General features: G+C 39.6%; 5 protein-coding genes across 5 annotated transcripts; 3 read left to right on the forward strand and 2 right to left on the reverse strand.

The window, feature by feature from the left end:
- Nucleotides 1-1,461: 1,461 nt before the first annotated feature.
- Nucleotides 1,462-22,412, reverse strand: Ptx1 (pituitary homeobox homolog Ptx1). Its single transcript, XM_020955581.2, has 5 exons — nt 21,372-22,412; nt 17,449-18,278; nt 8,933-9,073; nt 7,868-8,121; nt 1,462-2,571 (listed from the first exon to the last, which is right to left on the reverse strand). Exons 2-5 carry the CDS (start codon nt 18,002-18,004, stop codon nt 1,966-1,968), a joined length of 1,557 nt encoding a protein of 518 aa, XP_020811240.2. The 5' UTR covers nt 18,005-18,278; nt 21,372-22,412; the 3' UTR covers nt 1,462-1,965.
- A 13,650-nt stretch (nt 22,413-36,062) lies between these two features.
- LOC147642576 (uncharacterized) lies at nt 36,063-36,628 on the forward strand. The gene is made up of 3 exons (XM_086839902.1): nt 36,063-36,083; nt 36,242-36,412; nt 36,473-36,628. The coding sequence occupies exons 1-3, from the start codon at nt 36,063-36,065 to the stop codon at nt 36,626-36,628; spliced, it is 348 nt and encodes a 115-aa protein (XP_086696028.1).
- A 1,295-nt stretch (nt 36,629-37,923) lies between these two features.
- On the forward strand, nt 37,924-38,511 carry LOC110186290 (uncharacterized). The gene is made up of 3 exons (XM_020955404.2): nt 37,924-38,067; nt 38,129-38,296; nt 38,356-38,511. The coding sequence occupies exons 1-3, from the start codon at nt 37,924-37,926 to the stop codon at nt 38,509-38,511; spliced, it is 468 nt and encodes a 155-aa protein (XP_020811063.2).
- Nucleotides 38,512-40,448: 1,937 nt separating this feature from the next.
- LOC110186288 (uncharacterized) lies at nt 40,449-41,553 on the forward strand. Its single transcript, XM_020955402.2, has 4 exons — nt 40,449-40,508; nt 40,568-40,723; nt 40,785-40,952; nt 41,008-41,553. Exons 1-4 carry the CDS (start codon nt 40,449-40,451, stop codon nt 41,161-41,163), a joined length of 540 nt encoding a protein of 179 aa, XP_020811061.2. The 3' UTR covers nt 41,164-41,553.
- On the reverse strand, nt 41,143-49,846 carry Cyp4c3 (Cytochrome P450 4c3). Its single transcript, XM_020955767.2, has 8 exons — nt 49,192-49,846; nt 45,251-45,366; nt 45,069-45,185; nt 44,117-44,276; nt 43,968-44,037; nt 42,131-42,422; nt 41,790-42,069; nt 41,143-41,727 (listed from the first exon to the last, which is right to left on the reverse strand). Exons 1-8 carry the CDS (start codon nt 49,424-49,426, stop codon nt 41,387-41,389), a joined length of 1,611 nt encoding a protein of 536 aa, XP_020811426.2. The 5' UTR covers nt 49,427-49,846; the 3' UTR covers nt 41,143-41,386.
- Between the last annotated feature and the right edge of the window lie 1,375 nt (nt 49,847-51,221).

Consider the following 51,221-nt stretch of genomic DNA (forward strand, 5'->3'; position numbering starts at 1 on the left):
TCCCCAGCTGGGCCAAATCCACCCACACCCAGCAACCTGATAGAGGACAGAGCCAACGGAGGCCGGAATAAAATCAATCTTATTAAAACATTAACAGCGGGCAGAGGGGAATAAAATAAATCAAATGGTCGCCGGGTCGCAATTTCACCCCCACCACCATCCCCCTAATGGATGCTTAACGCAGCGGGAAATCTTATTTCCCCCCCAGTTTCCTCGCTTTTCCCCGGCACTTTATTAGCTGGCTTCAATCAAGGCGGGCAGCATATGAAATTCAAATTTGATGCCCAAACGGAAAGCAACCCCCTCGAGGGCTGGGACGGGATGTCCTTTTATTATTATTTTTATTGTGCGGTGATTTTCCGGGGGGTTGTCACTCGGCGGTCGGCGGGGTGCATATAAATGCGACATAATTTCGCTGTAATGAATAAATTGATGGATGGATCTTTTTGCACCAGGTTCACCTTGGAATTAAACACTTGCTTGTCAGAGGATGAGGAGAAGGAAAACCCGGAAAGCTGCTTTAAATTAAGTTTCCCGTCCCAGCCCAAAGAACCCGCACAGCCCCCTGTGGCCAGTAAATTACAATTTGATTTTTTAATTTTTCCATTTCCCTCACCGCTTTTCCGGCGCGACGGGAGGAAAAAAAGCCATTCGTTATCCCAGCGGTTGACCGCAATTTGCCCATCATAATTCATTCATCGATATGTTCACAATATTTTTTTTCCATACTTTTTATTGTTCTTTTGATTCAATTTCTATAACTAGTAATATTAAGTGTACAATTATTAAATAGTTTATATTTATACGGGGGCTCTTTAGTGGGGATATACACGTACATATACAGACAGACAAGTATATGCCAAATGCCATATCCGGCGGATTTCTATACGACTAGACAACTCCTTAAAAACTGCTACGGCTTTGATATAGTTTTAGTTTCCTCTTTAGTGGTAGCTTTAGCTTTAGTTTTACAATCTTGATACGTTTCTGGTTTTATATTCATACGATATACGATGGGGAACTGAAGTTTGGAACTAGGACTGACAGTTGATTATATGTTCTTTGGGACTGGCTATTATCCTGCCTGGTTTTCGCTTTCCCATTTCAATCAAATGTCTTGGAGTTGGAATTTATAAAATGAACTAATTAATTTTAATCTGAAAATGTTGAACTTTAACCCCCTTCCACTCCATTTGATTGAAATCGATCAGGGAAGTGGGATTTTTTGTTTATTTTTGGCTTGATTAGTTAAGGGGGTTCCGCTTCATTTAATTTATTTTCTCTATAACTAGATATTTGCTTTTATGTACAAAAACACTTAATGTCTGACTTGGGGGCTGCGAACGTAATTAGCTTTTAATCTCAACACAAATAAAATAGAAGTTCCAATTAGCGGTGGTTACTTCTGCGCTTGATAAATTTAATTATTGTTCTTCAAAAAATGTTCACTTTGGAAAGGGATTTCTTGTTATTTAATTTATCGTCTTATTTTAAGCCAGAGCAGCTCACACAGTGTTCTATGGCATATCGCCCCCTCAGGCCTTCAGACGAGCCTCTCGATCACTGCGTGGTCATCCCTGACTTTTGCAAACATCTAAATTAATTTATTACTTAGGGCTAGGTGTTGCCTTTCATTTAGTGTTTAGTTTGATTTAAGTAGTGCTTTCAATCGATGACGTCCTCGTCGTCATTGTCGTTGTTGTTGTTATTATTATTGTTGGCTCCCCCATTGGCCTCCATCGGGGACTTGTTGCCGTCCTCCAGGTGACCGTCATCCGGCGGCGGAACCAATCCCGTCCCAGTCCCCAGTCCGAGGTCGGAGTGATCCAGCATGCCGGAGTGCTGGAGCTGACCCATGTTGCCACCACCACCGCCATGCTGCTGCTGGTGATGCGACACCGATCCGCCCGAGAAGTGCTGCAAGTGGTGCTGGTGCTGGTTGAGCAGCGCACCCAGGGCGTTGTCTCAGACCACGTCCGCCACGCCCACGCCCGTGTACTGGCAGGCGGAGAGGCCGGCGGAGTTGGATCTGGACACGGGCGATGGTGCGGAGTAGGGGCTGCCGAAGCCGGCGGAGGCATGCTGCTTGGCCTTCAGCCGCAGCGTGGCAATGCTCGAGGACATGCTGGAGGACATGCACGGCTCGGCGGCGGCACGATACATGTACGGATTGGCGGGGCTCGTGTACGGACAGGGGGCACCCACTGCTCCCACATTGGAGCCATTGCCCAGCGAGGAGCCCATCGAGCCCGGTAGCATCGATGCGGCGTTATTCATGCTCACCGCCACCCCGCTGGCACCCGTATTGAAGCAATTCACCGAGTTCTGGTGATGATTGCTGGCCACCATCGATCCCAAAGGATTCACTGGCCACGGGAAGGGTTTGGTGCCCAGCGGCGATGGCACCTTGGTCCAGTTGTTGTACGGATACGAGCTGTACAGCGAATCATCGGCGAAGGGCTGCATGAATTGCGTCCCAAATCCTGACTTGAAGTCCGCCGCTGCCACAGCCGCATTCATCGCATTGCGTTCCCTCTTGCGCCACTTGGCACGTCGATTCTTAAACCATACCTGGAATTAAATGGAAAAGGATCCTTTGATTAGTTTAAGGTAACTGAAACTATACTTAAATATAATCACTGAGAAAAATAAATTAAATTGCTCTAAATGTGAATGTAAAGTTCTGTCATTGTTTGTTTATCATTTGAACAATTAAAACTATATTATACTCAGTTCAAATTGCCCACAAAACAAACTAAGTTCTATTTAGTTACTGAACATATAAATATTTTTCAAATTATATGTTTTTTATATGCCCAAAATTTCAAGTTAATTTGTCTACCATTTCGCTCACTAATATTCTTTAATCCAAAAGTCAACTTCTTATTTAAGAACCCCGCAGGTTTTTAAGCTCCGCAGGCAGCCATTTTCTTGTATAATTTATAACTTGAAAATTTATGTATCTGCTTGGGGCGAAAACGGGGAAAACTTCCCCCAAAAAAGGCTCCCCGCAATACGCATGTGCAGTAATTATAAATATACAAATATATACATAAATACTCCCAGTCTGGGGGAAGGCCGCTCTTGGTGCCTTTTTTAATGGAGAGCTTTATATAAATAAACTCGGCTTGCCACCCCAAAAAAAGTCGGTTGGTGGCAAGAGAGACAGAGAGTGATGGAGGGGAAGGGGGAAAAAGTTGCGATGGCGCAAAAATAAATCAAAATTATTTCGCACAAAAAAAGAGGAGATAAAAACAAAATGGCAACTTTGTAATTTATGGCTGAAGTTTGCTCAGATATACTGATGACGCTGGCCATGGGAGTGAGAAGATGAGAGGCGGGCGCAGACAAAAGATACTCGTGCCGAGATAAAGATACAAATGACAAAGAGCTGCGCAGATGAGTTTCTTGCTCTCCGAGATGCCAGCTTTAAGGCCATCTTGAGATACATTCGCGCAGCGCGTTCCCACATTCGGATACAGATACCATTCGGTTGGGGCAATTAAAGCTGCGAATTGGAATTTCACGGCTTGTAGCCGCATTGCCACATTGTCCCTAAATCAACGTGTCCGGGGTTGCAGATTTATGGCCTATGCAGGCCTGCACCCCTTGCCAGGACACGAGTATCTGTACAATCCTGCATCCTGTGAGCTCCCCAACCCCTAGCATAGCCGTGACTAAAGTCAGACACGCGCTGATCTATGCAAAAACTGTTTGTTTTTCCCTGGGAAAATTCGGATTGAGACATTTCGGGCAACGCTAACTGCTAACAAGTGAAAAGTGGAAAACTATGGCCGCGTGCCAGAGAACACACATTTCAACGGCAATTGCTTTAATCTAATTAGTTGCGGCAGTTAATTGAAATCGCATGAGCCAGAACCAGTAGCGGAAAAAGCGGCAGTTTTCCCAGGATAAGGGAAAGTCTACAATGGATTCATTTACAAGTTTTACAATTTCTCAGAACTAATTTAGGATACTCCAACTTCTTACAATATTCTCATGGTACTTCCTTGAGTTCTAGATATTCAATTTATCTATAAATTTTTAAAGCTAATCAACTGATTTATTACATTATTTTTAGATATATAAAATATATTTAAATATTTCGTATACCAATCCTATTTATTTTCAGTGCCCGTTTAAATCAAAGCATAAATCGTTTTCCCCTACCCAAAGGCAATGTGTCAATTTGTCAAGGTACATCGCTCAGCCCCATCAGCATCATCATCACCATCATCATCTGGAGAAGCATCCGGCTCAAGGATCTCCTGCATCATCCTGGATGCAAAACTAACGTCATCGATCTCGTCAGCTGTCATTTTCACGTATCATTTAGCAAGTTGCCAAAGTTGCAAAAAACGAGGCAAAAGAATGGGAGAGGAAAAAATTGGAAAATGCTGATGGCAAATTGATGTGCCTGCAAAAAAAAATAAAAAAGACAAAAAAGGGAAAGCGGGGAAGCTGCGCAAAAGTGAAAAAGTGAAATATGAGAGAGTGGAAAGAACAGCGCAATTTTCCACTCAACGGCACGAGGGTCCTGCAGGAAATCCTAATTGGTTTTGATGAAAGCATCAATGACACTCGACAGCTCCTGCAACGCTTCATCAGGTAAATTGTGGACTTGGGCAAAAAAGAAAGGAGAACGGAAAGTATGAGTGGCCAAAAAGTGGCCATGTGGCAAAAGTTAGGGCCTCACTTTCCCACTTTTCTACTTTTTTTTTCTATTCCTACCAGCTCTCATGATTGATGGCGCAAATTGCAGCTAAATACGTTTTTTATTTGCTGTGTGAAATGGGCCGGGACTTCGTTTCCGGGGTTCTTCTTTCTCTTTCTCTCTCTCTCTCTCTCTCTCTCTCTCTCTCTCTCTCTCTCTCTCTCTCTCTCTCTCTCTCTCTCTTTGCCCGGCTGATAGTGAAAATAGCCGAAGTGAAAATCGGTTTCCTAGGGCGATAGATAACATCGATACGTGGACTACTCCACGCAGAGCTGTCTCTTTGTGTGCTCAACTGTCTGTATACTCCAGTATTAATTGGTGGTCTGATTCCGGCCCACAGCTGCGAATACAGATATAGATTGGGCCACATATGCGAGCAAAAAGTGGCCCAATCATGGCCTAAACAGAAATAAAGAGCAAGTTAAAGGGTTGAGTGAAGTTAAAACACTACAAAATCATGGCTAACAGCACTCGGTTGGATTTTATAATGATACAAACGTTTATAAATATAAATAAAGTTAAAGATTTTACTGAAAATATCCTAGGTATTAAAAACACAACAAACACATTCATTCAGCTACAAATATACCATTCTATTTTTTATTTCCTTTTATCCATTTGTTGTTTTGTTAACTTAAGGCCTTAAGGCCTCTGTCCATATTATCCACCACATTGAACCACCAATTCAAACTGCAATCATGTCAGCATATTGTGGCTCCTTTGTGGCCACTCTCAATGGCTTTTTTATACACTTTCGGCGATTGGCAAATGGTGTTCCCATTTCCGGGCCATTGGCAACACCTGACCATAAAAGGGAACTCGCAAAAAACACTCCATTCAGACACCACTTCCCTACCATTCAGTTCTATTTCCGATTGAGGACAGTGCACAAATGTTTTTATGGGCCTTGTTGCTGCCAGTCCTTCTCAACTGGTAATTGAATTAAAAAGTGAGTTCTATTTGACACATTTAAAGAACAAAACAACAAAATAACAAAAAGAGAAAGGAGACAAAGTCGAGCGAACATATTGCCATAATTGCCGGCGCATGTAAATCCCCGGATTAGTAGCTATCAGGCGGAGAAGAAACAACTCTCCCCTGAGTTCCACAGTTCCTCAGACGGGCTGCTCTTTTTTGACAGTTTAAAGCCCGGCCAGATTTATGCCATTACTACCCGGGAGCTGACTGGCTGGCTGGCTGGCTGGGCTGCACTGCCCTGTAATCCTTTTGTATATTTGATAAATTTTATTGCCTCCGCTATTACAATGGGCATCCGGAGTCAAAGTCAAATGTTAGGAGCCACCCCTGAGGCAGATCCAAAGGCATGATCACGATCATCATTAATTCCTGTGCGGTTTTCTAATTCATTAAACAACCCTCGCGACGCGATGACAAATTGTTCTTGCATTGTTTTGCATTTTCAAAGGGATGGAAACCCCCGGCAGGGTCCAAGAAAGCTGGCTAAAGCGTTTTGTCATCATCACATAATGGACCATAAAACAAACTGTATCAATATTTTATGCGTTTAGCCTGGCTGCTTTATGCGAGGAACACATGTTTAGATTGACATCGTTTCCATCCATAGTTGGTTGGTTCTCTCCCTTTCAGTTCGGGCAGCAGCTAATTTCTTTATAAATGCTGTCAAGTGCAGAGCTCAGAGCTCGAGGTAGGCCAGGATTTCTTGGCATATGCGAGAGTTGTTTGAGGAGGAAATTTGCATAGGAAAACCATGAAGCATTTATGGTCGGCGCTACCCCTTCGCAGATGTTCATCGCACGGCTAATTGCATTTCGATGATAGCTTCAGGCCACTTCTAGCTGTACAATTAATGCCACGCCGATGTCGCCATACGTCCAATGACAATGATCACAGAACTCGATCACGATCACGATCCCCATCAGCGATCGGCGATCATCGATCATGTGTCTATCATATCTTTACCGGCTGTCTGGCGATTGTCTTTGTGTCCGTCTCTCTGACCGACTGTCACTGCGATGTGGAATGGGAGTGGAAATAAAACTGGAAATAGATATACAGATAGATATATATCGCAGATATCGATGGGCTTCTGGTATTTGCCGCTTGGCGCCACAACTCCAATTGTTTACCGAACTAACTATCGTGTTTACAAACAATTACAACTGTTGTGCGGCAAAGATATCTTGTTTGTTGTCTTTTCTTTTATTAGTTTTTCTTACGCATTACGCGTAGACAATCCATATAGGATGGGTATAGTAGTTTCTTGTAGATTTCATGAGGCTTGTGATCAAGAGTATACTCTTCTTCTGAGTCAATCTAATCATAGCTATGAGTAAGTTTTAGACTAAGTAAAATGTAAGTTGAAATTTAGACTGACTATAAGATGACCTGCAATATTACACCGATTGATAGTGTATAGCCTTTATGTATAACCACTGTGCAATATCATTGCGTCTCGGACATGGACAAATGCCCAAGCCCGTGTCAATAGAACGGATATTGAGCAAACACTCGTCGTTCAATTCAGTTCAGTTGAGGTCGGGCCTTCGATAAGCCCGCGGTTTACAAACAGCAAATGCTGCAAACGCCGCCAACTGCAGTTTTAGCCGCGGCAATTTATGGCAACAGACCCCCAACACCCATTACTCCCTCTGTGTAACCCCCATGTATATAACCCTCCATAAATCCCGGATGGTGCAGGGAAATTGGTTCTTCTTTTTTGGGGCTGGGTATTGGCCGCATTGGTCGTATTGGCCGCATTGGGGTTTAAGCCATCGGCAAACCAGGCGACATATTTACGAGTCTGTGCGGCTGCATTGCGGTCGCGACTCCTGCGGTCGGTAATATAATTGGAACAGGACTATAATGGCCGCATAATGTGGCAGGACCTCTCCGACGGCATTTGTTTGCCGTTTGCGGCTTGGCTGGCAATTAATTCCAGCATCAGTCTGCCAGTTAATTATGGTGTCCAGCCGGTAACGAATTAAAAGGCACAACTCTTGGATAATTCAAATTATTTCAAAATGGGAAAACATTTCAAGCTTCTGATGATAGTCATTAAGAGTTTAAATATTGTTCTAAGATTTTGTAATTCTATCATACAATATCAGGAATAAATTGATGTTGTTTTTTTAAACATAATAATAATAATAGTAATATTATTTCTTTACTCACCCTGACTCGAGCCTCTGTGAGGTTTGTCCACATGGCGATCTCCTCGCGGGTGGACATATCCGGATATCTGTTCCGGCTGAAGGTGTGCTCCAGCTCCTGGAGCTGCTGCGAGGTGAAGTGCGTCCTCTGGCGCCTCTGCCTTTTGTTCTTCTTGTCGTTCTTGGGCTCCTCGCCGCTGGTGGTCATCGGTTCGTCATGTCCCGAACTTGATATGTTCTCTGTCTTGATCGTGGTCTCATTCACACTGCGATTGCCTGTTCATAGAAATGAATATTTGTAATTTAATTTAAAAATTTTATTATTCTTCAAAATTAGATACAGAAAATATTAACGAACTAGCAAAGTTATATTCCCTGTCGCTAAGCTCTTTTATGCCGCCTGTCTGGGTTTGCCCGGGTTAAACTGTTGATAAGCAGGAGTCTCCCGAGCGGCTTCTGTTTTCGGTCTCCGATTTCTGGCACCGTCACTAATTGCCATGCAACCTTCAGGCGTCGCCAGCAAACATTCAACACCCAATATCGAACACCCATCACCCACAACCGCCGTGGAAGTTCAAAGGCACACCGCCGGCCAACAGATTTACAACCAGTTAATGTATGTTCCCCGGTGTCATCGATCATGCGGCGTGCTTTCTGTGTTGAAACCCCAACCGAAAGCGAAACCAAAACCGAACCAGAAACTGCCGAAAAACTTAATCAAATAAACTAAATTACTGCCCCCGTGGAAAATATCATTCTCGCCTTTCGTCGCCGTCGTCGTGATGTGGTCGCAAATCAAAGGCAGTCTAATCGAAAACTAAACGGACCCCGGCGAGTAAATTTCGCCGACAAAGGTGAAATCGTTGGCCACGCTTTCCGAAATTATTATAAATTATGTTTCTTATCGATCGGGGGGTTCGTAGGGAGATAACCGATTCGTTGCTGGGAATACGAATTTTGTACCAAAATTAAAGCCAATGGGTTAAAACAGGGTACAGATTTAAGCAAAAATAATGCGAGCTATAGATGCCTAACTTTATCTGATCTGAGAATATCTTTAATATTATAAATAAGTTTATTAACTCACCATCTTTGCGATCTCGACTCCTGTTCGACAGTGTGGATGTCGATGACGTCTGAAAGTTGTTCAAGTGGGTGCTGTCCAAACTATTTGCTACGGCGGTCATGGAGCTATGACTATCACGGAAATCGCCAGTTTCGGCCCAAACTGAAAAGAACAAGCCAGCGCAGGGCAAGAGAAAATTACACAAAAATTTATGTTTCAACCAAAGTATTTAGTAGATTTACAAAATAATAATAATTGTAAAAATGAAACAAAAAATAAGCCTATTCTTACTACAAATCAAACCTTCAAATAGTCATAACTAAGCCAAAAAAGCATTAATTTCAAATCGGAAATCATTCGTATGTTAGTTTTTATTAGGCTAATAAATCTACATACTTAATTTAAGACATAAAAATATTCAATTTTTTTCAATTTTTTTAGAATTTTAATGATGTAACCCCTTATAAAATTTTCAATTTTTAATAAAAACTAAAAAATTTATTTTTTAACCGAAGATGTCTTAATCGACTCGGCTGATCAAGAACATATATGATTTAAAGGGTCGGAAATGATTCCTTCACTGCGTTTCAATCTTCTGACTGAAGTTATAATACCCCAAATTTAAGTTTTTTTTTAAATTCTTTAAAAAATATAAATTTGTTCCTCAAACATATGTTTCTTAATCCTGATATATATGGTCTTATTATTTTTTATTTTTTCCAGCAACTTTTCCATGTTTTAAAGATATATCTTTCCTGAGAAATGGCCTGTGGGAAAAGCTGTGAAAACTTCTTCCATCCCTCACTCTCAGTTTTCCTAGGCGAGAAAAAAAGAGGAGCCCGTAAAAGAGCTCATAAAAGGATTTATGGCACTGCAGCCTGCAGGATGGGCTCTTGGTTAGCTCGATTAAAAAGCGGATTGCGCCTGGAGGAGGCCAACTTAATGGCTTCCAAGGGGAAGATTATAAAACTTTAGTTAGCGTTTGCAGCAAAGGGCTGCCATGGGGTCCAAGTATGTCGGGGAAATTACCCTGGAGTTGGCCCCCATAAATCTACCGGCGCTAAATGAGTCAAGTAATTTGCTGGTCGCCACTTAATAATTGCCGTTGTTAGTCACGCCTATTTTGATATTAATTAGTCAGCCATTGACACGATTCCCCCCGGAGTCGATTTCGTCACAGATTTATGGCCATGGAAATTGATTTCTGTTTCGGTTGCCAAGTGGCCTTCCTGCGAAGAAGGTGTGCACCCATATGGTCATGGGTCCCGTCTTCCTACTAAATCTTCCCGGTCGCTTCCTTTGCATACTTTTCGTAATTTATGACCTTCTCACATGCTGTCATTTTAATGTGGTTTCTAAAGTGCCAGTTCCGAAAAAACACCCGTGGCGACATTTGAAACAATTAGTATGCTCCTGCTCCTGTACTCCTTGCTGTAAATATTCCAAAGGGAATCGTTTCCGTTGGGGCTAGGAGTCACAAATGTCATCCCCTCGGAAGTGGCCCCTAGCTCACTCAGTTTATGGCCGGTTGCATAATTTATGCCGACGACAACACCCTCACATGCCGTTGGAAATTTAAATGTTCCCCGTGAAAAGTATTTTTATGGCCCATAATTAGTGCGTTCGGGTGTAATTAAAATTTCATTGCTATATTATGAGCGTGTTGGCTGTTGAGCGTAAATTTTCCAAACAAACAGTGTAGCGGTCTTAAACTATAATTTCCACTAAGATTGTTTTGTCAAGATTGATTAAATCGGGTTTTATTGAGATACAAAATTATTATTTGCAATCAAAGACAAATAAAGGGGCTATAAAGAATATAAAAATGTATAACAAATGTATCTGAAGAACTATTTAGGTAATATTTTAAAGAACTAACATCCAATGCATTGTGTACAATACTGATTTATGGTACAAACATTATAAGAATATCTCTTACTCCCATTCGAATTATTTTTTAAGCGTTACATTTAATTATAGTAACAGAAGACTAGTTCTAATCTAGAGTAATACATAAATAAGTGCTCTAAATATCTCATCCCCTCCACAAATTGTCATGTGAGACATCACTTCCCGCATCAGCATCCGCAGCATCCTCATTTTCCACTTTCATTTTTTAGTAAACGCCTCATTGCAACCTTTGAATCTGAGGCACAGCTGAATGAATCCTAATAGATACATAGCTCTGCCCCATGCCCACTCCAAATCCTATTCAGATTCCCGACCTGAGCTAAATGGGTCGTCATCGTCCATTCTTCGTATCGTAAAAATATTTTCCTAACGACACGCTCTAAAAACACACACGCCATGAAAGACTAAAAAAAAAAGAAAACATGGGAATTTGAAAAAACGCAGCAAAAATCACGTAGCACGGCGATTTTTATTTGTTTAAATACTTCGCAGCAAAGTGGTCTATTTTGCCTGTGGCCAGCGACTAATTTGAGTTTGATTTTCCTGCATTGAGATGTTGTTTTCTTTTGGGTCCGTGGAATGACAGGTTGGGAAAAATTGTCGTCGTCTGTCAGCTGGCGGTGACATTTGTCGACCAGTTGTCGCCAGAGTTTTACAATGTTTTCAAGGTTTTCGAGTGGGTATCGGGGAATCGGAATATCCGAATATGTGAAAATGTGAGTGGCAAGTGTCAATGGCTGTGGGCGTTGCTTGTACGCCGCGTTGCGTTTTGCACATGTCAAGCGTTTTGAGTGTTTTGTGACAACAAGTGTCTCTGTCTCTAGTCCGAGAATATATTTTGTCAGCAGCCATTTTGCAGTGGCATCGCAGATATTCAACGATTTTCTTCTATTTGATTTTACCTACATTCAATTTTCCGCCGCTAAGCAAACAGCAAATGAGCAATGGGATATTTATTTGACTTGGCGACTATTGTGATTGCCCAAACAAGAGTCAAAGGCAAACACTCCCCTTTGGGCGTTCACAATTAATCAATCGGAGGGTTGCCTCCCTAAAACTCGCATGAAACTGCACAAAATACGAAATACGAAATGATTCTGATATTTTCAGAATCCTGCACACATACGATATACGTGAAGAGGAGATTCATTCATAGACAGATTTCCACATAAAAACTTTTGACACACGACACGGCAGCCGGAGCAATAAATTATCCGGATCCGGCTCCGGAGACGCAGTCGCAAAACGCAGACGGAGACGGAGGCTGTCGACTGTCAGAGAAAAACCTCACCGGCCAGGAAAACCTAGCCAGAACCAAAACAAACAAATAACAAATAAAATAAAGGACGAACAAAGGATGGTCCTCCCGAAAAAAAAAAAAAATACACACAGAGGGAGGGAAATGGGAAAGGCAGAGGAAAATGTCAAGCAGCAGCCGCGTTTAGTTGGTGACCAAAAACAAACGATTAATGTGACAGTTGAATGGGGATTGGGATTGGGTTTGGGTTTGGGTTTGGAATTGAGATTGGAATTGGAAATGGGACTAGGATTCCCTGGATCCGGAGCAGGACTTGCTTTTGCTGTAAACCACTCGCCGAGCCACCAAAGGGTTAAACACTTGCGGTTTCCCCCTCCTGTGCCGCAGATAGTAGTAATATTTTTCCAATTTCATGCCACATTTGCTGGCTTTCTGCCCGGCCAAAAGGTGTTGATGTCCGTGGAAATTGCCGGCCATATGCCGCAAAAACGGAAAGAGCTCTCGGGAGCAAGAGCAACCCTCGCACAAATTAGCCTAATTCGGGGTCATGAAAATTAGGCAATGGCCGGAGAGTTAATTTTTATGTCTCGCAAGACTAATCCTTTGGCCGAGACAATGGCCGGCCATGTGTTATGGCCCTGTAATGAGCTCCCGGCACTTGACCAGCCAACCGGAGGAGTCGCATAAAAATCTCGGAAATCACATTGACATGTCCCAAGGAATGGTGCACAGAGTGGAGTCCTGCAGCCAAAAACCCGAACTCATTAGTTTTCTGGGCTGCAGATAAGACAAAGGGACCCGAAAGGACACAGCCCACCCATCAGACAAGCTTCTGTTTTTGTGTGGCTCCCAGTGTCCAGTGTCCAGACTAGATTTCCCCCTTGTAGTTTTCCACTGCAATGACTTTGCCAGTAATTTGCCCGACTGTCAGCTCGAATTCCTTTCTTTGCCTTTGCTTTCCTTGCCTGCCATTGGGTCAGCCCACAAAAACCGGCCAAAGGAGAGCCCTGCTCCTGCTCCGGCAGGACCTGCGAGTCCTTGTCCGCCGGACAAGTTTGTTTCCTCAGATAATCTCTAATGCGACATTTTTACGAAATTGCACGATGCCCGGATAATGAGAAAAGAGCCGGAAAAGAGGAAAAGCGCACAGAGTGAGAGAGAGAGAGAGAGTGTGTGTGTAAGAGAGAAATGCCATGAAGTTTTCCCGACGAACTTCTGCAACGAGGTAATTGCTTTCGTCCCAGGGAAAATGGGGATTGGGGATGGGAGGAAGGGCAATGGGAATGTGAATGTGTCGGTGATTGAGGGTTGTGGTTGTGGCTGGTTGCCATAATGACATTATAATTTATATAAACGAAATCAGTGCCAGCTAGCCGGAAAGACCGGAGATAGAGCTGAGCAGATGGATTGATAAATGGCAACTTTAACGCCAGTTACAGTGTTTCAATATCAAAGATATATTTGTAGTAGGTTCTATAAATACTAAAAGGAATTTGTATAATATTGGGGAAAAGATTTTACTTGGTAATTTATAAGTTTTTAAATGTCCTATAATACTGACTCTTAGGGTTATAATTTAGCCAAATAGATATTGAATAAACACTAAATATAAATGCATAAAGAATTGATTTTACTCCTGTCAAATTACATTATTTTATTTCATAAAATTTCCAATTAACTTCAAATAACCCACAGAAACATACTTGTATTGCATTTCTCTCACTACTCCAGAACCACTGTGCACTTCCTGATTATCCTGACCGGTCAGCAAGTGCAATTTATGTGACATTCCCGGGTCCTGGCAGTGCCAATTCGACTGCGATCTTTTTGTTTTTCCCTAGACCCGATGACATATGTGAGCAATTTCGCAGAGATTTGCGGACAATGCACTGCCAAACATCCCGCAGGATGTGGAAGCCTTTAAGGCTTTAAGAGAGCATAGCATGAAGCGTGGAAAAAAATCGATAAAAGGTATTTATATTCATAAAGACCCGGCCTGACAAATGCGGGCATTGGTGTGGAATTTAAAGTAGCCCAAAGGACTCCTCCCCCAGCTTTATATTTTCGTGTGTATCTCCCGACTGGGGATGGGACACCTTGTCTGGGGCCCTTGCTCTGTTTATGTTATTCTGGTGTGTGTTTTCTTAGAGCCCGGCTAGCTGCACGTGCCATTAACACTTAGGGAGGAAAGATGGGAGTATTTTAGCTCCGTGTAGACACAACAGATAACAGGCGATTTCACCAGAACACCAAACGCCGAAACTGAAGCACTCTAGTAATTTCATAATTTTATCAACGGCATCAGCCACAAACTTTGTCATGGGCAAATAGTTCTCAATCTCGTATCTGTGGCAACAACTTGGCAAACAATCCGGAGACTAGCTGGCAATAAAAAACAAAAAAAGGAAAAATAGGCAGAGACAAAAAAGAGAAATAGAAACAACATCTATTATTTGCCGAGCAACCAAAAACCTAAATGTAAACTGCTCTGATTTGGTTTCCATTCCCATTTGGCTTCGTTTTCGGTTTCAGTTTCATTTTCATTTTCGGGTTCTGTTTGGCTTTGGCAAATAGATGCCAGTGGATATGTGGATATGGTCACTGATATACCGAGATAATTCCCTAATTGCCGCGACGCGTCGGTGGTGAAATATGAAAAACGAGATATTGGGGAAAAACAAGGCGCAAGGTCGGTTTTCCAGCTGCTGACAACATAATTTAGAAGACAATCCGGAGCCATTAAAGAGTTGAATAGCCGAAACTAATAAAAAATCTCTGCCGTCGGTCTAAATTAGTGTAAAGCGTGAACTTGAAATCCTTTGAGCACCGTCAGTGAAATAAAAACACGCACCGAAGCCATAAAATGATCTCTCCACCGAAAATAAAACGAAAGAGTCCAAAACTAAAAGGCGACCATAAAAAAGTGCAATCGTAAAAAATTATCACCTCCACATCGCACACATAGTATAAAATATAAACGTAAATAAATATCCACAATGGAACGATGGCGTGGGTGTTGACCATTAAATTGGCCAATAATTGAAAATCCAATTGCAGCCGGACTGCAATCGCCGAGTCTGCCGGTGTCCTGATGGAAATCATGGAATCACGTTGCGTAGCCATTATTTAAACAAGAGCGTAAACAATAACGACAACAGCTGAACATGAGGGAAAATCGGTTAAAACAGGAGTGGAAATTTGTGGCCAAAATGCTCTGGCTCCTGCTCCTGCACCTGCACCTGCGAGTGTGTGGGTTTGTGTCAAAGGATAACTGCACTCGTGCATATTTTAAATGCGCACCGTTTTCGTGCTAAATTGTTTTGGCACGCAAATAAACGGCAGGACATCTGTGGCCAGGAGTTCACCGCAGTTTAGTTCACCTGCAGACAGGTGCTCACACACACACAGACACACACACTCAGCTTCAGTTGCAGAGGCTGTTAACCCCCGGGGGCAGGGTCACCGGGGTTGACAGGGCGACAGCTAACAAATCTCTAGGCGAGGGCAGACAAATCTGTTATGCAAATGGAAACTTTTGGAGCCAGAAGAGAACCTCTGCTGAGCAACTTAAACTTTTTGGAGTCGACACGAAGAAAAAAAATATTAAAAAAAATGTTCATCATACATTTTTTGGAAAGTTTTTTTTAATTTAATTTAATACCCCTATACTTTAAGTCAAAGGCTTGAAAAATAGTGAAGGATTCATTTCATTTCAATATGGCAAAAATTGGAATTTTTTAAATTTAAAATTGGGTATGCAGATTTATTACCCTAATAAAAACTTACATCGGAAAGATTTCCGAATTGAAATTAAATTATTTTTGGCTTATTTAAATTTTATTTTGTCGGGAAAATTGTCATATAAAAATATTTATAAATATTTTTTCAGGGAGTTCAATTATGTTAAATTTAGTTAAGATCGATTTCCGTTTCGATCATTCCTTTATAAAGTCCAATGGAATTTGTATAGGTTGTAGGATTTTTTTAAAGACAATTTTCCATAATCTTTTCTTGTATAAAGTTATTAAAATTTCTGTGCAATAGCAATATAATTTTTTATAATTTCCCCTATCGTTAAATTGATTTAAATCATTAAGCTAATCTTTTTATAAAAATGGATCTAAAAGTATACATTTTCTATCTTTGAACCATTACCTTTAACCAACAGGTTCCCTGACCATCTGGATAGACCTCACAAGTACCCAAAATCTCTCCCAGAACCAATTGGTATGTCACATCGCCACTTGAATCTGCGGAATTGCCTCACAATTCGAGATCATCCAACATCCTCTAAAGCATCGCCCTGCGTCCAAACTCCCATAACAATTAGAGCAATCGGAACACAACAAACACTTGACTCCAGAGCACATATCAAATATCCAGCATCGCAGAGGGATACACTCTCTATATGGTATTATAATACTTGTAAGGGGAAGTGGCAGATCCGGGGGTAGAGTGTTGCTTTCGGCACTACGCCAGAAGGGTGCTCAATTAGCCGTGACATGCGCACAAAATTGAAATTTGTTTAGTTGTATCTCCAATCCGCTTTTCCACCCAACTCCTCCTTTCTTTTTTTTTGTAACGCTTTTGTGGAGATTATACGCTAATGATTGCACAATGATTATGAATATGCATGAGGGGGAATCCGGAGTAGGCAATTCGGGGTAAAGGAACACGGAATACTGAATCCGGTACCCAGAGCGACAAGTGTTCGGGGGACTTTTGGCACGAAGCGTGAATGATGGCCAAAACGAATCGCATATTGAAATGACAACAGCTGCCACTGACAGAGGCAAAAAAAAAGAAACAAAAAAGACAAACCCACAAAAGAGCCATGAATAGCAATGAGAATGTGGACACTTGTTGATGGCTCGGATCCGGATCGGAATAGGAATTGGAATAGGAATGGATCCCTCGGAATCGGCCCTCTTCCCGCCTGAGTTATGAGCCCACTAATTAGCTGTCAATGTGCGAGATGCTTCACACAAATTCGACTACAAATTGCCCACGAAATTGTGCCCCATTATTGGACACGAAAATGCCGCTTCTGAATTCGAGAGATAAGTTTTCAAAAGAGATCGGAACAAATGGGGAATCTTGCCTTAAAAAACGTCTTCATTATTATTTTAAGAATTAGAACATTATAATAGTGTTCCTGACTTCATGTTCATTTAAGCAAAAAAATCTAGCTTTTGGTAATATAAAGATATGTCTAATAATTATGCTCTTCAAAATATGGAGATACAAGTTTCATATATTTATTTTGAGTCTTTTAAGGAGTTCCCCATCAAATATAAAAAATAAATCAAATAAAATGGAATATGATTTTAAAAATTGGACTGTAACACCTCCATTATTCGATACTTACTTCTGAGTTTCTCGAGCGGCTCGTGCTTGGGCGTGTGTGGCGGCACCACAGCGTGGTGCGGATGCTGCGAGTAGCCTCCGACACCCACACCCACCAGGTCCTGCCCGGCGGCGGCCGAGTGATGCAGGTGGCTCAGGCTGCTGATGGGCATCAGGCTGGATATGGCGGGTGAGATGCTGACCGAGGAGCTGGAATCGTGCAGGCTGTGATGGCTATGCAGATGCTCCGTGCCGGAGGTGCTGCTTCCTCCTCCGTTGACCGTGGAACTGCCAGTGCTGCCGCTGCTCAGAGCCGTGCTTGTGGTGGTGGCACTTTCCGCGGATCCAGCGGAGCCGGCTCCATTGGCCGTTCCGGCACTGACCAAATCCTGCAGACAGAGGCCCGTGGACTCCGCCGACATGGCCTCCAGGCCATTGAGGGCTCCTCCACTGACCACGCCACCGCCCCCATTGGCTATACCGCCGGGACCGAGGGCAGTGGCAGAGCTGGTGACCACACCAACGCCTAGACCGCCGCCCCCCGCCGCTCCGCAACCGCCGGCGGCGGTGCGGTCCATGCCTAGATACGTGGGAAAAATGGTGGAGAAGCTCTGGGCGACAGCCTGGTGAGGCTGATGGCCGTGACTATGGTTATGACTGTGGCTGTACTGCTGGTGCGCCGGATGCGCCGGATGGGCGGGATGCAGCGGCGGCAGATGGTGGTCCCTCCCCGTGAACTTCGTCGTGACGACGTCCTTGAAGTGCTGCAGGAAGGTCGTCGTCTTGAGGCCGGTATCTTCCAACTGCGGTGAGAGCAAATCCAAGATGCAGCCGTTGCCAGAGCTCGGAAAGCTAAAAAAGTGAAATGGAAAAGTTTAATAACAGGGAAAATATTTGGATAAAATAATAATGAAAAGGTATGATATGTAAAATAAATAATTAATTGCTATAGATTGCTGATTATACTAAGCTTGGTAAAGAAATCTAAAAAAGTATGCTAATTTTCTATATGAAATATAAGTATCCTTTTCAAAATATTTACCACGAAACAAAAACAATGAATAAATACTTATTTTTTACTATTAAGTATTTACTAACTTAATATATGTAAATATAAATATATAAATATATACAACTTGTGTATAAAATATTTATGGTACCAATATATAATTGTGGTAGACTTTTAATGAGTTCCTAAACTACCCAAGAAGCTTTAACCACTAAAGTGAATGAATTAAATAATCCATTTAGGTAGACTGTATAAATAATTCCTCTAGGCTCTATTGTTTGCTAGTTTTCAGATGTTGTCTAGTACTGAAAATTACTCATAACGAGTTCATTCCTACCTGGCACTACCTTCTCCGCCCGTTAGTTAATTATAATTATCATTCGGCTACTTGGCGAGGCGAAGGCAAATCAACTTGTGGAGGCTTTTTATCGCCTCAACGGCAAAGGCAAACAGTGAGCTTAACCCAAACACCAGCCGAATGGCAAGTTAACACCAAACACGTCAAGGGGTTAAGACCATGCCTCGGATGCTGGTAACTGGAGTAACTCTGGTGGGGAAGGGAGTAGCAGGGAGAGTGGTGAACTGGTCGTCGTAAATTCTGGCGGGGAATCGGATGGGGTGTACGAGTTGACAGCGCTATCAGCAGACCGAGGGGAGAACGGTGATAACGGCCTTATCGATGTAAAATATTTACATTTCTGCGAGCATTTCTCTTTGCTATTATTGCCATTATTATTGCGCTGAGGCTACACTGAGAGATTTTGGCAATACCAAACGCAGAGCCCAATGGAATAATAGAGGTAATAGCAAGAGAGAGTTGACTTGCACCCAATTAAGGCGATAAACTGTGTCAGGGCGTCCAATAAATTTGTTAAAAATAAAAAACAGCCCACTGACAGTAGCACGAAAATAGCCATAAACGATCGTAAATCAATTAGCCAAAAGGGAGGGAACACCTCGCCATATTCCAGCGCCCCTCGCCCGATATCGGGGAGACTCTCCAGCTATATGTTATGTGTATATATTCACCTCTCTATATACTATATAGCCTGCTATCGCATCCAGGCAAGCGAGGCAAACGAAACGTAATGAAACGAAGCGAAAGGTTGCAATAAATGGTTATCTAATCTCAATCACAACAAACTAAAGGCATTCAAAGGCGAAATGAGAACGAATTTCATAAATCTAGCGGCAGCATAAATTCGCAGTTGAAGTGAATTTAATTAAATTTAATTGGAATGCTTTGGCTTGCCGTGTCACTTTCGATTTCGTTGATAATACCGCTTGATCTCCACTTGATCCCCAGTGGATTAGTGCGGCTGTAATATTAAATCCATTTGCGGTTGTTCAACAACAATATGATAAACATAATTTCACTTGAAGCGAATATTTATGGGGCGATGGCGGGTGCCGAGGCGGTGTGATGAGATTGGGGGTCAGATGGCCGTTGAAATGAAAAGTTTCTGCATTTATTGCTCCGAGTATTTATAACACTGTTATTGCCTCGGTTATTTTGCTATTTGTTCTTGTTGCCGCAGTTGTCTTCATTTCTGGCTAAATTATCTGCCGCAGTGTCTAATAAATAATTTGGTTCCCAGTTCAAAGTGCCAGCCGTCATTGCCATTGTCCCCACAAAAGATATTCTCCCAAATGTTGTCGTCGTCGTCGTTGTCGTATTCGTCTCTGGCCGTCTATTTTCTGCCTCGTCATTTTATTTCAAAAGTGAGAATTTATTTACATAATGATTCCCTAAGACAAAGAATGCCAGAATTATTTTATGCCACTTTATGGCCGCGCAGATCTCGCAGGCTTATACATACTTCTTCATCGCAGAGCAGAGCAGAGCAGCGAAGGTGGCAAGATTCCGATGTTGTGCCAAGGCTTTCCACATGTTTTCATTCCCATTTGATTTTATTATTTTTATTATTTTATACAAATTCGAGTTTGCAGCTCTGTGTACTTAGGTTTTTTCCATGCCTTGTTTGCCCCACCGGCCAGATCTAATTGTTTAGGTGACGTCAATGGGTCGGCGCCACTTCCCCCCGATTTTTGGCAAAAGCACTGACACTACTGGTACTGGGCCAAAAGCCCAGAGGCCCCCTTACGAGATGGGGCTCGGGCTTTACTCTACGGGTTTTATGGTCGCAATTCCCGGGTCTCACTTCGCCGTGATTTATGCGAGGCGTGAGAGCGCTCCGTAAACTTAATTCGTTGTCCAACAATCGGTTTATTGGCGGGCTATGGAGATGGGAACCTTTTGCTGATCTCTCCTGATCTTCCCCAGAAACCTAGGATGTTTCCCCGGCATCTGGGCAATTATGAAATTGACATTGTCATTATGAAGCGATTAAGTTCCCAGGAAGTTGTTTACCAAGAAAGTTCTGTTTGCAATGACCTAACACTTCCTAATGCCAGAAATCTGGCGCCGTTTCACTTTCAGTTTTCTGACAATGAATCAATTAGAATGCTAGCACTATCAAAAGAATTTTTCGAATTCAAAACTCTTGTCATATCCTAATCCTTTTTCTTTCATCAACTAATTTATTTCCTAAACCATCTACTGTGTCCAATAAGATCAAAAACTAAATTCTCTGAATACCTTGAGACTTTCAATGATATTTAAAACAAAAAGTTGACAAGCGTGTGTCGGAATATATTTATGATGAATGGTTAATAATGGTGATAGTAAAGAGAAAATGGATGTTCCTAATTCATAATAATGTATATTATATTTATTTTCCCTCTTTTAAAACCATAAACATTTATGATAAATAAATGTTTGAAATTTTTTTTAACCCTTTCCATTTGTAATGTAGAGCTGTATAGTTTGTATATTATTTAAGACAAGGCTAGCTTTTTTAAGGAATACATATATCCATAACCTGATCTCTGATATAATGTGTTGAATATAAACAAAAGTAGTTAAACATTCTTACCTCTGAATGATGGGAAAGTAATTCAATTAATCCACTTAGGTGGTGGCCGTTCGATCGGCGCTGGAACGTTGTTCCGTCGGCTCCTTCGATTCGTGATATATGATCAAAATATCGGACCTGGGGTGAACTTTGCTATATGTAGCTTTTCTGCAGGAGCAAATGTCGTGGGCAAAAGGCAATAAATCAGATTGCCAGCATTTCAATCGCACGGAAATCTTCGAAAATCTTCGAAAGCCCGGGGAAAATCTTCTGGAGAAGTCGCGTGGGCAGCAAGACTATAAATCTCGGAAATCGGAATGGATCAGATCCGTCCGTCACTAGGTGTTTAGGTTTTTATGGGTTGGATATGTTTTTATTTGTGTTTATGCCGTTGTCATTGCAACAGTTTGCTAATCAAAAGGAGAAGTGGCATTTAATAGAGCCGTTTATAGTTTTCGCACTCGCGGCTCACAGCGGCGGCATTCGGTGGCAGATCAAATAATAAAAATCACAGTGATTATGTTAGTGATTAATTTTAAGTAACTCGGGGATATGTTTTTAATTCTCGACGCTCGCTGGCTGCCACATACACACTCTCTCACACACACGCTGGACACTGGCACACAAAATCACCACACATAATCGCGCACTTGCACTGGCTGTAATTTGATTGGCTTTGATTTGAATCGACTTCGATTTGATTTGTTTTGAACTGTTGATTCAGTTGATTCAGTGTTTTAATAATTTAATCCGCCGCGTAATTAGGCTAAGTAGTCAAGTCAAATGTATCTATATATCTCTGGTCTTTCTGTATCAAATCTGGGAATCTAAACGGAAGCGACGCGTCTGCACCCGTAACAGGACGTGGCTGGATTGAAAGCGAATGCGAGGGCGCTCGTTAAAGTATCTTTTGGATGCGAGCAGCGAGTGAACGAGAAGGGGCGGCTAACGGGAATCCGGGCGGTATGGTCTGAGCCTTTCGGTTCGGTTTCCACGAGCGGAAGCGGGGTTGGTTAACGGTGAACAACTAACTCAGTGCGTGGTGCTGGCGACGAGAACTCGCGGCTACTAAAATCAGAATGCAGAACGTGCTACGTTCAGAGCTATCTTATCTCTCTTTTCACGAGGGTGTCTGTGTGTGCGGGTGTGAGTGAGATAATGGCTGGGCGAGTAGCGAGTAACATGGCCAGCAGCAGGGTGTGTGAGTGAGAGCCCAGATGTGGGAATGTAGCAGCAAATGAGGACACACCCCCAAAGGTGCTCTCTCTCACTCACACTCTGTGTGTGTTTGCAGTGCGCCATTGCTGCGCATTTCTCTCGCACTCTGTCTCACTGTCTCTCTTTCGCTTTCTCCCTCTCTCTCGCACTCTTTAGCCCTGGCTCTTTCTTTCCCCCATTCCGGTCCCCCCCATCAGTCACTGTTTATTATTTGGCTGCTCTCGAGGGTTTGATTTGTACTTTGCGGGTCCTTTGTGTGTGCCTCCCTGCGAGCCAACCCAACCCCCCTCGAAGGATGTATTCCCCTTCTTCTGACAACCAACCCCCCTTGCCTCTGTACAATTGCTACGTGCTGTGTTCATAATAATAAGGCTACTTCTTCTTTGCGCCCACTTTTTGAGGGCTGGCTGAATGCTGCCCTCCGCCTGCCGACTGTCTTTTTACTGGGTGTCAAGGGCGTTTTGTTATCCCATTATTCTGCGTTAGCCCGCCATTGTTGTGCGCCCCTCGCTGCCCGCTCTGCAAATAAATAAATAACTGCTCCTTTTGACGTATTCCCGTATTCGTCGGCCCTTTGTATCCGTATCTTTGTATCTTTGTATCTCGCAGTGCGTTCGCATCTCCTGCCCGTGACTTCCCCCTTTTTGATTTGTTCGCTCTGCCACACAGTTACAACTACAGCCACAGAGATATATAGAAACAGAAACAGATACTTTTGCCGGAGCCAGAATTTATTAAAATTCACAACAGCTTTTGTGCAGTTCATAATTTTCGTTTTTATTTCGCATTTGCCTGCCTCCCTTCCCTCCCAGGATATTTTATCCTGTGACTCTGGCTGCGTGACTCGAGTGAAGGAGCTGGGAAAGGGGTGAGTTGGGGATGTAAATGGCGGTAGCTTTATATCCCTTTTATATCACAATTGATATACCAGGCAACTAATCAGAGGTAATTTCCGAGCCATAACTCATAGTCCTAAAGATGGAGACTTGATTTTATTGTATTGCAAGAAAATATAACAAAATACAGAGATCTCCAAGGATTGGATTTATGGGAATCATATTGGGGTAGGCATAGTGATTTCTTCTATAAGCATTATTTAATATATATAAATATAGTATAGTTATTTAGGTTAAGTAATCCCTTACAACATGACATTATTATTTTTCAAATGCTCTCAAGTTAAAAGCTAAACACTTAAAAATTGCATTGTTCTGTAATTACTGTCAGATAAGACTCAGGATACGAACCCTTCTGGCACAAGTAGCTTATGATTACTTGTATCTCTTATCTAAAGAATGTATATTGTAAAATCTAGGTATGTTTTTAAGGTGAACGAATTTAAAATATGTAACATTTTGACTCACGAATTCTCTACTTCATAAGACCTATGATGAATGAAGAAATCCTTTCTCTGTACCACATTATTATAACAAATTTATTGAATTTACGACAACTGATTTATTTTAAGCAGTTGTTATTTTTTTTAGGTAAGCAAGCACAAAGCACTGTAATTTCATTGAGAAGTCACTGGTTTAAGGTGTTCCTGGTTGCCGCGTGGCCAGATAAAAGCCAGATTGCATCCAGACTTACTCCGATAATCGCCTTGAGCGGAGGCCCTCGAAATACTTCAAATACTAGGACCACTCGAGATTCGAACCTCAGACCTTCTCAAGTTCCTACGGCGGCAAAAGCGCTTTGAACTCTTACGATTGCGTAAATGATACAAATGATACGATACGATCCACCCACTCAAAGTCACCCACCTGAGTTCGCAACGAAAAAGGGTTGTCCACCTGTGGGGCAAGGTCCAATTTTGCAACTTTCACTGGACAAAGGGCTTGTCCCTTGTTAGCCCACGGGGAATTCCGGGTTTATGATTATGAGACTTCTGTTCTGCAATTACACGATTTTGTGTCCTTTGTCCCCGGGAAAATCCCTTACTTTGCCAGCTTTTCCATTGATGACATGGCGGTTATTTTTGGCGCACAGCTCTGGGAATTGGCCAGGCCGTTTTTCAATTATAAGGGCAACCGAAATTAGACTTTCGACTTGCCGATATCGATATAGAGGAGGGTGGGGCAATGAGTACATTGGCAGTATCTACTGTTATCTAAAAGAAAATGGCGTTCTTTTCCCCATTCGAATGGAGAGTACGTGCCGGGGAGTGGGTCTGCCAATGGGGATCTCTTAAGTGTCGGATTGCGGGATCCCCGCGGGGGAAAACTCATCATCCTTTGATGCTGGCAACAGGAAAACTTAATGCCGAACATTCGAGCAGTCGCACGCACCTCAAGAAATTGAAATGCCAAGGCGCGCGAAAGTGTCAGATCCCCGGGTAAAATGTGTAGTAGTCCCCTTTCACATTTACATCCACACACATTCGCGTCGTCACATTTTCCTCTTCCCCCCCTTTGAACCCGATTTTCCCCTGGATTTCCCCATCTGTGAGACCCGTTTCTGTTCTTCTTTTTTTTAAGCAACTACCGAAAAGTTCACAGGCAGCGGCGGCAGTTGAAAAGTTCAGCGCATTCGGAGCCATTGCTCAGTCGCCAAACTAATCCGCCTAATCCCGAAACATGACGAAATGAAATACGATGGTGCGTAGGGAGGAGTGCTGCCAGTTTCCACGACCATTTCCACTCCCATTTCCACTCGCATCTCCTTTCTTTCCCCGCCTCAGCTCGCACAATCCCCAGCCGACTGAACTAATTTTGTATGCCTTATGATGATGGTGGAAAACCACGCGGGCGGCAACCGGATTCTGGCAACTCTTTCGCAGAGTTCGCAAAATGGCGGCATTGATTTCCCCTCGCTGTCCCGTCAACATCCGTTTCCCCTCGCCATCTTCCGCACCCCCACCAGCGTCGACCCCCTCGCTGTCCTTGAGGACGAAGTCAATTTTCAGGATTTGCGGCCAGTCTTACATTCCTTAGCGAAAAATCTCTCCGTTTCTCTATGGAAAGCACTTCCCTTCAAGCAGTCAATAAACTATACAAACACACGCACACTGAGAGAATTTATGGGGAAAAATAAAGGTTTAAAGTAAATTTATTTTAATTATAAACTTAATTTTAATCAGAAGCTTGAAATTAAGTGAAGGAGTCATTTGCAACCCTATAAACTATATATATTCTTGATCAGCATCAAGAGCATCATCCATCTTAGGAAAAAAAATAAATTTTCTAAATTTATTCAAAAACTTTCAAAAATTGATAAAAATTTAAAATTTTTTAAAGTCTATTTTAAGCATGAAGACTTATTAATCTAATAAGAAGAACAATGGAAAAGTTTTTCGAATTAAAAGTAAGCTTTTTAGCCAAGTTATGAGATTTTTAAGCAATGAAATGTCGAAAAAATGATCATATAACAATATCTACATTCCAATAATTCGATTTTACTGTTTCTTAATTTATTATATTATACCTCAACCTTATTTTATTCCCATATTTTATCATATAGTTTGTTAATATGGCGCTGTTTCTGAGGAGTTCTTAAGATATATATGATTTTTAATATAGAACTCCTTATTAAAATTGAATTTTTTCGATGTGCACGTATGGTAGGGTTTTCCCCTAGCTCCACCAAAAAGTGTGTGTGTGGCGTATTAGTTTGCGTGGCATGTCCTTGTTGACATTGCCATTGGCAATGTCAGAGATACGCAGGATATTCGCATTCGCGGAGAAGTTGCAGCCTACAGCCGCAGAAAACTACTGATCAATCAAACCGCCAAAATAAATTACGCTGCTAATTAATAAAGGGCAGAGCACGGAGTCAGGACACCATACCCATTCCTTTCAGATCCTGCCGCCCCCAACCATAGCACACCCATGGCCACGTAGCCAGCGCCACTCTGGTCGCATATCGATTTAAATTAATTTCTGTTAGAGGATGCTCAAGCGAAAATCCTCCATTACCGTAAAGTACTTATAACCAAGTCGCAGACACACGGCAGAAAAAAGAACCAGGGAAAAGGGAAATGGGAAATGGGAGCTGGAGGGAAAATCAGGAAGAGGGAAAATGAGCAGGGGACGGAAGGAAACAAATTAAGCGACACACATCGACGCACCGAAGGAGCAGCATAATTTCGGGACCTGCGGAAATATGATGACATCTGTGCCGAGTCCTGGGCACAAGTTACATCGATTGCTGGCCAATTTATGCACGGCACGTGGAAAAAGGAGCGGAAAAGCGAAGGGAGTGGAAAACTCACGCACTCCGCTCTGCGAATTTCCCTGCCCCCCGCTCTTATCTCCAGCCACTGAACGCTGCAGCTGGGAAACTCGCCGATTACTCGCTCCCATTTCATTGGTTTATTTTACTCAGTACTCGTTGCTTGCCGGCCACGCCCTCCGTTGGTGTCTTATGGCTTCGAGGGGTGTGTCCTCATGGTTACATGCGCACAGGTCGTATACGCATTTCCCCAGGACGAGAGGCGAGAGCGATGAAAGAAAAAGAGAGCGCAAGGACTACTACCCCTGTGGACTGTTGCACTTCCGCGATTTTGGGACTATTTTTGGGACTTTCTTTCACTTTGGGAAAAACAGCTGTTTGGTTTGGTAATTACCTCTCAGGCCTGCAGATGCTCAAGGGGTCGAAGTCTGAGACCAAGGAGATGGAAATTGGACACCCGAGATAAGAAGCTAGACATAATCAATTAAGGGTGCAGATATCCCCAATTGGACAGACATCAATCGGATGATGTTAGAAATATGATGATGTTGGGAGTTTTGACATTTCTATTATAAAAACATAATTATTTTTGAACAAATTTAATTAACATTAATAAATATATTCTTGACATTATTTATGCTTCAATAAAACATTTTAAAAGCCTGTCTTTCTAATAGGAATATTAAATTTAATTATATTTCTGGGCTATAAACTTAAATGTATATACTGGCAAGTATTTTATTATTAAGCACTGAACTATAAGAAATAATATAAATTAAGTTAATTCTTAATAGAACGGTTCCCTTTATTATTAATATTTCTATTTTTCTGAATGATTCCTATATATTTTCCATAACACTCCTTTAAAATGTTAACAACATATTTTCTAAATCATTAAAGTCTACTAACCCAATTTCTCAAGACTGCATTTAGTTTGTTATAACCATTTTGCCTTGCTCAACCTTCCGGCGGAACAACTTCAAAGCACGGGGATCCTCCGCAATGGAGCCACCCACCAAGTCTCCCAACCACCCCACCTACTAACCGAAACCAAATCAAATATGGTGGCTCTTTGAAGTTGCCGCTTGAAAAGGGCCGACAACAAATGATCTCGGCCCCGGAATCGAAGTTATCGCGTACTATTACCCTGGTTATCGATACTCCGCCGATGACGCAGTTTCCGTGTACATATAATTAATTAATAAATCAAAGCGGCAACAAAAGCAACAGTTGCCACATCATCAGCAGTAGCCGCAACAGAAGCTGAAGAATTCTTATCACCTGGTTTTCTTTTTTTGTTTCACAGTTAGGGGAAAAGAGAAGAAGGACGGCGGGGGCCAAGGTAATCCATCAATTTTTTTTGGGGAAAACGAGCAAAAAAAAAGAACGAAACGAACGAGCGAGAAAAACTAACAAAGCAAATGCAGAAGGCACATCACAGACACCGCCGCCCATGTCGAAAAGTTTGATTTTTGGCTTTTTATGCGCACGGATTAAAATGGGGATTACAATATCAAAATGTTTGCTTATGATTTATGGCACCCGAAAGACAGCAGCCGCCGTGGGAGTGGGGCGGGTGGGTGGTGGGTGCCAGTGGGAGGTAGGTGGTGGTTTGATAAGTGGGAGTGGCTGACAGCGGGAGTGAGAGTGGGAGTAGCAGCCGTGCTGACTGCGCCACATATACGCACCCATTGACATCGCACGATGAGACAGTGGCATTGGTATCCACGATCACCGGTTCTACACTGAAATTATGAAATTCAAGTAAAAGAAATAGTATATTTTAAAAGGACATAAAGGAGTATACAGAAGTGTTCAAATATATCCTTTAACCCCTTTTTGGCAGTTACACAAATCAAACATTATGGAGAGGCGTGCCTGTAATAACTAAGTATTTGTTGAATCTGTTAAATCTATGGATAATTTTTGATATTCTTTTACCCATTTTATATATATAATTGTTATAGATTCTTTATAATTTTAATATACCAGATATAATAGGATACAAAAGTAAATGTTTTAAATAAATACCTTCAAGATACAACATACATACATATTAATTATTTATTATAGCTAGTTAAACCAATCCTGAATTTCTAGCATATATCTAATGCTCCATAATTTGTATCTATTAAAAATTTTAAATTTATATAAGACTATACTCAAACCATCTTTCAAATTCACTTTTTTCCAAGTGTCTCCAACCCCGTCGAGTCATGTTTTCTTGGCCATAACCACCGCCATATGTCCGATTCATCACCGCAGTTCGCGTTGGGGAACGTGAGAATTATTGGACTGCTTAGTCCGGTGGTTCAAATGCATAAGCCCTGCTGATCAAAACGCGGCTTCCCCCGACGAAGTTCCGACGTTGATGTAGCGGGCGGTAAGAATGTGTGATTACTGATTTATCCATCGCACTCGGAAGGTATTTACCATATTCCGTATTCCATATTCCATATTTTGGACAGGCAGGTGCTGGGCTCTACACGGCATTCTCACGGCGGCTTCTTGGGGGCTCTCCCCGATTTTGTATTTGTGTGTGCCCAAGGATTAAGAGATGATGTCTTGGGCTAACTACTGCATTTGCTGGAGTTCGTTTGAGCACGGAAATGGGGGTGATATCCCACGATTTCGAACCCACCTCAATGTGCTGCAATGTGGTCGACAAAGCGGATCAGCTGTTGCTTTGAATTCCGGGTTATCTTGTTTACGTAGTATTTTTACGGCCTTCGTGGTGATAATCCTAACTGAAAATAGATTCTGAAAGGTTCTCAGGACGCCAATGACCGACAAACCTTGACCTATTCAAAGGTGTGAAATGCGAAGGCGAATCAAAAATGATTCTCACAGGATTAGTTATCAAATATATCTTAATCTATACTAAATCATTTTAAAAGCAATGAGTTTAGTAAATAAATCCCAATTAATTCTCACACTTTATAGGGATTTTATTATTAAATAAATTAGATAGTCTTTATTTATTAAATAAAAGTGTCGTAATAATCTTATGTTAAGATTTCTTGATTATTGGATCAAAGAAAGCATTAATATATTAAATACATTGAATCAGAATTCTTTTAGTTCAAAATATGAATATAAATTAAACATATCCCAACAAAAAATATTTAAATTTTCAACATTTTATTTGTGCAAATAAAAATCATTTTGTTTGCCGCCATTAAGGCTTCCTTTCAGATAAGATCCCTCCGTTCGGTGACTGATTTACAAGAGACTTGTCCCGAGGCCCCAACGTCGCAATGCAAATAAGCTCCACTTCCACCGATTTCTGCGAGGGACTTTGGATTCCACTCCGCGAGGCTTTGACATTTGAATACGCGCCAGCGCTTTGTTATTTTTATATTTTCAAATTAAAAAAGCAAGGCTCTTTTCCCGCCAAAAGGGTGGCAGTGATGGGTAAGGTGTTCCGGGGGTTGTCTTCTCTTTGGGGTGACAAAATCTCATCGTTCTCGTACTTACCAGGGGGGTTCGTCATCATTGCTGGCTGCTGCGCGTGAGAAATCCTTGACACGCGCGAACGCTTTCAAAATGCAAAAATAAATAATTTCAATTTAAATTCCTTGTTATTTTATTTTTGTTTTCTTTTTTCGTGCTTTATTTTCCTTTGAAAGTATGCGGGTGTGAGGTGTTTTTTTTTCAGGGAGGAGGTGCAATTGTAAATGGAAGTGAAACATAAGTTTTCTCTTTATTCCCGTTTTGATTTCACTGACTTGCTAAGGGTGAGAGTGGCATAACTTCATCCCTTTGTTATAACTCTCATAATTTTTGGTTGCTGAAATTAATTAGTTTTCCCAAGGATAGAGCAGGGAGTTTAATCTAGAAATAACAATAAAGAAAACTTACTTCGGGTAGCCGAAGTTTTTATGACCTTGTAGTTAGCAAGCTAAGCTTAAAATATCCGCGTTCTTTAAATTTATAATTATCGGTATTTGTATATGAAAAATTTTTTTCGACAAATCAAAGTTAAAAAAACTCATAACTAAGGCAAAAATTCATTAATTTCAAATCGGAAAGCTTTCCTATGCTACTTCTTATTAGAATTAAAAATCTGCATATTACATTTAAAATTTAAAAAAATTAAAATTTTTGACAATTTTAACGATGCAACCCCTTTTAAAATTTTGAAATAATGGACAAAATTTTGAAATTTAATTTTTTCACCGGACATGACTAGATTGATTTAACTGTTCATGCTAAACAAGAATATATATGATTTATAGGGTCGGAAATATTTCCATCACTGCCTTGCAAGCTTCTGACTGAAATTAGAATACCTTAGGGACTTGATTATAATTAGAATTATATGTTGTGTTATGTTATAATATGTTTTCAATACTCTTTATATATGGAATTGTATTTTTCCGATCCTAGGCGACCTTTACAAATACTTTTTCAAGTGGAAATCTCTTGTTGTTTTGAAGCTCTCAACCGCAAAACCTTCGGCTGTCTTTAATTTCGCAATTAAATGCTTAACTTTTATAGTTCCCGTTAAGCCAACTACCGAACCGGCTACTGTATGCTGGCCACAGAAATGTGCATTCCGTATTGTTTATTGTTTTTTTCTGTTCTGCCTTTTGTTTTATGTTCCTTATTTTCTGTGCTCTGTTTATTGTGCGTTGTCCGTGAATGGCCTATTCCTATCGCTTTCGCAGCCCCAAAAGTGGGTGGCTATCAGTAACTGGCTGCGGCTAAGCCAGCTTGTCAATTTTGTATAAAATTTATTATTTTATTTGCGTCAGGTTTTCGTTTTTGTTTTGCCCCCGCCAGTGCCACTTTTCAGACTTTCTGCCTGCTGCGAAAATTATTTACATTTTGCCGATTGCGCCAGTTTTTGCATTGCCATTGCTGGGAGGTTGGCCTGTCGTAAAGCGAACTGTTTGCCCTCGCCCGAGTACTCGAAAACGTACGACTGTTTGGGTTTATATACATATATTTCTATATATGTGTATATCTTTACAGATTGTGCTGGAGAGGGCCATAAAACTTGCATGGCACTGCAACAGCCGCAGTAACAGCCAGAAATGTTTGCTCAATTTACGATCGCGGCGGCTGACGGAGCTGCCAACTGTTGCATGTGGCCCCAAAGTGGCCAGGGTCATTGGATTTCCGATCCGAAGATCGAACATAATAATCTTCCCTGCTTGAGAGTTCCATTTAGCCGGAATACAAATCAAATTTGGCAGCTGATTGTCCGCGGGGTGATCAGTTGACTCACAGTCATATGATGATGTCCCATGGCGATGACAGCCGCCGGACACTTTGTTGACAGGTCTTGCTAAAACAATAAAAAAAAATTGAAAATATATACAAGTGTACAGCAAAAATCACAAAAAAGAAATATATGTATATATTTATATAGGCGATGATAGAGAACAGGAGCGGGGCCTTGAGGGGCATGCCCAGGGAACCCAACTTGACAACGCTGCGTATGAGTAATGCAAAAGCACCGACCCACGAACCGAATTCCAAATGGCTGGCAAAAATTCAACTCAACAGCAAATGAAGCAACAAAATTCAGCAGCAGCAGCCGCAGATTAAGAACCTTTTAAGGGGATTAATGATTTTAATTTTTTCCGTGCATTCTGTTTGCCTCGTTTCCGTTTTTCTGGCAGCAGCCTTTCATCGGAGCGTATAAACTTGCTGATTGACTTTGGCCAAAGGGTAGGAAAATGGAACAGAAAAAGATGTATCAATAAAGTAAAGAGGAATAAATTAAAAAGTTAGAAAAATTTAATACTTGTAAGGACAATGGGAATTAAAAGAAATATGCTGAATGTTGAAGTAACAGCAAATATTATAAGTTATGTTCTTAGAATATCAATATACTACTAAATACTATACTTAGATATAGTTCAACTTTAAAGTAAATGTGAGTGTGTTTTACAAGTTAAAAGGTATACAAGACTGTTCAGTTAATACTTCCCTTTATATAGATCACGTTAGAGTATTTCCCATTCGTTAATCGTTGTGCCGAAAAGATTTCTTTCATTTTTTCTGTCACTCCATGGACTTGCTGCTGGTCCCCCCTTGCTGGCACATTTGTTTGCTTTGCCATTGCCGTTGCCACTGCCGTTTGGCCTGGCTAAATGGCCATGCCTGGCAAGGACATGCATGCCGCTCACTTCCGTTTCCGCTCCTTCTCTCTCCTACGTCACCGGATTTTCGGTTTGTTTGTTGCGCGCATTAAGCTAATTATGGCCAAATAAAGTGAGACGAAACGGGACGCGCGCGCCGAGCAAATAAGAGAGTCTGCACAGAGAGGCTGCTTCCTCTAACCAGGATCCTATGGCCCGCACTTAACTTTCACTGCCTCCCTGCCCTCTCAGCTGCGGTCGGGGGTTTTTGATTGTTTTTCAATTTTCTGCATTGTTAAACTTTTGCTTCCCATGTTGCGCCTTGTTTAATTTGCCGCCTGCGGCACGTGACAAGTGCACCAGCCAGCGCCACCCGGCACGTGTCCTTGCCGAATGAATCCCGAGCCGAGGAGGAGCAGGAGTTCCAGCTGTAGCCTTTGGCAAATATTTTGCCAGTGCCTCAACCAAATCAATTCTGTATGCTCGTCCAAATGGAATACGAATGAGTGTTCGACGGTGTCCTTGCACCACCAGTGACCAGCTTCCAGGACTCCTCCCCCTTTCTGCTGGTCACGTGTCGCAGCAGCAGCAACAGCAGTCGCGCCTCCTTCGCTTTGTCTGCTAATCTATCACAAGCGCTGGCACCAAACCAAATTGAGTTTGTTTGGATATCATTTCCATTGACCAGGACACGAACTCGCAATCCGAATGGGAGGGGAAAAAGGAAAAAAAGGAGCAGCAAACGGATCCGGATGCTACCTGCCAGAGCAGCGGATAGAGTCTTTTGCCACTTGTGGCCTGTGCAGAAACTGTTTCTTTGTCGGCACTGAAAGAAAAACATTATACACAATACAAAGTAATAAAATCTAACGAAATTTCCACTGTATACTAAATATTGATTAAACTGTTATATTTAAGCTTTAAAATAATGCATTAATTAGTGAACAAGAATAATATAAAATAGATTTGTATATTTTATATATTTAAGTATTTAGAATGGTTCTCACATTTTATATTAATTTTATTACCTTATAACTCCCTTATTAACAAACTATAAAATGACCATCTTTAATCTTATAAATCATAAATTAACTGAAAGTATTTACCCCCCAAAAAAGTATATTTTTTTAAATATTTGTTTTGTATTTTTTCACAGTGCCCTTGCCCTGGTTTTCCCACAATTTCCGGGCGCGTTGACGTCAATCAAATTAGACGCATCCCAGAACGTCCCAGCGCCGGCCAAAGTTCACACATCAAATTATGTCAGGGGTGAGTTTTCCTGCCACTGTGCCCCCGTTCCTGGTTCTTGCCACCCCTCGGATAACGTCCTTGCTAACTTGCGATTTGCGTCTGTAAATGTTATCCTAATCAGATTTGTGTGCTATCCGCGAGGGAGTGCAATTTGTTTTGATGTCGCAATCGCAATCCGGTTAAGTGACAACCGGGGATGGGCGTTGGTTCTTGTTCGGGGAGTTCGCATAATTACTCGAGTGTTTGGATAGCAGGAATAGCAGCCTTTTGGCCAGAGTTCCGTTCACATGACACCCATAACTCACTACTCACTGCTGGGCCGGCAATTGTGATCGATTGGTTTTAAAGTCTGGCCATAAACTAAAGCAAACAATAATCGCTGGCGTTGTAAAAGTTTATGAAAGTGCAGTTGCATCGCCAATCGATTTATTGCCGCGATTCGTAAGTGGGTGAGTTTATTTTACCAGACACCGATATGGATCGTCATGATTTCAGGGCCACTTTCCGCTCCTTTCCACTGTATATTTTTTTTCCAGCCGGGAATTACTTTTTAAGCCCTTTTTGCGTTCCGTGGATTTTTATTGCATTTGCGAAGATTTTGCCATTCTAATTGATTGTTTGCCATTCCGGCGGAATGGAGGCGAGGCGGCGTCGTAACTGCTTATCTATCCAGCGACTATCGATCTAGCTATCTATATAGATAGATAGATACATATCTGTTCCTGCTCCGATTCGAGTTATCTAACGCATAATATCCACTTGGATACACGGCCAATGGGACCGCAGCTCCTCCACCGGCCCATTTGTTTGCCGCCGCATTTATTTGTGCATTACAAACCGTAAGCACACTTAAGTTTCCCCTAAGCTCTGGCGCCGCTCCATTTTGCGAAAAGAAAAAAAAAACATTAAAGAAAAATGTTGGAAAATATGAAAAGAAAAGCTGCGTACACGCGCACTTGGATTCCCATAAATATTTGCAGGGAAAAAGAGCAGACAAATGGTGCCATTTGTTAATATCTGTTGATGGCCATTTTGTTAAAATCAAATTATTGCAAACACACAGAAAGAAGAAAATATTTTAATTTTTATTATTAAAATTTTAAATTAAAGCTTCAAATGTTGATACTCTTTTTGAATTATAATGACGTTATCCTAAAATCTACTTAAATAATATCACTACTCCTGGAAGCAATAAGCTCTGCATTTGTATTTACGAAGGAAAACGTTAAATAATTACTACAAGCCAATAAATAATGAAAAACAAATATATTATAAATTAGAAAATTGAAATAAACATTGTTATTATTATAAACTGAACACTGTTCATTTAAATACTAAAAGCAAACTCCCAAAAATACGAGACAAATAGTTTAGATTTAACCCTGCAAAATCAATTATTAACCAAAATATTCATAATGACAGGATGATGAAACTAATTGCTTTGGCAAAGGTTCCATTCAGTAAACATTAAATAAATGAAACTACACAACGAGAAACAAAAGCCAATGATTTCGAAAATATATATATATTTTTTGAATGGTTTTTTTTTTTTGCCCCTTATAATACATTTATATATTATTTTGCAAAAGCTATCATATGTTTTTAATACTTAACGCTTTTTAACCATGTACAAATCAGCAAAACATTAAAAATCCATTTTCATTTCTTTTTTGTTTATTCTGAGCTTAGCGTAATTAATTTTGATTTTGATTTAACATTGATATCCCGAAATTAGTATTCGGTTTTGTGATTCAGTCCATTCTGTTCATCATATCCACGATGAGCTTTGATTTACTAAAAGCTATTGTTCTCCTTTGTTTTCTCCACGAAGTAAGATATTTTTGATTTTTCATTTCATTAGCTCTCAATTGATGGCTGTTTAATTAAAGATAGCATTTTGTTGTAAAAATTAAAAATTACTATAATTTTTACATAACCATTTATTCCAGAGCATTGGAAAATTGGAGTTTTCCAACCTGAAATGCATTTCTTGGGATCCCGAGTGGGTTGAATTCGAGTATTGCTATTTGAAAGCCTTCAATCGGAGTTTCAAGTACCTTTCGCTAAAAACAAAACTTTATAAATTACCCGTAAATGAACTTAAGGTTGTATTTAAATTGAACTGTCTAATTGTTTGTAATTAAATTGTTTTTATTTCAGGTGAACGTTGGTTTGGTGAAGCGATTCGGTGGTCTAAAGACAACGCTCTACAACCTTACTATTGATGGTTGTAAACTTGTAAATGGTGAAACGAAACCGAACCCAATAATAACATATATCTACGGTTTCTACAAGGTTTACTCCAATCTTAATCACTCATGTCCCTACGATGTGAGTTCGCTCAGAGAAGTCTTTTCAAGTGAAATCATCAAGTTCCTTACATCTTTTCAGCACGATATTATGATGGAGAAAATCCCTGCCACCGTTCTCGACACACAATTCGCGGAAATGCTTCCATTTGCTCGTGGCGAATACATCTTCCAAACCCATTGGATTCATCATAACAACAACAAGGCCACGGTGAACGTTTATCTTTCATATACATAAATGACTAATGAATAGAAAAAAGAAACATGTTTTAAACTTTGTTCTCAAAGTTGCATTGCATTTTTGAAACAAAATGAGCTCCAGCTCTATGCATTTAAAGTTGAGTCACAATTTCTGAAATTTTTGGTTATTTAATTAAATTCTTGAATTTTTCCAGCATATGAAGAATTAAAATAAAGAAATTAAATTTTTGAATTGTCCATTTTTAGTATTCATCGATTTTCTGAGGGTTAAGTTAAAAATATATCAAATTCAATAATACTTATTTACATTTCTATATTCAAACTTTTTCGACTAACCAAAATTTAAAACACTCATAACTTAGCCAAAAATGCATACATTTAAATGTGGAATGCTGTTCTATGCAAGTTTTTATTAGGTTATTAAATCTGCATACTCAATTTAAAATATAAGAAAACAGCAAAAAAAAATTCAAATTTTTGAAAATTTTAACGGTAACCTCTTATAAAATAAATTTTGAAAAATTACAAATTTGTTTTCTGCCGGAGATGGACTAGATAGAATCGGATTTCAATGCTGATCAAGGATACATATAATTTATAGGGTCGGAAATGACTCCTTTACTGTGGTATAAGCTTTTGATTAAAATTATAATACCCGGCATGTGTATAAATATTCAAAAATAAATACCAGTTGTAATTGGATAATTTTATAATTAGATCGTAAAATTGACAAACGCAAATTAAACCATTTAAATGGAACGTTTTTTTTTTCAATAATTTTATTTTCAATTATAAATAGAAAATGCAACTCTCTTCTAAAATTGAGATGATGAGATGAGATAAGCTCAATATATCCTCCCAAATCTCTATTTCCAAACTATTTTCATCTTACACTTGGATATAATATAATATATAAATATTTAAAATATAAATATATATTTATATACTATATATATTTGTTAAAATAAAATATTTTTAATGTTAAGAACTATATTAGCAATTTGACAGGCCATAAAGCGAATCGAATGCTATAATCGTAATAATCGTATAATCGCTATTGTTCATTATAAACTAATTGCGTCTTTAAAGCCGTGCGTAGTTAAAATTGTAAAGTTCAATTTCAATCCGTAGTGTTGAACTAAGCGGTGTGGTTCATTGCAAAATATGCACAAAAAATTGCATATATATGAATTATAAATAATAATCTGCCTGTTCACAATGTGCTCTAAATATATTCTTCTGTGTGCTCTGATTCTCTATTCAGCAAAAGAAGTAAGAAAATGAATTGTAAAAAATCAGTTTTTCACACCATTTTTATAGGTAACTTCAAAGATGGAATTTACAAATATCAAGTGCACATCTTTGGACACGGAATTCGATGACTTTGAGTACTGTCTCCTCAAGTCTGTGAACCGAACTTACAAGTACATGTCGCTGAAAGTAAACTTGTACAAGACCCCCATTAACTTTGTCAAGGTAATAACTTTGAAAGCTAACGCGATAAAAAGTGATAAGCTTAATTTTTTGAATATTTCAGGTAAATTTTGCATTGCTCAAGAGGTTCAATGGATACAAGCCTTTCCTTTATAACATCAGTGTAGATGCCTGTAAGGTTCTAAAGAATCCTAAGTCAAACCCAATATTCGGATACTTTCATAGTCTATTCAGGAGCTACTCCAATATGAATCACACGTGTCCCTTCAATGTAAGTGGAAATTCGAATTATTCAATAATACCTTTTGTAAATTGTCATTTCCTGTGCAGGAGGATCTTATAGTGGATAAGCTCTCTGTAGATTTCATCAACCATAAATTTACACAGGTTTTAGCTTTTCCACCTGGTGACTACCTTTTTCACTCCAAATGGATAGCAAATAATAAAAATCGTGCTGAGGTGAACGTCTATGCAACTCTTTCATAAAAGACTTCAAAGATCTATTGGTTTGTTAAAGATATTTATAATAATATAAATAAATATAAAAGCATATTTCCTTGATTGCTCAATCAACATATTCGTTGGTAAGATAAACAAACTTATACAGATTATAAATAAAAAACGAAACCTCTTTACAAATATAGTTTTTATGATTTCCGCTATTCAACCGAAACAAGCTTAATACAGTAAAAATTTTCCACTCATTAAACTTTATTATTCTACAATTAAGAAGACCTTTTGGTCACAAAATAATTTATTGTAATTACAATAATTACATAATATTTTGTTATTATTAAAGCTTATTTGTTAACACAGCATTAGTGTTTAAAATGTTTGCCTCTTTTGTACCATTTAAGTATTTAAGTTTACTATGTAGTCAAAATTATCTAAGATTAACTTTACAATATTGAAGCTATTCAGTGGCTGGAGATCCTCCAGACTCAATATACTACAAAAATAATTGAATTCAAAGCTCTTTTTAATGAGAAGATAATTATTCATATCTTAGCAATTAAATAAATATAAACACAGAACCATCTTTAGCAACAAAGAGCTATAAATGTAGCTAACATAATAGGGATAAATAATATATTCTTATAATTTTCACATATTATGGTTAACTTTATGTTCAAAAACAAAATGTGTATTTAATTTATTTAATAAAATAATTTACTTCTTTCAGACCTTTTAAGCTCTTCAAACTTATAATAACCGTAGTGTTAAGATCACGACATTTAACATTATATATATAAATATATATATTGTGTAATCAAGAGTGCTTGTATTTATTCTAATTTATTTTTAATGACAAAACTCATTTGTTTGTAATAACAATTCCTTTAGCTAAAAAGGGATTAACAAGTTAGAACTTCAATCAGTTTCATTGAAATTTTCAGCATGTCAATAAGGTGTCTTCGTCTCGTTGAACTTGTTGTTCTCTTATATTTAATAAGACAAGTATGAATAATCTTAAGATAAGCCATACAACTTGAGATATTTAGAAGAAATAATTTTCAGATTGCAACTAAAGTAGAGTTCACCAATATCAAATGCACTTCTCTGGACCCTAAATTCTTGGAATTTCAATATTGTTATCTAAAATCGATTAATCGAAGCTACAAGTACATTTCCCTAAAGACAAAACTTGCTAATTTTCCAGTTCCAAAGCCAAGGGTTAGTATGTTACTCCAGCCAGTGAAGTATTTCATAATTGTTCCAAAATCGTTTCAGGTAAATATTGAATTGATGAAGCGATTCAGTGGCTACAAACCGTTCCTATACAACGTCACTGTGGACGCCTGTTCATTCTTGAAGAATCCCAAATCAAATCCAATTGCATTGTATCTTCATGGGTTTTTTAAGAATCACTCCAATATGAACCACACTTGTCCCTATGATGTAAGCATGAAGTCATTAGTGGTCTTAACCCGCAAGATTTATTTAATTTATTTGCAGCACGACATAGAAATAGATCGACTATCTATCAGCTCTTTGAACCGTCATCTAACCGAAGTGTTGCCTTTCCCCATAGGAGATTACCTCTTTCAATCGAACTGGATAGCCGATGGAATAAATCGTGCTAATGTGAACATGTATTTTACGCTTTCTTGAGAGATGTAAATATGCTCTAAAAATACCTTTGTGTTGGGTGTATTCTGCACTCTATTAGGAACTTCAGTAAGTTCCAGCTTAGAATAAAGATGCTTCCAGCTTAACGGATATTAAAATACATTAGTACCTCATGTGTTTCGAACTAAATCTCTTAATATGTTTTAAATAGGCCAAACATCCTGTACTTTTTGATAACTTAATTCATGTTAGTAAAGCGTGACTAATTAGAAACCAAAAGCTAAATTGATCGAATCATCGAATAGGTTTTTAGTATGTAGTGTGACTTCATAGCATCACTACTTCTTTTGGCCATGTACACCAAATATATAATTCTGTATCAAATCCTGATGATACTGCTGTTCTTTACAGAAGTAAGAAAAATAAGCTCATTACCATAATTTCATAAAAAATTAATTCAATTAATTTAAAGATCACTCCACTGGTTGAGTTTACGAATATCAAGTGCACCTCCATCGATAAAAAGTATAATGACTTTGAGTACTGCCGTCTGAAGTCAGTCAACCGTAGCTTTAAATATATGTCGCTAAAAGTTAACCTTTACAAGGTTCCCATAACAAAAGTAAAGGTTTGTTTTTAATTTAAAATGAGATTATTTTGTGACTTTAATTTCTATTTCGTGTATCCAGGTGAATTTTGCTATGCTTAAACGATACAGCGGATACAAACCTTTTCTGTACAATATCACCGTGGATGCCTGTAAAATACTGAAGCATCCAAAGTCCAATCCGATTTTCGGCTTTTTTCATGGACTTTTTAAGAAACACTCCAACATGAATCATACATGTCCCTATGATGTAACTATGTGGAATTAGTATTATTATTATTATAATAATTTTTTTTAATTTACAGCACGATCTTGTGGTGGATAAACTTCCAACTAGTTTTATTAATCAGCAAGTAACTGGCGCTTTGTCCTTTCCCCACGGAGATTATCTTTTCCACTCGGATTGGTTCGCTTATGGAGTTCACCGGGCGACTGTAGACTTTTTCTATACTCTTTCATAAAGTGTTTTACTTAATTAAAGTCTAAGCTAATATACATTAATATACAGAACAATTTTTTAAATCAAATTATATACATACATATATTTAGGTTTGTGCTTAGCCTATTAAGTATTGCATCGGTTATAAAGTTTAACATAAACTAATCTCTACTTTAACTCTATTTATTTACACTGCACTTTGGATCGGATCGAATGAGAGAGTCCCATACTCTGGAGGAGCAGCCTCAATCGCGGGGCGTGATCTTCACACGCAGGCCGTCCTTGGGCCGCAGGATAAGCTCGCCGAGCAGGGTGAGGTCCTCCCGGCGATCCACCGCCTCAATTTTGTATTTACGCAGCACCGTCGAAATTACAGCCTTCTCCTCCAGAATTGCGAACTTCTGACCGATGCAGTTGCGAGGACCGGCACTGAAGGGGATGTAGGCGAAGGGATGGCGTCCGGCACAGTTCTCGGGCAGGAAGTTGTCCGGATTGAATTGCTCCGGCTTGGGAAATACACGTGGGTTGCGGTGCAGGGCGTAGGTCATGATGATTGCCTGAGTGCCAGCGGGAACCACTTTTCCACCTGTATATAAAATATTATTATAACTTGTTTATTTTATTATCTTATTTAGTCTCAAAACTCACCGATATTCACATCTTCGCCCACCATTCTGGCCATCATGGGAACACTCGGGAACAGGCGTAACGAGTCCTTGATGCAGCACTCCAGGTAACGCATATCCAACAGGTTCTTCATTGTGGCTGGCGTCTCCTTATCATCCCCAAAGATTGAGTCCAGTTCCTCTACAACTTGCTCCTGATACTCGGGATGGCAACCCAGCAGAAATAGAGTCCAGGAAATGGCCGCCGAGGTGGTGTCATGGCCCTCAAACATGAATGTGTCTACCTCCTCACGAATATCCTCCTGTAAATGAAGGAAATTTAAATATATTTTTTGAAAATTAAATATATATAGTAAGTCTTACGTTTGACAAAACGGTTCCCTCCTTGGAGGCATCGATCAGGAGATCGAGGAAAGCCAGACGCTTCTTCTTTCCCACATCGTCGTAGGCATCGGCGGATTGATTATTGTTGTTGTTATTATTGTTCTCCTGGAGAATGGCCAGCTCAGCCTTACGTTCCCGGATCACCATGTTGGAGAATCCATGCAGGGTATTAATAAAGCTTTGATGCAACTTGTAATCCGCAGTCATCCGGAAAATGAGGTCGCTCTGCAGCCAGATCTTGGACTGACGACTCTGAACAATGGATCCAATACTGCAACGGAAGTAGTTTGTTTAACTTACGATGTATTTATTGACTATTAAACTAAAATTATGTTTTAAATATGAAGCAAGAACTAACGCTCTTGAGTGAACAATTTTCATATATTTGCTACACATATTATTTGTATTTCTTAAACATATTTGCTGGCTCTTCGATGATGGGGAGAAAATGGGAAAGTGTTGCGTTAAATTGAAAGTTAGTCAAGTGTTCAATGGGAGACTTCCATGAGGCATGGCTGGAGTGGAAGTGGAAATGGAAGTAGAAATGGGTGTGGTAGTGGGAGGCTGTCTGTTATCAGCTTCGGAGCACTTCAAGCACGCCATTGACATCTTAATCTCGCATATTTTGCGCTCGGATGCATTCTACATCCGCCACCTCTAATGGGTGTTGGGTTGGACGAGTTTCAGTATACCGGGAGGTGGTGAAAGGACATGTGTAGCTGTATCTAAAGGGTGTCTCATTCCCTGACAGCTGTCCTGACAGCTCTCACGATATTAAACTGCTGCCACAGCGCTGATAACTCTTCCAAGCCATTGATGTTATTATTCCCAACGGTGGCCGGGCTTTATGATATTATTTATTAATGCGGACAGATAGGGAGCGATATCTATTATTAATCAAAATATTAAGAAACATGAAAATGAAGTAATGAATATTAGAACTATCAGTAGTTTAAAGGATTTCTTACTATAATTATTCGATATTTATCTCGTAATTTCTTTATTCATAAAGTTACCCCCTTTAGCTAGGCCATGAAGAAGGCTTTATAGCGTACGACATTTCATTGCATACTTTGAGGCATAACTGAAATAAGCTGCTATAAATTTAAGATATATACAAAATATACAAGCTACAAGATTTTATATAATGTTATGTAAAGCATATAGTGCCTACGGATATTAATTAAAATGATTAGATTGTAAAAATCCCACGACAATGTTTAGCCCAAAATTCATTTAAGATTTAATTAAAACGAATATTAATATGTCTGGCGTATTTAGTAATACGGGTAATTATTAATAGTTTCGTTATTCAATTATCCATTTAATTTTGTTCAAAATATCTAACAATTATGTCTCATTTCAATCAATTGCAATATTAAATAAAATTAATCCATTAGCCTGTCACGAAACCTATTTTGATTTTTCCAATGCAATAGTCAAATAATTGAAACTATGAACCAACAAATCTAACACACATATCAATAATCTATATAAGATACAAAGGAAATGACTTCAAATGGCTAATAACAATTTTTGGCAATTTCAATCGCAAAACTATATTTCTTCAGGTGTTTTCTTTTGGTTCCATATTATGACTATAATTTAAGCCAATATATCCGCAAATTGTTTATACTTTGCGGCAGTCTACAAAAAGAAGAAAAGCCCAGTGCTCCAAATAATTATAAGCTATTTTTGAATAATTTGTTTGGGAAAAGCAACAGCAACAGAGTGAAATTCTCTCTTATGAACTCTCTTATGAAAACTAACTAGTTTTATACATGCAAAATGACATCTAGTAATTTTTAAAACTTACCCATAGACCGCCTTCACATATTCCGATTCGCTGTTGCTCTGGGCATAAATTCTGCGACCCATGGCAGTTTCTGTTCATATAAATGACGTAGACAATTTGTAAAAAATACTACTAGAAAATGGAAATGCATCCGCGACATTGACACTCACCACAGACAATGTCCAGGGTGCAGAGCGTGACGTAGGGGAACAGGTTGAACGCCTCGCTGCCCACCTCGACCGCGAGTTTTCTGGCCAAGACGGCGCTCTGCTCGTTGAACACATCGATGAAGTCGTCCAAAATCTTGAAGTGGAAGGCGGGTGTGAGGATCTGTTGATGGAATTTTAAAAATTATTAAAACAAAAGGAAGATTAGTCAAGAAGTAGTAGTAGAGGATACCTAAAACAAAAGTTTTTAAACCCTTGGAAGATATCCCAATTTTGGTCAGAAGCTTGTAGCGCTGTGAAGGAATCATTTCCGACCCTATAAACCCTATAAATATATATTCTTGATCAGCATCAAAAGCTAAATTGATTAAGCTATGTCCGTCAAAAATTTATTTTTTTTTCAAAATTGTAAAAAATTGATCAAAATCATATTATTTTTAAATTTAAAATCGAGCACGCAGATTTATTAAACTACTAAAAAATAACATAAGAGTGATTTCCGAATTAAAATTAATGCTCTTTTGGCTTAGTTGTGACATTTTTAAATTTGATTTGTGGAATATATTTTCATATAAAAATATAAATAAATATTGGGTCTAAAAATGGTATTAAAATTATAGTCAGAAACGTAGAAGAATGTGAAGGAATCATTTCCGACCCTATAAATCATATATATTCTTTATCAGCGTCAAAAGCCGAGTCGATCTAACTATCTCAACCAAAAGTATATTTTTTCAAAATTTTAAATTTTTTTAAAGATGTTACATCGTTAAAATTAAAAAAAAATTGGAAAATTGTTTAAAAAAATTAAATTTTAAATTGAGTATGCAGATTTATTAACCTAATAAAACCCAGCATAGGACAACTTTCCGAATTTAAATTGATACCTTTTTGGCTTAGTTGCAACATTTTTATTTAATATTTTTATGTTTTTTTTGGTTGTGGTTAATCATACCTTTCTGCGGGAATGCCACTTGCGATCGGTGCTGGTCAGGAGTCCTTCGCCCAGCCAGGGATGCAGATAGTCGTAGTCATGGCTCTTGTTTACAAACTTCTGGCTATTCAGTATGGGCTGAAGCAGACACAGAAAAAGATAGTAGTTTATGTGGAATACTTTTCACTTAGAGCAAAACTCACCTCCACCGTCTCGGGTTCGAAGAGGAGAACTCGCGGTGCGGTTCCCTGCCAAACACGATTGATTCCAATTCGCGTGCCCCACAATTTCTGCATGCCAATGACGCGATTGAAGAGCTCTGCGAAAATAATAGGAGTTGATCAAAACCAGTTTGATTTGTTAACTTGAACTCTTTCGGGTGGGAGAATGATTTACGTCATCAATTATCTAGTGGATTTTTTTGATTGTGTATTGTATATTCAAAATTAAACGCATATATGGGCTTTAGAAACAATTAACAATTAATTTGTTTCTGGTATTGTGGATTCAATTAAAATTGGTATTCTTATGTCAAAAAATGTAAATTATAAATAAATGGAATATAAAATACATTTAAATAAATGCTTTTAATTGACTTAAATAGACTTTATAAAGGTAATTTTATATTCAACTTTAAAACATTTCTTGAGAAATTACTAGATTTCTCTTTCTCTACAATAACGTCTTAAGTAATTAAGTAATTTGTTGGCACTACTCCTCCTTTTTGTTCACCCCATCAAGGTCGCTACAATTGCTTTCTTTATGACCCAGTTAATAAGCCGGGGCTTTTCTCACCTCGAAAAGACCAAGCAAAGCCCACCTGACCGGAGGCACGTTACTCATGGCTACAACCAGGTAAACATCTCACGGGTGTCCGAGTTTATGTGTCGCAGCCCGTATGTGTTGCATTAATTAAAAAGAAAAAAGATGAAACACAACCATGCGTGGCCATTCAGCGATCTCTAATAATGATTTTATGTAACCCCGCCGCCAAACTGGCTGCTGATGACGCCGCCTCAAATTTCGCGACTATTTCTCAGCACCTCAGTTGCCCAGCCGCTCAGGTGGGGCAGGTGAGTGGGACTCTTGGACTCTTTCGGACTCGGACTTGGATCGCTCTTCGTCGGAAGTTTGCCAAAACAAAGCACTTTTCATGCAATCTCTTTGCCGGTCCACGGCCCTCCCTTCATTATCATTTTGATTTTGATTTTGCTGCCGTGTTTTTGGAGGTTGCATGAATGTAGTTACCTGTCACCGGTGATGGAAATTATCTAAATAGTTGTGCGTATGTTGGGTGCAAGATTCATGTAATTGTCTTTATAATTTATGATTTCCCTAGGTTTCATACCTGTTAGCAAGGTAACTACACTAAAAAAGCACTAGCTAGGCCTTTTGGTAACAGCAAATAAAGTCTTTTGCTTGTTAAAGATTAAAAAGGAAAACCCTTTTACTTATTATTTTGAAATAAAAAAATATATACATATACATATGTACCCTTGAAGCGTATTCTGTACTCTGTGAAGAACTCATTTCTGACCCTATAAAGCATATATTCTTGATCAGCATCAACAGCCAAATCGATCAAGCCATGTTTGGAAGAAAAATAATTTTCAAAGATTTTTCAAATTTTTATAAGGTGTTAAAACTGTCAAAAATTGATACAAATTTTAATTGTTTAAAATTTTGAATTGAGTATGCAGATTTAAAAACCTAATAAAAACTAGCATAGGACCCGAATTGAAATTGCTGCTTTTTTGGCTTAGTTATGAGTTTTTTAAGCTTTGATTAGTCGAATAGATTGTCATATAAAAATATCCACAACATAGGTGCAAATACATATGTCAAGCTATGATGAATTTCCGATACGATCCTATGATTAATTTGCAAACTGCAAATTCTTTCTGGTTTAGCTGTTACATTTCTCTGGCAATTTGAAATAATTTGGTAGTGATACAATTTTCTAGCTGATCGCTTAGATGCCAAATATAATAGCAAACACTCACAATTTTAACCCTATACGAATTTCAAACCACTGAAATCCCTGACCCCAGTTTTCCGAGCTCTAGAAATCTGAATCGGAAACCCGTTTAAGCCTTGGTCGCACTCCCCGTCGTTCCCCACACACCAAAATGTTGCCAAGTTGCCTCTTCAGTGGCAGCATGAAATACTCAAGCTCGGGTCTTGGAAAAACATAATCAAGAACCGCTTGACCTTCAGTCGTTTACTGCAACATCATATTTCATTTTCATGTCCAACAAACGCCTCGTAATTGCGCAGACAGACAACAGCGTCAAGATTCGTTCTTAAATTAAATTATAAAAAAAAAAATTAATAAAACCCCAGTGCCTTGCTAATCGGTCCATAAATTATATGCAAGCTGCTCGATTGCCTTGGCAGAAATATTCTTTTATTTAGCGAGCACTTGAGCCGGTCTTTTGATTATGATGGCCTTCAAATGCTGCGGTAATTTCGGCCGGAGATGCCGCGAATTAGCGTAGCATTTCACTGCCAGATAGAACTGGTTTCCAAAGTTCTAGTCGAGTTACGAGTAACTCTATTCAGGTTGTAAATCTTTTGAATAACCCGCAAACGAAACCCCATTGTCCCATGTAAATGCTAATTGAGTGGAGATTTTTAATCGCTGAGGGGCCCTCAAGATAAAGAGCTGCCAAAGACTTGATTCCGGCCTAACGATCTTTATGATCTAACCAACGATCACGAAAAGGCAGACAAAGAACGGAGGAAAACGGAAACGAATCGAATCCAGTTGGGGTTTAGCACCACCTATCGAATGAGTAGCAATATTTCATTCGTTTTTTATCAAATCAAAACCATTTCCTACACGACTTTGTGTCCACTGCAGTGGCCGAGCTCTTGGCACCGAATTTGTATCTTGGATATTGCGCTTCCGCATTTAAATTTATGTTAATTTGCTTTGTCTCCGAACCTCGTTGGCTATCTATCGAGCATCGGCTAACGGCCATCCGAGGGAATTGCAAAACGCCGGATTCGAGGCATGCGAATTAATCAATCGATCGATTGGGGCTGAGAATCGCAAAGCCGACTCCAATTATGATGGATAATTCTTCGCACTCAGTGTCAAGATCAAGTCCGCTTTTATTGTTCGCTTTTGGACCTTTTTTTTCGGTGCCGGAGTCTGAGCCGCAGTCTGGGCCAAGTCTGTTCACTGTTTATGGCTATTTTTATCACTCGTCGAGTGTTTGTCGAGTGATTTATGAGCGGCTTCTGGCCGCCGCCGTTTCTCGACGGATTCTCATATTTGGTAATTGTTTCGAGATCGGAAAACAAATTCGGGTAATTGCGTGTGAAATGTGAAGTTAAAAATCCTTTTTATTAGGTGAAAGTCCAAGAGGTCTCTAAGCTTCGTTCGAGATCAAAGCGGCACCACCTTTAATTCGTCTTTTATGAGTGCTTAAATTTACTTAACATTACATTTTTTAATTATCGCAGTGAGCTTTTATTATGGCACTATCTTTATAATAACTTCATCTTTGACAAAGGGATAAAGGGCAATGTCTTTTTATGGAGTCACAGTTCTTGAAATTTTCTCTAATTTTCAATTCATAAATTCATTAGAATCCATGCTCAATTGCCCGCCAACTTGTTCAGGTTTTGTTTGCCTCCGATCGACGAGGTGGCGAGTCGCAAACAAATACGAAATTTGTTAATTAAATTATGTGTTTCACCGGAGCAGTAAACAAAAGGCACAAGCAAAGGCAAAGGCAAAGGCAAAGTCAGGCAGCGAATGCATAAATCACCTGCTTATTGCAATCCCATTTTCAACTGGTTTTTGCATTTCAAAATGTTTTCCGAGGCGGTTCTATTAATCAATTAGTAGCTCACTTTTATGGGACCACGAACTTGGCCAAAACAAAAATATATACCAATCTTCCGCAACGAAAGTGAAGTTACTGAAAGTAAAGTTCATTAACACTGGGTAATCGGCTGGCTTTTCGATACCTCCTCCCATTACGATCTGAGATCTCAGAAATTAGCACCTGCTCGACGATTGTTTGCCATAGCAATCTGAGGTCCAGGGTCAATATCACTAACTGGAGCATCATCTCAGATACTTTAAGATAGAATTTAGGAGAACTGCGCCGCCACGGCGTTCTTGACTCACCATCGTGGTCCACATTCATCTCGATGGCATTGCCCAGGAAGGGCATGGCAGCCGGTCCGGGGATCCTTTCGATGTGCTTCACTAGACGCGCACGGCGCTTGTTGTAGACCACCAGGAAAATCGCGATGGAAGCCACCAGGAACACCGTAATCGGAGAGTAACCCGATATCACTTGACCCATTTTCGTGAGCAAAAGGCTCTCGGCCATCAGCGAGGTAAACACTTTCGAGGACATCTTGGCAGAGTCTCTGTCTGTCCAAACTATTCACTTTCAATATACGTATGTATATATTAGTTGATATATCCTGATCGCACGGAGATCGAAACCGGACCCGGTAAAATACCCAAAACGATTCAAGCGCTGCGAACTCCAATAGACAACTAACCGAAAGCCCGAGATTGCACAAAAATTTAAAAAGAAGTGCTAAAAAATTTCGGGCCAAACGTTTCGGGTTTCGAGCTCTCGTCGCGAGCTCGGCTTTGTATCTGTATCTGTATCTGAATCCGCACGCTGTATCTCCATGTATAGGTGAGTATCTCGATCTCTATCCCGGCTAAGGTTGTATTGGTCAGAGCTGATAGACACAGATACTAGGTTTATTCAGCCACAAAAACTGAGCATTCGCCTTACATTCGCATTGTTGCCTAGATGACTGGGCTTTTTCGATGTTTATAGGACCTAAATGCACTGCATTCGAGAGATACGATTTCATATGTGACGTCTGTGTACCTTTTACTACACTAAAGGGTCTCTAAAGTACAGAAATTTAACTCATCTTTCATAAATAGATAAATTCACTGTTTTATTATTATTTTCAACAGGTTTTCTTCAAAACCTATTAAGATTGAACTTGAACCAATTCTGGTTCTTTATTTAAATACAAGTTTGCTAGAAAAATACAAATACTGAAGATTTCAAAGTGAATCTTGTCTCTTAGCAAAATTAAATTGAGCAGAAAGAAAATAAACATAAATATAACAGAATAACATGAAATTATATAACTGAAATTTAAACAAATAATTGACAACATTTCCGTAAGCAGAGGCTCATTTCAATTAATAAACCGGATTGTTCAGGCGCATGCAAAAGTTCATTTAAAAATTTTAAATCTTACACGTGCTTTAATATATATTATTCAGTGATAAGAACAGTTGTCACATTTATTTTAATTATATTTAAATGCGACTGTAAAATAAGGTTCAAATATGAGATATCTATAATTTGATTGATTTGAATTATTCATTTTTTTATTTATATATTTATTTGATTTAATTATTCATTTACTCAGTTAAATAAATTCTTAGATTTCTAATTGCAAGAGTAGTTAATCTTCGTCATGGTTGAGTCAATTTTTGGCAACTTTTCTCATTATTTTATTATGGCTTTTTATTCATCGCCCTTGTGCCTGAATGGCAAACTTCAAACATCGAAAGCTAAGATCTCAGTTAAGAGAGTTAATTGCGATGGGCGGCAACATGTCAACCCTTTTAAAGCCATAGAAGCAGATCATATAGTTATATAGCCTTGGCTAGAGATTGGGTTTGGGATGAAGCTGCTCGATTCTACGATCGCTCATTAACTGCAAGCAAGTTTGGATTTCATTATGCGAATGCAATTAAAACGGGCTTAAGCGCACTGTCACGTCCGCAAGTAGACACTTTACAATGGGAGCGTTTAATTCGAGGAGCGTTTAGCTCAGAAATTGGAGTGCAACCTTCGCGAGGTGACGACGCAGAAGATTCTTGGACAATTAGCGATCGCTTGACATGGAGATCGATTCTGAGATTGACAACCAATATTTGATTGTCTATCGCATGTTAAATGTAAACCAAGGTTAGAGGAAGTTTCCTTGGCTCAGCCGAGACTCGTGCCCGTTCTTATTGATGGCAATGATGGCGGTGGAACCAGCGCAACCCGTTTTGAGGTTCTTAGTTAACCAAATTAATTTTATTTCGTGGTTCGCATTTTGGGTTTCGTTTTTTTGTGTAAGCCTCGAGGAACCTGTTCCAATAGAACGAACCCCTCGTAT

Source organism: Drosophila serrata, unplaced genomic scaffold (assembly GCF_035046125.1).
Source record: "Drosophila serrata isolate PLE 108 unplaced genomic scaffold, ASM3504612v1 contig_382, whole genome shotgun sequence".
Classification (NCBI taxonomy): Eukaryota; Metazoa; Arthropoda; class Insecta; order Diptera; family Drosophilidae; genus Drosophila; species Drosophila serrata.

Bases quoted from the DNA above. Each gene is read 5' to 3' on its own strand.
- LOC147642576 (XM_086839902.1), top strand. From the start codon at position 36,063: ATGCATTTCTTGGGATCCCGA. The intron at 36,084-36,241 runs GTGGGTTGAATT...TTTTTATTTCAG, and splicing joins TGCATTTCTTGGGATCCCGA to GTGAACGTTGGTTTGGTGAA. The intron at 36,413-36,472 runs GTGAGTTCGCTC...ACATCTTTTCAG, and splicing joins ATCACTCATGTCCCTACGAT to CACGATATTATGATGGAGAA.
- LOC110186288 (XM_020955402.2), top strand. From the start codon at position 40,449: ATGTACACCAAATATATAATTCTGTATCAAATCCTGATGATACTGCTG. The intron at 40,509-40,567 runs GTAAGAAAAATA...ATTAATTTAAAG, and splicing joins TACTGCTGTTCTTTACAGAA to ATCACTCCACTGGTTGAGTT. The intron at 40,953-41,007 runs GTAACTATGTGG...TTTAATTTACAG, and splicing joins ATCATACATGTCCCTATGAT to CACGATCTTGTGGTGGATAA.
- LOC110186290 (XM_020955404.2), top strand. From the start codon at position 37,924: ATGGAATTTACAAATATCAAGTGCACATCTTTGGACACGGAATTCGAT. The intron at 38,068-38,128 runs GTAATAACTTTG...TGAATATTTCAG, and splicing joins CCCCCATTAACTTTGTCAAG to GTAAATTTTGCATTGCTCAA. The intron at 38,297-38,355 runs GTAAGTGGAAAT...TTTCCTGTGCAG, and splicing joins ATCACACGTGTCCCTTCAAT to GAGGATCTTATAGTGGATAA.
- Ptx1 (XM_020955581.2), bottom strand. From the start codon at position 18,004: ATGGACCGCACCGCCGCCGGCGGTTGCGGAGCGGCGGGGGGCGGCGGT. The intron at 9,074-17,448 runs GTAAGTATCGAA...TGTTCTTTTCAG, and splicing joins GCCGCTCGAGAAACTCAGAA to TTTGGGCCGAAACTGGCGAT. The intron at 8,122-8,932 runs GTGAGTTAATAA...TTCTATGAACAG, and splicing joins GAGTCGAGATCGCAAAGATG to GCAATCGCAGTGTGAATGAG.
- Cyp4c3 (XM_020955767.2), bottom strand. From the start codon at position 49,426: ATGTCCTCGAAAGTGTTTACCTCGCTGATGGCCGAGAGCCTTTTGCTC. The intron at 45,367-49,191 runs GTGAGTCAAGAA...TTATTTTCGCAG, and splicing joins GATGAATGTGGACCACGATG to AGCTCTTCAATCGCGTCATT. The intron at 42,423-43,967 runs GTAAGTTTTAAA...CTTCCGTTGCAG, and splicing joins TATGTGAAGGCGGTCTATGG to TATTGGATCCATTGTTCAGA.